The sequence below is a fragment of the Vicia villosa genome, linkage group LG3 (genome assembly GCF_029867415.1).
Source record: "Vicia villosa cultivar HV-30 ecotype Madison, WI linkage group LG3, Vvil1.0, whole genome shotgun sequence".
In the NCBI taxonomy this organism is placed as follows: Eukaryota; Viridiplantae; Streptophyta; class Magnoliopsida; order Fabales; family Fabaceae; genus Vicia; species Vicia villosa.
The window spans coordinates 204,662,559-204,734,647 of record NC_081182.1 but is presented as its reverse complement, the minus strand read 5'-3'; the positions used below and the strand labels follow the sequence as shown (position 1 = coordinate 204,734,647).

At 31.8% G+C, this 72,089-nt stretch overlaps 6 protein-coding genes across 6 annotated transcripts; 1 reads left to right on the top strand and 5 right to left on the bottom strand.

Annotated features, from left to right (window-relative positions):
• Window positions 1-9,775: 9,775 nt before the first annotated feature.
• LOC131659768 (uncharacterized) lies at window positions 9,776-10,378 on the bottom strand. Its single transcript, XM_058928913.1, has one exon. The coding sequence runs from the start codon at window positions 10,376-10,378 to the stop codon at window positions 9,776-9,778; it is 603 nt and encodes a 200-aa protein (XP_058784896.1).
• Window positions 10,379-15,244: 4,866 nt separating this feature from the next.
• LOC131659767 (uncharacterized) lies at window positions 15,245-15,976 on the bottom strand. The gene is made up of 2 exons (XM_058928912.1): window positions 15,708-15,976; window positions 15,245-15,542 (listed from the first exon to the last, which is right to left on the bottom strand). The coding sequence occupies exons 1-2, from the start codon at window positions 15,974-15,976 to the stop codon at window positions 15,245-15,247; spliced, it is 567 nt and encodes a 188-aa protein (XP_058784895.1).
• A 3,532-nt stretch (window positions 15,977-19,508) lies between these two features.
• LOC131657184 (dirigent protein 11-like) lies at window positions 19,509-20,346 on the bottom strand. The gene has a single exon (XM_058926660.1). The coding sequence runs from the start codon at window positions 20,312-20,314 to the stop codon at window positions 19,754-19,756; it is 561 nt and encodes a 186-aa protein (XP_058782643.1). The 5' UTR covers window positions 20,315-20,346; the 3' UTR covers window positions 19,509-19,753.
• Window positions 20,347-29,698: 9,352 nt separating this feature from the next.
• On the bottom strand, window positions 29,699-30,396 carry LOC131657183 (dirigent protein 21-like). Its single transcript, XM_058926659.1, has one exon. It carries the CDS (start codon window positions 30,394-30,396, stop codon window positions 29,827-29,829), a length of 570 nt encoding a protein of 189 aa, XP_058782642.1. The 3' UTR covers window positions 29,699-29,826.
• A 12,227-nt stretch (window positions 30,397-42,623) lies between these two features.
• On the bottom strand, window positions 42,624-47,384 carry LOC131593364 (uncharacterized). The gene is made up of 9 exons (XM_058865841.1): window positions 47,152-47,384; window positions 45,444-45,980; window positions 45,260-45,361; window positions 45,049-45,130; window positions 44,913-44,932; window positions 44,734-44,794; window positions 43,723-43,793; window positions 43,056-43,166; window positions 42,624-42,977 (listed from the first exon to the last, which is right to left on the bottom strand). The coding sequence occupies exons 2-9, from the start codon at window positions 45,957-45,959 to the stop codon at window positions 42,915-42,917; spliced, it is 1,026 nt and encodes a 341-aa protein (XP_058721824.1). The 5' UTR covers window positions 45,960-45,980; window positions 47,152-47,384; the 3' UTR covers window positions 42,624-42,914.
• A 21,254-nt stretch (window positions 47,385-68,638) lies between these two features.
• Window positions 68,639-69,295, top strand: LOC131659766 (agamous-like MADS-box protein AGL61). The gene has a single exon (XM_058928911.1). It carries the CDS (start codon window positions 68,639-68,641, stop codon window positions 69,293-69,295), a length of 657 nt encoding a protein of 218 aa, XP_058784894.1.
• The last annotated feature ends 2,794 nt before the right edge of the window (window positions 69,296-72,089 follow it).

The following is a 72,089-nucleotide window of genomic DNA, read 5'->3' as shown; positions in this document are numbered from 1 at the left end:
ATAAGCCGTTTCCCTGTTAGATATCTTCTCATACTCAGCATGAGAGATAGCATTCAGCAAAACAGTCCTACATTTATGATGATTCTTGAAAAGCTTCTTCTGATCATCATCCATTTCTTGCCTTGTAAGCTTTACGCCACTAGCTTTCACTGGATGTTTGTAACCATCCATCAGAAGATCCCATAGTTCACCATCTAGACCAAGAAAGTAACTTTACAGTTTATCTTTCCAGTATTCAAAGTTTTCACCATCAAATACTGGTGGTCTAGTATAACCATTGTTACCATTATATTGCTCAGCAGAGCCAGATGTAGATGCAGGTGGGTTTGTTGGAATTTCACCAGCCATCTTTTACTGAAGCGTTTTTCTCTTCCTGAATCTTTTCTAAACACGGTTAAGTGCTTGCACCTTAGAACCGGCGCTCTGATGCCAATTGAAGGATAGAAAAACACTTAGAAAGGGGGGGTTTGAATAAGTGTAGTCTAAAAACTTGAACGATAAAAACAAATTGCACAGTTATTTTTATCCTGGTTCGTTGTTAACTAAACTACTCCAGTCCACCCCCTTGGAGTGATTTACCTCACCTGAGGATTTAATCCACTAATCTCAACAGATTACAATGGTTTTCCACTTAGCCCGCGACTAAGTCTTCTAGAGTATCCTGATCACAACCTGATCACTCCAGGAACAATTGCTTAGACACAAGCTAAGACTTTCTAGAGTATCCTGACCACCACGTGATCACTCTAGTTACAACTGCTTAGACACAAGCTAAGACTTCCTAGAGTATCCTGATCACACTTGATCACTCTAGTTACTTACAAATTAATGTAATCAATTCTAAGAGTATTACAATGCTTCTGAAAAGCTATAATCACAACAGTGATATTTCTCTTAAAGTTTAAGCTTAATCTCACTAATATATTACAACAGCAATGTAGTGAGCTTTGATGAAGATGAAGTTTGTGAGCTTTGATTTGAACAGCATTTCAGCAAGTTTGTATTCACAGAATTCGTCAGAATCGGTAACCTTGCTTCTCATCAGAACTTCATATTTATAGGCACTTGAGAAGATGACCGTTGGGAGCATTTAATGCTTTGCGTATTCCGTACAGCATTGCATTTAATGTTTCACTCTTTTGTCAACTACCTCGAGCCTTGTTTACGCTGTGTCTACTGACGTTGCCTTTAATAGCTTCTAACGTTCCTTTTGTCAGTCAGCGTAGCCTGCCATCTTGTACTTGCTTCTGATCTGATGTTTGTGTATATAACGTTTGAATAACATCAGAGTCAAACAGCTTGGTGTAGAGCATCTTCTTGTCTTCTGACCTTGAAGTGCTTCTGAGCGTGATACCATGAGAACTTCAGTGCTTCTGCTTCTGATCTCAAGTTCTTCTGATGCTTCCATAGACCCATGTTCTGATTCTGCTTGACCATCTTCTGATGTCTTGCCAGACCATGTTCTGATGTTGCATGCTGAACCTTCTGAGTCAAAGCTTCTGAGCGCTGATTTGTGCATACTCTTTATATATTTCCTGAAAGGGAAATTGCAGTGTATTAGAGTACCACATTATCTCATCCAAAATTCATATCCTTGTTATCATCAAAACTAAGAATATTGATCAGAACAAATCTTGTTCTAACACTTACCACTATGGACGGCGAGGATTTCCCACACCCTGTAAATGCGGACATAGTCAAAAAGTATTTCGCTTAAAGAAAAGCTCGCTAAGTTGAAAACCTGAAAGGGCGACTTAGGCAAAAATGAGCGTCTCGGTGGATTGAAAACCTGAAAGGGCGATCCAGGCAAAAATTATAGACTAAATAAATAAATAATTATCCCGGTAGGCTGAAAACCTGAAAAGGCAGCCTAGACAAAAGTTAGGGAATAAAGCGTATGACTATGTCCCGTTTGGCTACCTACTCACCTTCAAGGTTCAAACACATCAAAGGCACCAATCAGTCCGATCACTTTCTTCCAACAAGTGAGGGATGAGATGCTCGAAGACAGATTGGCAATAGCAGAATTGAAACTTGACTGGATTATTTTCACATAGCTATTCCCCTTTATAAGTACTTTTCAAAGTTTTATGACAATTTCCTACTACTGGGATTTTTGTCTCCTTGTACTAATCCGCCTATTATGGCTCTCTTTCAAAATCAATACAGCTCATGCTCAAAATCAGTGTTTCCACTTTTTCTGTTTTGAATACATAAACGTCCCAATGATAATTTTGAATGAACATATGCATATGACTGATGTTTATAAGAAAAACAGGAATAGCATTCAGGTAATGTCCCAATCATCTGGACATCGTCCCGAAACCAGCTTCAGAAGAAAGTTCCCCAACAAAGATACGTTTCTCAAGCAGATTTTTTCTCTCCAACAAAGTGATTCAAGAAACCTTATTTCCCAGCAAGGCTGTTCAAGATCACTATCCCCAGAAAGTTTGATCCTTCACACCGAGGCTTGGTCAAATAATGCATTGGAGGATTACACACCTTTCTCATTCCCATTCAAAGGACATCAAAATCAGAACTTTCAAATTACCTTCATCCCCAAGCGGTAGTCAAATATCCCTCAACAGAACACCCTGGTCCACGAGGAATTTCCCCAGCTGAGTATACTCGAACAAGATAGCAAAAATCATCAACAATCATCAATGCCTTCGTTTCCTATATAGCAAGCAGGGATTTATTTTCCCAACCAGAAGTTTGATACGCTCTAAATTGCATAAGTCATACATCATACGCATATTCATACATGGCATATAATGTTTCATGACAAACACATACATAACATGCACGATTCTCATTTAGATTGAGAATCTTAACATATACATTACATGCATCATGACATTGCATGTCACTAACTTGATTTTTTTTCAGGTGGACGAATATCCTCAAAAAAGTTGTTCTCAGTCACATGCAGTGTTTCCCTGAATTCTATTCAGACGAACATTCCTCTCAGATATAATCAAGCCAAAGATTCATTCTGAAGAGATCTCTCTTTCCAAATCACCTATCAACTCAAAACAAGCAACACAGATCTAAGTCGATACCCCAGACAGTTCCTTAATGATCTACCTTCAGATCTAAGTCGATACCTTGGATGGTTCCTTCATGATCTACCTTCAAAGATCTAAAGCGGATACCTCAGACGGTTCCACAACGATCAATCTTCAAGATCCAAAGCGGATACCTCAGACGGTTCCACAACGATCAATCTTCAAGATCCAAAGCGGATACCTCAGACGGTTCCACAACGATCAACCTTCAAAGATCTAAAGCTGATACCTCAGACGGTTCCTCATAGATCAACTTTCAAAATCTAAAACGGAAAAACATTGGACAGTTCCGTAACGACCAGCCTCCAAGATTTAAAGCGGTAACCTCGGACGGTTCCGTAACGGTCAACGAAGAGGTTTTCAAATCCTTCATCAAGATATAATCAATGGATTCATTCTGATGAACGAACCATCAACATATTCGCTAGATGGCATCTGAAAGCCCATCTCAGGTAATGTTTTGATCTGCCAACGACATTTCTCAGACAACATTCAAATGCAATTTCCATCATCACTTCCGGTGGAGGTAAGTGCAAATTTTCAGGGCATCTAAATATTCAATCATCTTCTACCTTCAGATTCCAATCAGGTTTAAGAAGATTGAATAGGGGCAACTATTATACCCCAAAATTTGCCCGCATCTTTTTCAGAAAGAAGGCAACAGACTTCTGTCTAAAAATTGGGAGTTTCATATAATCTTGGATTTTATTTCACAAATATCCTGATTTTTATGAATACTCGGTTTTTAGAATTTTTCTTATACGGTATTTTGGTTCGTTGTTGAATTTATTCTTACACAAACGCCAAGTACTGTTTATTACTTCACACACGCTGTTTATTTGAGATTTATTTGCAGATAAATAGTACTGACGCAATTGGTACAGAATTAAATTTTGCAGGCACAGAGTCCGGGATTCAGACTGTACTGGTAACAAGTAAATTATTATTAGTTTTTTGATTCCCACTAATTTTTGTACTATATTCTATTATTTTCAAAATCTTTTCCTTTCTTTTCAAATCTCTTTCTTTCAAAATCAAACCCTAACATTATTCTATACATCTCTCTTTTCAAATCCTACTACCACTCAAATTTTCCTTTTTTGTATGGAATCACTTCATTCCCCAACGTCTCTATCCTTCTTTTCACTCTATAAATACCTCTCATTTTTTCCATAAATTCTCACATCAAATTTCAACTCATTCCTCAAATTTCTACCTCATATTTATTTTCTTTTCTTCCCCGGCAAAAATGGCAAAGTGGGTGGATACATGTTTTCTTATGGTCATCACCGTCTTGGTGGTGATCATGTCCTTTTTCTGTCTGCATAGCCCTGAAAAATGCGGACCGGGGTTGTTTACACTCCCAATCATCTATATGTTGTTATTTATAGCATGGGTTTTTAATCGTCATTTTTAAAGTTTGTCGTATCTTTCATTTTCAAATAATGTACCGTTTATTTGTCGTACTGTTCATTATATTATGTAATATTTGTACTGTCAGTATTAAATGTCGTACTATTTGTCGTACTGTAGTTTAATTACCCAGATAATATTATGTGTGTTTTCTTCCAGTTAAATATTTATTTTTCTGTGCATTAAATATTTTTCAAGGTTATTATCGGTAATTTCGTTCGCGTACGGTATATTTTATTTATTTATTATGTTTGTGTTTTCCTAACAACTCATGTAAATAAATTTTCACCAATAACACAACAAAAAAAACAAAAATAAAAATTAACTTTAACTGTTGAATTTTCACTTTAACTGTTACGTTAATGCCTGAACAGCCAGTTGACAGTCAAACCCGCTGACAGTGCAATTCTCCGTGTTTTGCACCATCAATCAAATCAATCTTTTGCATTTCAAAATTCCAAGATTTTTGTTCTAGAATTCTTCTGATAATCACATGATCAGCAGAGACTCAGCACTTCACAAAAATCAGGTACGTTTAACTGTCTCCTACACAAATAGTCCTTAACTAGGGTTTTTGTTTTTTTTCAGGAGAACAAGTTTTTTTGAGACCTCAAATGGATTTCATGGACCTCCATATATCTCAAAGTACCACCATACAAATTTTCAAACTTCAATTCGCTCAGACGCACAGTCAGCAGCTCAACAGACGACCAGTTTGACCGAAAAGTCAACAGACAGTCAAAAATGAAATTTTTTGTCAACATCCATATTTTGTCAAAAGATTCATCATTTGATCATTGGTTGATCATAATTCATCAAGAAAAGATCAAAAATCAACAAAACCCTAAGTTTCAAAATTAGGGTTTTCTCCTAAAAAGTCAACTGAACTTTGACCGGCTATAACTCTCTCCTCGTTCATTCAAAAAATTCCAACCAAAGCTTGTTTTGAAGGAAATTCAACTATCTTTCAAATGCAATTGATCCCATGGTCATTGGATTCACCATTTGAAAAATATGAGCTCATACATTACAGGTCATTTTCAAAGTCAACAAAAAGTGGTTTTTTGTCAAAGGCCTTAACATCAAGATAACTTCTCCAAATGAAAAAAAGTTTCCAAAGTGGCTTGTAGAGGACATCTTGAGGTTTCTAAAAAGTACAAGAACTCCTTCATAGGATCAAAATTGAGGGATTTATGCCTTGTTGAAGTTGGCTAATTTTTGGGAAAATGCATGAAACCAACATTGATCAAAAATGTTTTTTTTTCCAAAAGGGGCCAAGTTTCCATGATCCAAACATGATTCTAACAATGTTAAGGGCCTCCCACGACCAACCTAAGGCCCATAACATTTTTATTTATTTTTTGGTTTAATTTTATTACATTTAAAATTAAATTAAAAAGAAATGATGCAAGATCATTATCCAAAGCTTTGTCTCTTGTTTGAGTCATCAAGATAGCTTATTTTCTGCAACAAAGAGAAGTATATAGCAGGCCTAGAGCAAGAGGGTGAAGAAAATTCAAAGCCATGGCCAAAGAATTCAAACTTTTTAATATTAAAGAATTCAAAGATTCAAAGATCATCAATGCTTCTTAGCTTAAGTTTGAAGCTCATTCATTGCTTATAAATGAAGTAGCATGCTTCAGCAACAAAAGAGACATGAATTCAGAGCCAATCCTATGCTTATACTACTCTTGTAACAACTTGTAATTTTGAAGAAAATTTGAAATTCGAATTTTAAATTCAAGCTCATTTCAATACAAACTAAACACTCAAACACGTTCCCTAACCTCCACTGAATATATCCCAATCATTTTCAACAAGCAAAGCACTCAGAATCAAGCCCTATAGCTCACGGTTTGCTCAAACATAAATCTACCAAAATATAATCATACATGCATATTTAGCAAGATGTAATCGCATATTTATGTTTGGTTTGAAGCTCTGGTCGTTTCTGGAGCTTTAATTGAGTTTTAATGGACGTTTGAAGCGTATGCCATTTTAGGGTTTCATGAGCTTGAAATGGGATTTTTCGCTAGAGGCAAAATTAGACAAAACTAATGGCATATTTGAACTCAGTGGATCAAGGCTAGTTGATTTCACAGGTCGCAAATTTTTTTTGCATGAGTTTACCCCTATTCGCTATTTTGCAGGTTTGAGACTCACTTATTACAGCGTTGTTTTTACAAAAGCGCTGTTAAAAGTGGTGGCGAGAGGTTGAAGATGATGAGGTGTCCTCACCTAAGTGGCCAGGGCGCGCGCGCGTTTTAATTTAAATTTTTCTCTGATTCAGTGCTTTGCAGGTGATACACGTGCCATGCTCCTTCGCTTCAGTGGCCATCAGATCATGCCATTCCCTCCATCCAACGCATACGCTTCGCCTGTCCATACCATGGACTCTCTCATCCACCATTCATGATCACATTATTATTATTTTTTTATTTAGTTTTCTTTGCAAAATTAATTTAAAATAGTTTTAAAAACCAAAAAAAATATAATAAAAATATTTTTAGGTTTATAAAATAATCTATTAATTTTTGACACAAAAATATTTTATTTTTCTTAATAATTAAAATATTTTGTTTAATTAATTAGTATATATTTATATATTTGCTTTTTAATTATTTCAACCTATCAAAAAAATCAAAAAAAATTTGTTCTTTTTATTAAATTTAGTTTATATATTATAGACTAATTTTGTACATATTTAGAATATTTTTCTCTTTAAGTTTTAATTATTTGTATAATTGTTTATATAATTATATGCTAATTAGCTTAATAAATTTCCAAAATAACTTCAAAAAATCCAAAAAATTAGTTTTTATTTTAAAATTAATTAATAAGAAATATGAACATATTTTAGACTTAATTTTTAGGTTTAAATTTTATTTCTACCTTCTTTCTCATTTTAATTAAATTAATTATGCATTCATTCTAATTAAAATCAACCATCTAAAAAATCCAAAAATACTTCCTTTATCTTATTGCAATTTAAATTCCTAGATAAAGTGTATAGGTTGTCAAAATCATGTAAATAGCGTAGTTTATATTTCCCGCACAATCGATGTAATAGCCTAGATTTACTTTCCGCATTTTACATTCCCGCACTTTAAATTCTGTACATATAAAACTGCGTGTATGTCAAAGATAAAAATTGAAGCGTTAGATCACTAACTTCAAAGATAAAAATATCTGAATCAAAACACAATCACACTTGCACCTCTTGGGGTAATCCCTCTGTTACTCTTTTCAAAAATCAAATTCTACTGTTTCAAATGCAAATCCAAACTTTTGTTTACATCCGGTGAAAAGAGAATTTTCTAAAAGAAATGGGAAAGGACCTTATAAATCTAGGGTAGATCTCCTAATTGCTTGCTCAAATCAAAACAACAAATGTCTCACATATTCACCGTTTTTCAAAACAAAACTTTCAAAAAAAGACAACATTTTGTATATATCCAAACAAGGATCATTACGAAATTAAAGATCTTTTTTTCAAAACATCTTTTCAAAAGATAAAACACTTTGTATACATCCGCACAAGGATCATTACAAAGTTAATTTACAAAGGTATTTTAAAACCACATACAAGCATTTCAAGGAAAGACAAATGATTCAAACAAGTGAGCTAAGCAGTTAAGAGCCCATGGATAACCATGGATACAAAGGGGTGATAATACCTTCCCTTTGTATAACCTACCCCCGAACCCAAAATCTCTTAAAGGTCTTTTTCTGTTTCTTTTATAAACCTTTCCTTAATTGGATAAAATAAAAGTCGGCGGCGACTCTTTGATTTTCAAAACTAAAAAACAAAAGAAGAGTCAGTTCGTATCTCACGCGAGATATAAAGAACCGAGGGCGACAAGTAGCAACAGCTTCTGCCCAAAATTCCTTAGGCATATGTTTTGCCTTCAACATGCATCTCACCACATCCATGATCATTCTATTCTTTCTTTCAGCAACTCCATTCTGTTGAGGTGTGTACCTTGTTGTTAATTGATGCTCAATTCCATGTTGCTCAAAGAAACTTGTACCAGCGAGGTATTCTTGGCCCCTATCTGTTCTCAATGCTTTGATTCTACAACCACTTTGTTTTTCCACATATGCCTTGAATGTCTTAAAGGCATCACATGCTTCTGATTTTTGTTTTAAGAAATACACCCAAGTCTTTCTACTAAAATCATCAATAAAAGTAATAAAGTACTTACAGCCACCTGGTGTTGGTATTTCCACTGAACACAAATCTAAATGAATTATCTCTAGCAACTTCTTTGCTCGCCAAGACATTCCAGTTGGAAATGAATCTCTATGCTTCTTTCCAATTTGACAAGTCTCACATACTCCATTTGGAATATCACAATAGGAAATCCAGAAACATATTCTTTTCTCGACAGGTAATTCAAGCCAGAAAAATGAAAGTGGCCAAATCTCATGTGCCACAACCAATCATCATTTGGAACAATAGAACTCAAGCAAGGAAATTTTTCATGTTGAATTTTCAAAGGAAATAAGCGGCTTGGTGTCATTCTTACCTTTGTGATGAATCTTCCATTTTTATCGATCAACGTGCAAAAACCATTGTGAATCTGCATGTTGTAACCTTTCTCCGACAGTTGTCCCATACTCAGGAGATTGTGATGAAGACCAGGAGCATAGAAAACATCACCAATAAAGTTTTGAGTTCCATCTTTCAACCTGATAGCAATTAGGCCTTTTCCCAAAATTGGAATATTTGAATTGTTTCCAAACTTCACGGTAGATTTTACCGTTTCGTTTAGAGAAGAAAATAATTCCTTTTTCCCTCACATGTGATTACTACATCCAGTATCCAGATACCAAATATTCTCTTCCTTAGAAAATGTATTACTGGCCAAAAATAAATTTTGTGGATTTTCAAAATACTCACCTGTATTTTGATACGAACTTTCTGCCACATTTGCCTGATGTTTGTATCTGCAATCAGCTGCTTTGTGTCCAAACTTTCCACAATGATAACAACTATAATTCGTCTTTTCTTGGTTGTAGATACCTCTTCCTCGACCACGATTGTTGAATCCAAAATTGTTTCCTCGACCACGATTGTTGTATCCAAAATCATTTCCACCTCTTCCTTGATTGGATTGATTGAAATTATTGTCTCTCCATTGGTTAAAGTTGCCACGTCCTCTTCCTCCATAATTTCCTTGGCCTCTGCCTCTATAATTTCCTCTTCCTCTGTTGAAAGTATTTTGACCTCTTTCTTCTACAATATGACTTGACTCAGAAGTGTTGTTGAAATTCACCTGACTCTTTAGAGCTTATTCTTTTACCACTTTTTCGGTCTTTTCTAATATTCTGTTGACATGACTTTCAATGCTTCCCTGTAATTCTGCTACAGACAGAGTATCTGTATCGTGGGACTCAATTATTGTAGTCACCACATGGTCAAACTTCATCGGCATCGTACGTAGAATTTTTTCTACCACTTTGCTATTTGGAATATCTTCTCCATATACTCGCATCTTGTTGACGAGATTTATAACACGAGAAAAATATTGTTCTACTGTTTCTGAATTTGACATTTCGTACCTTTCATATTCTCTACGCAGCGATTGTAATTTGGACTTTTGAGCTTTCTCTACTCCTTTATGTGACAGCTTCAATATGTCCCACGCTTCTTTAGCAGTTTTGGCATTTGCTATTTTGCCAAATATTGAGTAATCAATACCTTGATGAATTTGTGAAAGTGCCAACTGGTCCCTTCTACGAGCAACTTCATCAGCTCCTTGTTGTAAATCGGGATCCACAAAGCTCCAAACATTGTGAGCTTTTAGATGTGTTATCATCAACAATTCCCAGTAACTAAAATCCAACTCTGCGGTTAATTTTGGACCGGACCAGACAAAATTATAATTTGCCATATCTCTAAAAAAATACTCACAATAATTTTTGACACAATGAAAACTCTTGTTCCTCACACACTCAAAATATTTTTGACACTCACACTAGCAGGACCTAACATGCTCTAATACCAATTTGATATTAAATGGGACAATAATTTAAAAAATTAAGTAAAGAGAGAAAGAGGAATTGAAGGTGTTACTCTATATTTTTTACAAAATGATGATTTTTCAAGGCTTAACACACATGCCTTTATATAGGCCTATGAAACCACTAAACTTACAGCCTAAGAAATTATTGGCGGTGGTACAAAAGGCTTTAGGCTAGCTGGACTATAATATAGTTCTTACAAGCTAAGAAACTTAATCATGAAGAAAAAATTCAGGCGGTGGTGTAATGATGTTTCTTAACATATCATGTATTTTCCAAAACATTCTAGTAACTTTATTTTTCTCAATAATTCTTTAGCCACTTGATTTAATTTCTAACAAATACTAAGAATTTTTTAGGATCAACAATTTCGAATTGTGAAAATTGGAAATATAAGATATCTTGATTAAAAAACTATAGAGAAGCATTGAAAGGTGGGATCTTGATGTTGGTTGCCCTGATACAAATAGAAGAGATTGAGACGGAGATTAAGGCTAGGAATTTCATTGTCTTGTGCTTCAGAGATAAAGTATGAGAGATGTCATTAGGGAGAAAATCACAGACGAAATGTGGATAAAGTTTGAATTATTGTATATGACCAAGTATTTGAATCATAGGTTATGTTTGAAACAACAACTCTAATCATTTCATATGGCGGAGAAAAAATTCATTGTGGAGCAATTAACGGTATTTCAAAAAAAAAATTGATGACTAACCAAATATTGAGGTGAAACTTGATGATGAAGAAAAGGACGTACTCTTGTTGAGATGGTTACCTAGATCTTTTAATAACTTAAAGGATGTAATTCTTTATGGTAAGAAAATCACTATCACCTTGGAGGATGTCCAATCGACTATTAGAACTAATTAGTTAATCACGAAAAAAAAGTTGAAGGTCGGTGATAATGGTGAAGACTTGAATATTTTAAGAGAATGGAAATGAGAGTATGATCTTTGCACACTAGGCAAACAACATGTAGTGAAGTTTGAAAATGGTATGCATAATTCTAGTGAATCATTTGAGTATGTTAACTCATATTTTTGGGTCTAACAAGGGTGAAAACTAACAAGGGGTTTCTATCTTCTTGCAGTGATTGATGATTTATTTAGAAGAGTGTGTGTTCATATTTTGCAGTGTACAAGTCACACTTTTAAAAGTTTTAAGAAAATATATACTCTTCTAAAAAATCAAATGGTAACTTAATTGAAATTTTAACTTAACGACGAACAATGGCATAGAGTTTTTTTTTTCCATAGTAGTTTATTGAGTTTTACAATAAACAATGTATAAAGAGGCATAATCCCATATCTACAACACATCAATAAAATGACCTAAGTGAACTCATGGATAAAATCATTCTATAGTTGTTAAGTTTCATTTTGTTGGGAGTTAAGTTAACCAAAAAACAATTGGAATGAAGTTGTTGCAACTGTAACATATTTGATCAACAGGTGTTTATTCACATGAATAAGCTTCAAGACACCTATGTGAGTTTGGACGGGAAAACTAATATATTAATCTAATTTAAAGGCTTTTGGAGCTTTAGCGTTTTTGCATATCAAGTAAGAGAGTCTTATGCTCAGGGTGTTAAATGTATCTTCATTACCTATCTTGAATGTGTGAAGGGATACAAGTTGGGGAATATGGACTTCGAGAATCAAAGTTTATTTTAAATAGTGATATTTCTTTTGATGAGACTCATATGGAGATGAAGTACAATGACCTAAAAAGTTGACGATAAAAAAATTTAGAGGGACTAAAATTGCAGGGTCGCATATTTATAGGGACTAAAAAACATATTTAACCCAAAAAAATATATTGCAGTAAATTGTAACAAAAAGAACATATAATAATTTGTTCACAACATCTTTTTATTCTTATGTTATAAATGTGATTATTTTATGTATTTGATATGTACATTCAATATATAACTTAACATCAATGATCTGATTAATCACTATTTCATCTATATCTTATTCAGGGTCGGCCCTAGACTCGGACAAGCAGGGCCACAGTCCAGGGCCTCAAAGAAATAGGGGCCTCAATTTTAGGAATTATTGTAGAGAAATTATAATACTAAAATATAATATATACTTGTTAGCGAAATTGTCAAACAATTTGTTTTGTAGTCTAGTGGCTTGGCCATTATACTTGGGAGTTTGATGTGCCTTTTTTTTAATAAGCAAGAGATATATTGAATTGAGAACTAAAAATTCTCGAAATGGTTACAAAAGAGCAAGATTACAAACCAATTGAACTACGACAGAAAGAAAAGAGAATCCTTACAAAAGCCGTAAAAATTGCAATTGGAACTACAAGAAATGTGGTCCCCAACGACGTAAAATAGCGACGTGGTAATCACGTGAGTAGTTGCGACGTGATTACCACCAAGATTACAAAAGAGCAAGATTACGTGGGTAATTCTCGAAATGGTTACAAAAGAGCAATATTACAAACCAATTGAACTACGACAGAAAGAAAAGCGAATCCTTACAAAAGCCGTAAAAATTGCAATTGGAACTACAAGTAATGTGGTCCCCAACGACGTAAAATAGCGACGTGGTAATCACGTGAGTAGTTGCGACGTGATTACCATGTCACAACCAATTTTTATATTAAAAATATCAAGCCAGCATTATAATCAGAGAAGTCAGGGTTTGTTTTTTTAAAAAACAGTTGCGACGTGGGTATCACGTCGCTACCTAAAAGCAAAAAATAAAAAAAATAAAAACTTTAACATTGTAGTTGGAGGGAGGTTTGAAATTTTTTGAATTTGAGTTTTGACGTTACTCCCACGTCACAACATTTTAGTGGGAAAATAACTCTGCACTGACTTGATTGTTTACAGATGTGGCAGAGTGTGTAATTATTATTATGACCGTTTGGTGGTAGCGACGTGCGTCTCACGTGGCAATGTTGCGACGTGATGACCACGTCGCTGATTTCTTTATATATCACTTCAAAAAACCAAAACATTTACGTTTCAGTTTAACAAGTTTTCATTTTCTTCTTGTTTCCTTCTCTTCTCCCTCGCCTCGCCCCTGGTTCTTCCCCACCACCATTACAGCTCTCTCAATTGCTCTCTCAAATACCAAATTAACTCAATCAATCTCTAATATTTTTCCTAATAGGTAACTAAATTTATATTTTATTTGTATAATTTTGTTTTTTAATAATTTTTAAATTTCTGAATTTAATTTAGGGTTTTTTTTGTTGAAGTTATATTTTCAAAGAAGATAGAAGAATTGTGAAGAAAAATATATTGGTACTAGAAGATTGAAGGAGATTTGAAGAAGAGGTATTTTAGTAACTTTTTTTAATTTTATTTTTATTGTGATTTATTTAGTTGTTAGTTAGGTTTTAATTGATTTATCTTTTTATTATTTATATAAGTTTAATTTATATTTAAAACAGAATATATATATACTTAAATAATTTTTTTTTTTTGAAAGCAAGAGATATATTGAAAGGAGAACAAAGGGTTCCCCAACCCATGTACAAAATACACGGCTCAAGGCCTACAAAAAAACAATATTACAACCAATTACAATTACGACATAAAATACAAAGGATCTTTGTAGAAATCGTAAAAACAACAATTGGAGTGTGTAATATTGCCATAAGAAGACCACCTCCAAACTAAAAACTTGATGCTCCAAACCATATTATTTATGTTCCACACTTCCTCCCTAAAACAAAAAGCATTCCTAGTTAACCAAATTATCCAAGATGTGGCTAACCAAAGCACCCCCAATTTGCCGCTTTTAAACTTTTTTCCACGGCTCAAAGAATGCCAATTCACAAAAAAAGATGCACATTCTTCCTCCATCCAACCCGAAAATCCCACCCACGAAGCAATTTCATTCCAAACCAATTAATCACAATGCATTTAGAAAACAAATGATCCACCTCTTCCACATGAGCTTCACAAAAAATGCAATTTAAATTAATATTTGAGATAGCTATACCTCTATACACCAATAAATTGTTGGTAGGTAACCTATTCAAAAAGAGCCTCCAACCAAACGCTTTTATCTTATACGGAACATCCGTTTTCCACAACAAAATAAAGGCCTCATCACCCTTGGTCGGAGGGCCATAAGGGATACGCCTAGAGGCATACAAACCATAACAAGAAGCAACCGAATAACCTTTTTCCAAATCCAACGACCAAACCGCACAATCCTTCAAAGTATTTAAACTACCAAAGGAGTCCAAAAGATTCTTCAACACCGAAAGAGAACTTAAAAAGACCGCATCCCTACCCACAACCGAAATACCAAGGTCCCCCCATTTCCAACAACCAATGTTCCACTCACCCATAATCGCTATCGAAACTTTTTTCAAAGAAGAAGCCAAAAAAAAGATCCGAAAAAGCCTCCTTTAAAAAACAATTATTCAACCAACAAGACTCCCAAAAAGGGGTATTAAACCCATTTCCAACAATGAAATTGCAAGTCGAAACAATGGGATCAATATCTAAAGAATTAGAAGAAACACAACTAACCTTTAAAATATCCCTCCACCAAAAAGAAGAGGAAGAAAGCTTGTAAGCATCTCCATCACAAATAATTTGCAAACACAAATCACCGTACCGGGCCTTTAACACATCTAACCATAATGACTTATGGCCTTGCACTATCCTCCACCTCCATTTGTTCAAAAGAGCCAAATTGAACTCGGCAATATTTTTAATCCCTAGCCCACCTTTCGCGAGAGGAAGAGTCACTCCTTTCTATCCAACCCAATGAATAATCCGTTTATCTCCCCCACCTCCCCATAGGAAATTACTTTGAATCACCGTTATCGCTTTTACCACCCTAGCCGGTATTTTGTAGAAAGACATAGTAAAGATAAATAACGGACTCAAAATAGACTTCAAAAGAGTTAACCTCCCTCCGAGGTTAAGAAATCTAGCCTTCCAACCGGATAACTTCTTTTTCATCTTCTCCACTAAAGGAGCCCAAGTCGCTTCCTTCCTAGGATTGCTACCAATAGGAATACCAAGAAACAAAAAATTGTTGTCTTCAACCCTACAAGAAAGATAATAAGCCGCGGCATCCAAAAAAAGAGGAGACACATTAATACCAATCAACTTGCTTTTGTGAAAGTTTATACCAAGACCCGACACAAGTTTGAAGGATCTCAACACAATCTTTATGGCCTTTACATGTTTCTAAGTCCCCGTTCCGACCAACAAAGTGTCATCCGCAAATTGAAGAATGTCCACCTCACATCTTCTTTTAATATCAAAAGACTCAAATTCACCAATCTCTATAGATTTTCTAACTAATCTCGCAAGAGCCTCCGTCACCAAAACAAAAAGAAAAGGAGATAACGGATCACCTTGTCTTAAGCCTCTATTAACAACAAATTCCTTTGTTGGACTACCGTTTACCATCACCGACATATTGCTCTTGAAAATCAATAATTCCATCCACTTCCTCCATTTAGCTCCAAACCCCATTTTGACCAAAAGCTATCGAAGAAAGTTCCACGATACTTTGTCATACGCCTTTTCGAAGTCTACTTTGAAAAGAAGACAAGAACCTCCCTCCTTTCTCGCAAAATCAACCGCCTCATTAGCCACAAGAACTCCATCAAGCAATTTCCTACCCGGAACAAAAGCACTTTGACAATGCGAAACAACCGAATTCAACACATGTTTCAATCTTCCCGCCAATAATTTGGCCACCACTTTGTACATACACCCCACCAAGCAAATCGGCCTATAATCATCCAAACATAGCGGACTTGAACCTTTCGGAATCAAAGCTAAAAAGGAAGAAGTGATTACCTTAGACAATTCGCCTCCATTAAAAACATATTCAAAATACCTCAAAAAGTCCCTTCTCAAGATAGGCCAACACTTTTTAATAAAAAGGAAAGAGTATCCATCCGGACCCGGACTCTTAGAACCACCACAACAACTAATAGCCTCCAAAATTTCCTCCTCTTGTGGTTTTTTTTATTTAATTTGATTTTTATTTTTATGAATTTTATTATTTTTTTAGTATAAAATATATTAAAACAGAATATAAAATATTTTTTTAGTATAAAATTTATTTAGTATAAAATATTATAAAATATTTTTTTTTAGTATAAAATACTTTTTTTAGTTTTATTTAATTGAATTTATTATATAAAATTTATTATATGAATTTATTTTATAAAATCTTATTATATAAATTTTATTATATAAATTTTATTATATATATTATATTTTATAAATTTTATTATATTAATTAATTTTTTATATATAAATACAATTATACCTGCGTCTGTATTTAATTTTTAAAAAAAAAAACATTAAAGATTGCGACGTGAAACCAACGTCGCTACATTCTGAAGTGGTTTCCACGTCGCTAATAAAGTCAATTTATCAGTCTGCCACACCTGAACTGCGTGCAGGGACATGTTCCCCATATAAATTAATTGCGACGTGGGAATCACGTCGCAACCTTCTGACGTAGTTTCCACGTCGCTATTGCTTTGCCACACGTGCTCCTGCGACATAGGAGCCCACGTCGCTGGAGAGCATATTTTTCCAATATAAGACCACCGTCAAACCAAAGCCTTAATCCTCCATAGCGTATCGTACACATTCCATTTGTCGCCCCTAAAAATAATATCGTTGCATAACAACCAAATGCTCCAACAAGTAGCAGCCCATATTACACCTTCCTTTCCTTTCCTCAAGTTATTGTCTTTGCACATAGTAAACTAGTCCATCTTCAATTTTTTTTCTTTCAATTCAGTAAATAAATTAGCATGACAATATATTAAATTGAAAGAAAATAACTCATTTCAGTAAATAAATTAGCATTTTTTAATGAATTCTTAACATAATTATTTTGACAATTAGTATTTCTCAAATTTTAATTATAAAATAGTTTATATATAATTAATTAAAATTTATAATGAGATTTTAAATTAAATATTATTTTCGATGGTTATTTATTCTAACCTTTGTAATTTTATTTTAATTTATTTTAGTTTAAATTTTAGAGACTATTTGTATGTCATAATTAAATAATTAAAAGTTTATCATATAATTAACTTATTTATTATCAAATTCTTATGATGAAATCAAACTCATTATCATTTGTTGCTTAGAAATTAGAGCAATTAAGGCCCTTAAAAGATTCTCATTTTTAATCATATTAATCATATTGTGCACTACAAGAAAACAGCACATTAGTGTCGGTCTAAAGCTGTCGCTAAACTAGGAAAAACCGACGCTAACCACGTTTAGCGTCGGCTTCGCGTCGGTGTCGGGGTTGTCATTTAAACCCTCAAAGAAAATAGTAGCGTAAGGCCGACGCTACGTTAGTGTCGGCTTAAAGCCACGCTAAGTGGGCCACTAATCATGATCCAAAGTTCTACGATTTACATCGTTAGCGTCGATTTGGTGTAACGCTACGGTGTGACACGTGGTCATTTATGATTGGTAATCCCTTTATGCTGATACCACATCTCATTATTAGCGTCGGCTACATACGTCGCTACCGCACGCCACGTATTCACTTGCAATAGGCTAACTCCCAGAAGAAGAAAATTTTGTTTTACTATTAGTGTCGGTTGCAGCCGACGTTGTTTTTTATTTGGATTACGCCATTTTTTTGGGTATGACCAGTTTATTGTTACACCTATATATTATAAATTTTGATTACACCTATAAATTATAAAATATGATACAATACTATTAATAAATATAATTTAACCATTTTGAAATAAAAACATTAAATTGAAACAGCACATTACAATACTGATAGAAACGGCACATTACAATACTGATAAATCTTCATAGTGATACATTACTTATAGCAAAATCCTATAATCAGACGAGTTTACTTAAACATGCCAAGGTGTACCAAAATAAGTCTAACTAAAACACCACATTAAAATACTGATAAATCTTCATAGTGATACATTACTTATAACACAATCCTATAATCAGACGAGTTTACTTAAACATACCAAGGTGTACCAAAATAAGTCTATTTATAAGTCAAACTAGACATAAGGTTAATCATAACACATCCTCCTGCAACATCTTCCTCATCCTACTGATCCTGATCATGATCATCAGTAGCAACATCTTCCTCATCCTCCTGCAACATTTAAAAAAACATTTAAATGTGAACAGGAATCCAGCAGCTATAATATAATATCAACAACTACCATAACAGAAGTTGCATTAATCCAGCAACTATAATAAAATATAATATATGTATGAAAGTATATTAATAATTAATTTAGTAATGGTTTTAGTCCTAGACCATATCTATAAAATAAATGGATTAAAAATTTAGTAATGGAGCATCGGTTACGATAGACGCTAAGCCAACACTAGTAGCGTCCGGGTCGGGGCCGACGCTAAAAAATTGCAGCTAAAACATGATTTTCTTGTAGTGGTGATTTTAAATTCTTTAATGATTTGCAGATGACTTTTAATCCGCATTGAAATTCCTGTTGTTGTTAGAAGCAACCAAGACTTTATATTTTTTATCTTGTCTCGGAGATACTTCTTCATTTTGTAGGCGAGTAAAAAGTCAAATTTTTATTAGGGGTTCCATTTTTTACTCTGAACCTCTTAAAAGTCGGGACCGACCTGGTCTTATTTATATGACTTGTAAGTGAATACATTGATTGAAGGAGGAAGTAAACACAATTATACTTGCTTAATATATATATTATTAAGCCCCAAAAAAAACAAAGCAAAAGAACAAGAAACAGCCACTTTAACCATTGATAAACTTTCACATAAATTTAAAATCTTTTATTACATTACTGATACACCCATCAAAATTAATGTTTTTCAATAAAAACACATAATAATTAATACATATGTCGATTATGAAGTGGATAACAATCCAATTATATATTGTTGTTGCTCTCATAGAGTTTAAATTGTTATCCAAATAAAAAGTTAATATAAATCTAAAATAAAACAAAAAGCAAAATATCTTAGAAAGAGACAACATGTAAGAGTTAACATGAAGACAAAATATATTTGTCAACTAGTACTTGTCATTCATAATAGATAAGAAAAGGACACATGCAGCAAACAAAACAAGAAAAACAAACATGCAAAGTTTCTAAACTACTATTAGTAGTAGACACATCCACTAGTAATATTCTAGTAGTAATAGACACGTGCAATAGTAACATTCTAGGAGACACATGCACTGCATGCACTAGTAATATTCTAGTACTAGTAGACACATGCAATAGTAACATTCTAGGGATGAGAAACAGTAATGTTATACTCAACAATATAATGTTGAGGTGTAGAAATGGAGTTCACACTATTTGCAATAGCAAAGCCTCTAGCAAACCTAAAAACACCAGTTCCACCAACAATACTTGTTTCTCTATTTTGCTTTGAAATAGGGTTCCTCCCCAACATGCTTAGAGTGCTTCCAGCATAACTCCCTTCATCAAAAACTAAATTTATCAACATACACTCAGCAATATCATGAAGTGATGAAAGACCTATTAGCCCTTGAGCTCTTCCAATCTGCTTTGAACTTAACTCTGGCCCTTCCGTCATTGCATCATCCATCATAAAAACTGAACCAAATCCATTAGCCACGTTTTTTGGCGTGTCGATGATTTGTATCATGGTAGGGTTTTTTTTGGTTCTGATGTCATGGTAGTAGAAGTGGATATGTGTTAGTTTTTCGGTGTTTCGTTGTTGTTCGGAGGGTAATATGATGTTGGATTGTTGTGAGAAAACTCCATTGGAAATTATGAGTGTGATAATGGAGAAGAGAAAGATGAAAGTATGTGAAAGAGACATTGTTATAAGATAAAGATACTTTGTTTTCTTACTCAAAGAAGTTTTGTTACTAATGCAAAGAAAACACAATGCTTTATTTATAAGGGTTTTTCTCAAGTTAAATATTTTTGTTGAATAGTTTATATTGGCCACGGATATGGCGAGGAACTTTCAAGTGGAAATTGTTTATTTGAATGCATTGCACAATGCACAACAATGCCAACTTACACACTTACACATAGAGAACAAGATTACTAAAATTACCACTTGCTTGTATTGGCATTAATTTGGGAATCACTTTTACACTAGTGTTATTATTATACATCATTCAGATTCTACTTTATCTATGAGGAATCCAGTAGGAACTGAGGGGGGTGACTATTGTTTTATATTAGAATATGTTATTGTACGTTTTCATTGTACGTTTGCAAGGATGTAGATTAACTTTTGGTCTATTGGTCTAGACTGTTTAGTTTGGTTTTTATTGAACTTACTTTGTTCTCTTGCATCAAATATTTTAGTGTATTGGAATCTTTGAGTTTTTTACAACAAGTAGCCTAAATTTATTGTACTCAAGTAGCCTAAATTGAGGTTTGGTCTCACCTATTAGTCTATTGGTTTAATGTGGTTTAGTTTGGTTTTTATTGTACTTTGTTCTCTCACATTACATTTTTTTGGTGTATTTGAATCTTTGAGTCTTTTATAACAACTATCGTCCTCCACCATTAGACAAAGGGTACTACCATTACTTCTAAATGAAATATTAAGAATTGTTTTAGAGCCAACAATTTTGAATTGGGGAAAGTGAAGACATAAAATATCTTGATTAAAAAACTATAGAGAAGCATTGAATGGTGAGATCTTAATGTCGGTTACCTTGACATAAATAGAGAAAAGGGTCGGCCCAATCAATTTGAAAGCCCTGTTCTAATTAAAAAAATAAAGTTAAAGAAAATATGAATTTATATCAATATTTTCAAAACACCGATAAGAAACATAGGTTTTAAAAACAAAATATAATTTTACACCTATTTTTAAAAAACGGGTGTAAAATAGTTTTTCAAAACACATTATGATTAGTACACGTTAAAAAAAAATTGTTAAGATATAATGAAGTATTAATATCATAAATAAAAATTATATAAAATAATATTTAATTTTTATATCAATTTAATGTTAAATAAATTATATTTTGTAATAATAATATAAAATAATATCGTTCTAAGAATAGAGATTTTGGAAGATAATGTGTTATTATTAGTAAGAAATAATGTGTGGGATTTGTCATTATAGAGTTCTAATTTTTAAAGTTAGAAGTGATTTTTAAAGAATTAGAAGTTATTGGAAGAAAATGAAATATAAAAAAAATTTATTCGTTATTTATACTTAATATGATAGTATGAGTTATTAGACTACAATTAAAAGTTTGCTCTAAATAGGAGTTTAAACTTCATGCATCGTTCGCCGATAGCAATTGTATTTGTGGGTTCAATAACACCTGCTTTATTTTCTTACAATTAATATTCTAGTTAAGAAATTATTTAATGATTTATTTGTTTTCTAAAATTTAATTATTATTTGGAGGCCCTTAAAAATGTGAGGCTCTATGAAGTGGCTCTGCTTGCATAGGCATAGGGGCAGACCTGACAAAGAAGATTGAGATGGAGGTTAAGATTATAAACTTCATTATCTTTTACTGCAGAGATAAAGTATGGGAGAACTCGCAAGGGAGAAGACCGCTGATGAAATGTGGTTAACGCTTGAATCATTGTATATGATCAAGTATTTGACTCATAGGTTATATTTGAAACAACAACTCTAATCATTTCATATTGTGGAGAACAAATTCATTGAGGAACAATTAATTAATGGTATTTCAAAAATTTATTGATGACTTACAAAATGTTGAAGAGAAACTTGATGAAGAAAATGACATACTCTTGTTGAGATTGTTACCTAGATCTTTTAATTACTTAAAGGATGTTATTCTTTATGTTAAAAAAATCACGATCACCTTGGAGGATGTCCGATCAACTATTAGAACTAAAAACTTACTAAAAAAACTATTAGAACTAATTAGTTAATCACAAAAAAAAAAGTTAAAGGTCGGTGATAATTGTTTTTGCAGGGTTTTTATTAGAATCATTTTTACACTAGTGTCATTTTTACACATCATTTAGATTCTACCATATCAATGAGGAATCCAGTAGGAAGGTGGGTGACAATTGTTTTTGCAGGGTTTTTATTTGAATACATTATTTTTATTTTAATAATAATAATATTCTAATAATAACAATAATATATTGTAATAGTTTTGGTTTGGTCTCACCTATGAGGGGGATGGATTTGTACGTTTGCTGTCGTTTGTTGTCGTGATGCGGATGGTACAAATGCAAGGATGTAGATTAACTATTAGTCTATTGGTCTAATGTGGTTTACTTAGGTTTTTATTGTACTTTGTTCTCTCACATTACTTTTTTTTTTTTGGTGTACTAGATTACCGACCCGTGCTTCGCGTTAGAAATAATTTTTTATAATAATTGATATTTATTTGTTATTTGCATATAAAATTATTGTGTAGGTCATATAGATTATATTTACAATTATACTTTCAATTATTTAATATAAAAGTTAATAAATTAAAAAATAAAATTTCATGATAATTTAAAATGTATAAATTTGAAGAAATAAAAAATTAAGTAACTAAAGAATATTATTAAATATTTCTCTGTAAACTACATTTGATGTTGTATATATATCTTCACATTCATCATTAGTCCCCAATATCTTCACTTTTTTTTGAAGTAACCCTTGATAAGATAATATATAGTTGTCCATAAGCGAATATTGGTTGTGGTAGATATACTCCAACATGTGTGAGTGACTGCCGTTAGAATTTGAAAGGGATTCTTAAGCATGGAAATTTTGGATCTTTAATTATTGATACATTGTCACCCTCAAGATTAATTGTTTAAATGTGAATTATATAAAAACCCGCGCGTTGCATGGGTTTGATTATAATCATTGCCTCAAATATTATTTTAAAAAATATATATTTTTGCAAATATAATTACGTATAATTTTATAATTGAATGTATTTTAAAATTATATTTAATATAAAAAATATTTTATAATATAAATATCTTTATTAATTTATATTATAATTTTATTTTATTATTTTAGTTATATTCTTTAAATTTGAAAGATATATCATATTTACGTGAATAATTTTATCATTTGTGTATATTATTTTTAATTAATCATGAAATTCATAATACATATAAATGTATATTAATGTATACTTGTATAATTTAAGGAACCTAACAAATACCTAAAATTATCAATGTCAAGTCCAAATAAATTCAAATAGAATAATTTTTAGATAGTTAAAAAAAATCATACTAGCGTTATCATATAAGATCAAACCTTCATATAATAATAAAATAATAATTAGAATTGACCTTAAATTTTCAGTAATTCGGCTAATAGTGGCCAACCTTCGATTTATTAATGGTCAAAAATTACCATACCCAAAAAAGAAAATAATGATAAAAGAAAAGAAAAGAAACTATCATAAACATATTTTAAACCATTTATTTGTAAGTCCCTTTATTTTTTTCATACGGCATAAAAAATGACATACGTATATTTAATTTCCTTGCAAATAAAATTTATTTTTATGGTAATGTTTAATTTTTGTACTATTCAGTTTGTTTCTAAACATTGTTCCAATAATTTAATCCAAAATAAAATAAACAAAAAAAATTGACTTATTTTTTAATCTTAATTTTGTAAAATACATATTAAGATATGTATTTTTTAATTATCTTTATATTTGTTGCAAAATCAACAACTAATGTATAGCTATGTGTTCAAAAGGTGTTATAATAATAAAAATATATGATCATTAATTTTATTGAAATAGAAAGGTTAAAAGGAATTTTAAAAATAGTTTTATGTCATTGTGGAAACCAAAACAATAAAAATAATTATTAAACAAATCAATAATATAAAATAAAAAGAATGTGACCTTTAATTCAGATGTGTGATATTTAATTATTATAAATAAATTGATTGATATTTTCTTTTAAAACAATAATAATAATAATAATAATAATAATAATAATAATAATAATAATAATGTTGTTAATAAGAAAAATTAATATAATTCATCATCTCATTTTATATGGATGTGTGAAGGGAGATAAACTCAACTAAAAATAAAATGATATATTGAGAGAAAAAAACTATGAGAGAGAAACATATAGAGGTGTGGCGTGAGAGAGGGCTCCAAATGACACGTCAACCAATAATATAATAATAATAATAATAATAATAATAATAATAATAATAATTTTTTGTAAAATTTTACAAATTATAAGTTACAATGAAAATCAATATAATTAACATTCATAGATAACTGCTTAAAGATAAAATTAAACACAAATAACTTTAGAGGTGTTAACCCCTAATACTTTAGAGAGCCAAAGTAAAAGATTAGCTGGACACTTCTTGATACAAATTAGTAATTTAGACTTTGTGATATTTATTAATCAAATATTTGACTATTGAAGAAGACCCCAACCAACACCTAATCTTGGACTGCTGAATTTAATCATCGTCGTAATGAACAAAAATAAGTTAAGTATTATTTTAAACATACGTTGTAAAATAAAAAAGTGAAATAAAAATTACAATACAAAATCAAAAAATATGTAACATATAAGAAGAGTAATATAAAATTAAAAAGTATATACGTATCATATATGAGGATGACAGGAGGCAAGTCAAATATGAAGATCTACAATCAAATCAAATTGTGTACAATAACTCTACAAAATCCATACAACAAATTATGTATTTATATATGTGATTTTACCTATTAATAGAATAATAAATCTGATTAGAAAGTGTAACCATAATTTTAGTAATTAAAAACAGTTATTAAAAACTATAACATTTTGTAACTACAATAAGAGTAATTATTATTATAATAGTAACCGAAATATTCTAATAATTATTTTTGGTATAATATAATATAACCATTATAAAATATAATAATAATTGTTAATTATTTAATGTTTAGTAACTGCAATAAGAATAATAATTATTATGAATTATAATTTTCTATAAAGTGTAATTATTATTTATGATTTTTTTAAATTTGAAGTAAATAATTATGTATAGAGAAATAGTTATTAATAAAATATAATCATTGAATCTATTTTGAATTTTAAAAATAAAAAAATTTAACCATAAAATATATAACATTGTAAAATTCAATTTAAAAACGTAACAAAAAAAAATCATAAATCTAAACATAAAATATTTAGGAAACAAATAATATTAGTTATAGTATATATTTTTTAATAGTTATAATTAATATCCTTTACTTTGAAGAAATAATTATCTTTATATTTTTGAATAGTTATAATTTTTAACTACTTCATTATAATAATTTTATATATTGATATTTTATAATTAAATTAAAATGTGGAAATTAATATCCTTTATTTTAAAAAATTAATTATTATTATTATTGAATAAATATTTTATATAAAATAAAAACTTATTAAAGTGTAATTATTTCTTTAAAAATGTAACAAAAAAATCATAAATCTAAACATAAAATATTTAGGAAACAAATAATACTAATTATAATATTTTTTTTGAATACTTGTAATAATATCCTTTACTTTGAAGAAATAATTATAATAAAATAATTTAATATATTTATATTTTATAATTAAATTAAAACAATATGTGGAAACTAATATGATTTATTTTGAAGAAAAATATAATCTTAATATTAAACAAAATAATTAAAAGAGGATAATTAAAAAAAATTAGAAGAGAATTAGGATTATAAGATATAATAATCTTATTTGAATATAATAGTTTTAATTAAAACAATTTGTATTATTATTATTATTATTATTATTATTATTATTATTATTATTATTATCATTATTTGATAATTAAAATTTGTTTTTGTATAAAAAAAATGAGAATTAGATATAATAGTGTTAGTTGAATATATTATTTTATTATTATTATTATTATTATTATTATTATTATTATTATTATTATTATCATTATTATTATTAATCGTGGTAGTTAGTTATTATATTATATTATTGTTATTATTATTATTATTATTATTATTTTAGTATTTTTATTAGTTAGATATTAATTATTATTATTACTATTATTATTATTATTATTATTAGTGATGATTTAGTTTACTATTATATTGTTATTTATTATTATAGAGTTTGTATAATTAGGATTCGTATTTAAAATTAATATCAAATGATAATTATCTACTTATTATTATTTTAATACTTTTATTAGTTAGATATTATATTATTTTTATTATTATTATTATTATTATTAATAATGATGGTTTAGTTTAGTATTATATTATTATTATTTATTTTAATATATAGAGTTTGTATAATTAGGGTTTTATTTAGAATTATTATTAATTGACATGTGGCGAGAATTATTACCAAGAAGATATGTGGCTAGGGTTGCCATCATGACTTCTTTACATTTATATTAAGTAGATTTGAATCTTTTGAGTCTTTTATAACAACTAGCGTCCTCCACCATTAAATAAAAATGAAATATTAAGTGTTGTTTTAGAGCCAACAATTTTGAACCAGGGAAAGTGAAGATATAAAATATCTTGATTAAAAAACTATAGAGAAGCATTGAACGGTGAGATATTAATATCGGTTACTTTGACATAAATAGAGAATAAGGCCGCCCCAATCAATTTAAAGACTCTGTTCTAATTTAAAAAATAAAGTTAAAAAAAATATAAATTTATACCAATATTTTCAAAACACCGATATAAATCATAGGTTTTAAAAACAAAATATAATTTTACACCTATTTTTAGAAAACGGGTGTAAAATAGTTTTTCAAAACACATTATAATTATAATTAGTACATATTAATAAAGAAATATTTTGTTAAGATATAATGAAGTATTAATATCATAAATAATATATATATATATATATATATATATATATATATATATATATATATATATATATATATATCTTTTTGCAAATATAATCGGTTAAAAAATAATAAATATTTAATTTTTATGTCAATTTAATGTTAAATAAATTAGATTTTGTAATAATAATATAAATAATATCGTCCTAAGAATAGAAATTTTGAAAGATAATATGTTATTATTAGTAAGAAATAATAAGTGTGTGTGAGATTTGTTATTATAGAGATCTAGTTTTAAAAGTTAGAAGTAATTTTAAAAAAAAATAGAAGTTATTTGAAGAAAATGAAATATAAAAAAAAATATTGGATATTTACACATTCATATGATAGTATGAGTTATTAGACTACAATTAAAAGTTTGTTCTAAATAAGAGTTTAAACTTCATGCGTCGTTCGCTGATAGCAATTGCATTTGTGGGGTCAATAACACATGATTTACTTTCTTACAATTAATATTCCAATTAAGATATTATTTAATGATTTATCTGTTATCTATAATTTAATTATTATTTGGAGACCCTTAAAAATGTGGGGCCCTGTGATGTGACTCTGCTTGCACAGACACAAGGTCAGGTCTGACAGAGAAGATTGAGATGGAGGTTAAGATTAGAAATTTCATTATCTTTTACTGCAGAGATAAAGTATGGGAGAACTCGCAAGGGAGAAGACCGCAGATGAAATGTGGTTAACGCTTGAATTATTGTATATGACCAAGTATTTGACTCATAGGTTATATTTGAAATAACAACTCTAATCATTTCATATGGTGGAGAACAAATTCATTGAGGAGCAATTAATGGTATTTCAAAAATTTATTGATGACTTACAAAATATTGAGGTGAAACTTGATGAAGAAAAGGACGTACTCTTGTTGAGATTGTTACCTAGATCTTTTAATAACTTAAAGGATGTCATTTTTTATGGTAAGAAAATTAAAATCACCTTGGAGGATGTTCAATCAGGTATTAGAACTAATTAGTTAATCACGAAAAAAAAGTTAAAGGTTTGTGATAATGAAGACATGAATATTTTAAGAGAATGGATGTGAGAGTGTGAGAAACCAAGTGAGAGTATGATCTTTGCATACTAGGCAAACAACATAGAGTGGAGTTTGGGAATGATATGCATAATTCTAGTGAATCATTTCAATATGTTCACTCATATTTTTGGGGTCTAACAAGGGTGAAAACTAACAAGGTGGTTTCTATCTTAGTGATTGATGATTTATCTAGAAGAGTGTGTTCATATTTTGAAGTGTACAAGTCACACTTTTAAAAAATTATGATCATCTTGTGTGTTCATATTTCAAATAGCTTTACGTAAAAATCATTTTTAAAATACATCATTTTGAAAAAAATTGTGATTTTACTATGTTTTAATCTTTAATAATGGATATTTATATTAGAGGAAATCAAAGTTACTTTTTCAAACTTTTCAATTTATAAAGAACGAATTTACAAACTATAGTAATTAAAAAAATGTCTTTATAAAAAAAAATCACCTTTTAAAAATATAAAGATAAATTTTATTTTTTAAAGGTAAAACAAACATATCTCTATTATCTATTTTATTTTATTATTTGATTTATATTGATGGTGAATCTGGTGGTTTGAAATCTAATATGCTACAAGCGAGATGGGTTTTAGTAGTTAGGGTCTTTATCTTGGGGGAATCCTTTCTTTTTTTTAAAAAGGCATATAATGGTCAAAGTACAAGTGCACTCGAAACTGGCACAAGAAGTATCCATCCCGAGAAAAGCATACAACAAAGCTCAAATTAAAACAACAAAAAACAATCCCAACTGCAAAACAGGTGGATTAGAGCCCACAGAAAACATAATCCAAATAAGGCTAGATCTCCCTCAAAACAAGGAGACCTAAACAAGCAATGATCCCAAGAGACCAACAAGAACACTTCCAAGAGGAGGCCGCAGACACTCACCTTACTATAAGGTCAGAAACATGAAAGGATTCTCAAGTCAAGTTGAGAAGGAACAAGAATATCCCACATACTTACCAATATATCAATTCCAAGCGAAAATCATATGCTCTTGTCTTCCACGTCTTTTGATGTCACGAAAGAATTGGTTGTGATTATGTTCTTTTTCTTGTGTTTCTTTTTTATGTTTAGTTGTATCTTGGCCTATGTTCTATCTCTGTCTTACTTTGGTGTTTTTGCACCCATTCTATATATAATATTACTTACATTAGAAAAAAACTTTATTATATTGAGTTTTGTATAGTGTATAATTTAATATTTGTTAGTCCTTAGGGCATCGGAAAAGAATTTTATAAATACAAGTTGTCACTTATATGTCAATTTAATATTTACACAACTTTTTTAATATAAAGTTATCTCTTTTTGTTTCTTAACCAATATTCATAGATTACTCATTAACATTCTTAATAATAAAACATCAAGAGTACAATTTTGATTTGTGATAATCCAAAACAACTACTTCATTGCCATAATAACCCTAAAAACAAGACCTTACAAGAGTTCTAAGGATGAGAAACAGTGACATTATACTCAACAACAAAATTTTCAGAAGTAGAAATCTCATAAAGACTCTTCACAACAGCAAAACCTCTAGCAAACCTAAACACACCAGTACCACCAACAATAGGCATTTCTCTAACAGTATCTTGAACTGGATTCCTTCCAAGCAAACTAAGAGTACTACCAGCAAACTCACCTTCAATAAAAACAAGATTGATCAACATTACCAACCCGCGGTCATTCAAAGACGCCGAACCGAATATTCCTTGAGCTCTACCAATAGGTTTTGAGGTTAACTCTTGTTGTAATGTTAAGAGGTTGTCCATCATGAAAGTTGCTCCAAATCCAGTTGGTGAGTTAGTTGATGGATCTATGATTTTTATAACTGTTGGATTTTTTCCTTCTAGGTTTTCATGGTAAAAGAAGTGCAAATGGGTTGTTTTTTCTGTGTTTTGTTGATTTGTATGTAACATGATGTTGGATTTTTCAGAGAATGTTCCATTGGTAATGGAAAAATGAGCAAGTATGAGAGTGAGAGTGAAGAGAGAGAAGAAGCTAAGAGTGGTAGCCATTGGAGGGTGTAATTTTATGATGAAGTGTTTGAGACTTATATAGAGGATTTTTAATTAGGTTTTTAGATGTTTGAATATTTTATTTATACCCGATCTTAGCGAGGGATTATAAAAAATTAAGCAAGGTTAGTATAAATTAGTTTTAAATTTATGACCAATTAGTATGTAGTATGTGATAGTAATAATGTTTAATAGACAATTACAAAATAGTAATAATGAATTTCTATGTGATGATTATGTAATTTACATTACACTCAACATACATTTGTTTGATACAAATATTCTATTTAAAATAAAAATTAAAGACTTATCTATTTTTCTATCTACTCGTTAAAAGTTCTCTCTTCTCTTCCCTTTAAAGCCCAGAACAAAATTTTAAATTGTGTTTTAGAGTTTACACACACACATATATATATATATATATATATATATATATATATATATATATATATATATATATATATATATATATATATATATATATATATATCATGCATGCATGTATGTATCATACATGTATGTATTCATGTATGCATACATGTATGTATGTGTGTGTGAGTGTGCGTAAGTATGTATGTATGTATGTATATATGTATGTGTGTATGTGTGTGTGTGTGGTCTTTTTTCTTGGCCGTTTGCAAGGTGTAGAAGACGAAGGTCCAATTACGAAGCAGCAAGATACTAAATGCGAAATAGGTAGACCTCTTTCTCTGCGTCGCTAATAATTTATCATAAGAATACCACGCTAATCGTCCAGATCAATCCAACGACTAACTGCACTCCACGATGTTTCATATGCGTGCAGTTATCAACCATCTTCCCTATTTAAAGAGGAAAATGTGTCACTTCATATGTATTCAAATCTTTTTTCATTGAAACTTCACTTTTCACTCTCTTACATACCTAAGCGTTTGAGTACTAACCTTGCATGTCAGCCTCATCTTCTCCGCATCGGAAATTTTGAACTACCACATCAGATTGCGAATCCACTCTTTCTGGTCAACTATACGGATCATTGACTCCGTCTATGAGAATCGGCTTCTGATTGCAACGACCCTCTATGATCTAATTTCTCTTGATTCAACCGAATCTCTTCCGATAGAAATCCAGATCTTCGCCGATCGAAGCACATATCTCCATTTCCTAATCACTTCTTCCATATTCATATTTAAACTTTCCTCCTTTAAGTCATCCATCAGATTCGTCGTCAACGATAGAAGTATCCAAAGCTACTCGCTCTATCGTCCAACAATAAGCCATCGTTGCTACTAAGGTTGCCATGAGTCTTACATTTCCTCCTCATGGGATGAACAATCAAGTCCTAATGACCGCTCCATTTTGTTCCTCCGCCATAAATTCTTGTCCAACCATAGACATACTAGGTAGCGTTTAAACCTCCTCCATTCTTCGGATCTACACCGCAGTTTCTACTATGTGAACCTTCATTTAGACCTATACCACTACTTGCAATGTTTGAGCAATAAATTGTTCCTGATTTTCATCTCTTGAAGGCTAATCTTGGTTTGCAAGGACCCAATGAACCTCTAAACAGAGTCTACAAAATGGTGTAGCAGCAGAACTCCCAAGCCTTGGAAGAAAGAGTAAGTTAGATTGAAGAAATTTTACACAACATCAATCCAAGGAAAAACTCTTTGAAGGAGGTGGCTTCATATAAAATCCTCATTCCTGAACCAAGAAGGGGTCTAGAAGAGGTCCAAAATTCACCAAGCTACCGACGGTATAAACACCACACTACCCCCTCTAGTCTCGAAGAAGGAAGGGGTAGCCATACTCTTCCTGAGGTTTGCCTCCCTAGGAGAAAGGAATAGTATGAGGAAGATTATCTCATCATGACAAAGAAGAACAGCCCCATGTCTGCTCGCATTCTAGATAGAAAAATCCCAAAGTCACTAGAGAAGCTTATGAAGCTCCAAAGCTGCAATGGGACTAGAGATCCGTATGAAAACTCGAGCATGTAGACGGCCGATTGGATTATTATCATGTCGACGGAGATGTGATGAGAAAACTCTTTGCACTAACTCTGGCTGAATTAGTTATGGTCTAGTACAAATCCCATATGGATGGAAGCATGGACTCTTGGTCAGACTTGTGTGAAGTTTTCACCTCCTACTTTAATTCCTGGAAGAGGCAACCAACCACCATGTCGTGCTTGGAGGAATCATACACAGAAAGATATAAACCCTACACGGATACATTTAGTGCTTCGCCAAGGTGGTCGTAGTTGTTGGAGGCTCGGATCAAAGCCTTAAGTGTTAAATCTTTGAGAACGGCCTCATACCAAACTATGCATTCCGAGAAAAGTTAGGTCAAATTATTAAAATCAACTTGGCATCCTTGATCGGGGAGATGAAAAACATGGTTGTCCAACCTTTGTGAAGAAAGCATGTCGTCTCGGCCAAGTAAGCAGAAGTAGCTGATCTAGAAAAATTTAAGAATATTTGTGGCCAACAAGCAGTGGAATAGCCATTTGGTTATTCTAAATTCATGTCGCTTTTGTAAAAACCAAAAGATCATAATGTATTATAATTATTTTATTAAAGAAAGGAGAAATTTTTGCTAGACTATCTCATTTCGTTGTGATTATGATAAGTAACGATGAGTTCGGGGTACAACTAGAGAGATCTAAGTCTCATCACAAAGACTCGGGGGTGTTGTCATAAACACTGCAGCTGTAAGACTAAAGAAAAAAAAAGAAAGCCTAAAAAATATAAAATGAACTGCTCACCCCCCCCCCCCCCCCGCCCCCCTCTTGGTAGCTAGCCACTTCATATGTCGTGGTGGGTTCGCCAAAGCATTGACCTCTAACAATATTTTCACTTGGACGCATGGGAAAGGGTACTAACCATTGACTGGATATGGTCCCTAGAGACGTCCAATAAACTTTGATCACAAACTCGGAGAAAAAGTTGATGGCTACTTATAATAGGGGACACATGTCAATTATCTGTCGCTCCTTAAAACGACATGTAAGAATATCTTCCTAGATTCGCTATTTCCAAAAATAAAAACGAACGTTCCATCAGGCATCTCTTCGTGATGACTGCATAAGCGGGTAGTTTCGTTTACTACAAAACTCTTACCCTTCATAACAAAAGACAAGAGCTTAGGGACAACTGTTCTTGGCCGACAAAGGGGCCCAACAAAGCACAAAAGCACAACATATGTAGAAATTGAAGTAAGATAAAAATAGACAGATATAATTCCACACATCCTTGGGCTACCTCATAAAAATGCATTTCCCACCATCAAATTCATCTAGTGGTCATCTGCATTTCACGTCCATTTTCATATTTTAGTTTCCTACACACTCTCTTATTTAAAAGGGATCAGCACGTCACTCTCAGGTATAAGTTTCACCCCACATTCGATATCAAACTTTTAATTTTTCTCACTAACTCGAATGTTTGACTGGTAACCTAGCAAGTTAACTTCATTCCACCGCATCGAAACTTAGTTCCATCGTGACGCAACGATCAACTCAACTTCTCTAATCATTATTTTGTTCTTGAACATAACACTATTTAAACTATTTAAACAAATACGTAAGCTTATAAAAAAAATAAGTTGTCTTGAATAATATATATATATATATATATATATATATATATATATATATATATTATTGTTATGAATATTTATGTTAGTGGATGTCCATCCTTTTCCTAGTTCTTCATCTTCCTATTCCATACTTAATATGTGTTTAATATGTATGATTTTCTATCTCCCTTGAGTCCTATAAATAGAGACTCATATTACAATGTAAAGCACACTTGAAATAAGATAAGATAATATTGCTCTCTTTCTTCTCTATCTCTCTTTGATCTCTCTATTGTTTTAGTTAGTTTTATAACACGTTATCAGCACGATACTCTACAACGCGAGTCATGATATAGCCAGGTTCTACGTTATTTTCTAATCTTAATATATTTGAACCAATATAATATAATTCATGATTTTGTTACTATTTTTTTTTCTTCATATAAATATGTTTATTTTTTATATATTTTATAGAGAAATTTATTTACCTTGTACAATAATATTAGATTTCTTTGATAATTCTTGTTAAATTCCAGAAGAATTTAACATTAAAGCATTTCTATATGTTTGTCTGAAATTGAATTTTAACATATAAAAGTGTTAATTTAATATTCAAGCATCCCTGAAGGATTGCACAAAGAATAATTTTTCTTGACTGTTGTTTATGGAAATAATTTGTGATGTGATATTTGTAGAACTAAAGATTATTATTATTAAACTATCTCCAAATTATTATTCAAAGATTGAGTTTAATCGAGTATTGTGTTTATCAATAATTGATGAATTCCAGAAGAATTCAAAGTTCGATAATCTTTAAAAGGTCGCATCTATAATATTATTGAATCCCAGAAGGATTTCATAATTTTTTTTTGTATGGATCTAAAAATTCATAACTTGTAATATGCTCATTAAAATATTGTCATTCTAGAAAAATGACACAAATAATTTTAACGCATCCCAGAAGGATGGTTATATATATTTTTTAGATTATTGTATATAACAAATTATTTTTATAGTTCCTGAAAAACTTATCAAGCATCCCTGAAGGATAGAAAAATAAATTATTTTTATAGTTTTTGAAGAACTTATCCATCCCTGAAGGATAGTAAATCAAATTAATTATATGACGATATAATTTTAGTGATATAATATTGTTTGATTAAATATGTTTAATTTTATAAGGGGTAATTGTTTGATAATTATATGATAATATGTTCATATGAATGTGTTTGATTAAAGTGTTTAATAATGAGATACTATTATTATATTGGTTTTGAATTATACTGGAGGTATTGAATATCTTTGTATTACACAAATGAATTTGGACATAAAATGTATAATAGAAAAGCTACCGTTTTTTTTTTTCCTTGGGCTTGTACTACACTTATATTAGTACAATTTAAGCACATGTCATTGTAAACCAGTAGTTTACAAATTACACTTAAATGTGTCGTTGGTAAAACCGGTTGGGTCATCTCGGATATAATATGATGCGAATAATTTGTATTGAAGAACCAGAAGTTTCTTCAATCCATTAAATTTTTGTGTGTTTCTAAAAGAAAATAAAAATTTGAGAAATTGCATTTTTATGACATTAACTGTTGCATCGACTAAAATATCATGCATATGTCTCTATTCACAACCAGAAGTTTGTGAAATTATTTTCTCACATAATTAGACTAAGATCTTGTTTTCTGAATTTTTTTTATAGAAATTCCTATATAAGTATCACATATATATTATTAAAATTGATATTGAATATCATGTAATATATGTTCATAAAAAGAAAATGGACCCAAAGATCCATTCTTTAGACGTCTAAAGTTTAACTATATGGTTGATACTTATGAGATCATCAATTCTAAATTATATATTTGAAACACCCAAAGTATGATATTAAGATATTTATTCGCATTAAGCCAACAATATACTATATCTTAGTCCTCCCTAATGTATTCTAATATTTCTCATCTTAGTGAATATTTGGATGTGTTGTGTATATTCCAATTGCTCCAATATAATACATTAAGATGAGTCATGAAAGAATATTGGAAAAATATAATTAATATGAATCTCAATTTTGAGGATATAATTTGAGCAAATAATCAAATACTTGGTTGCAGCCCAGTAGGCTGATTATCACTTGATAAATTAATTTTCTCAATATTAGGGGGAGGGAAATGAACAGCTGAAATCATGAACAAGAAGTTCAAATGAACAAGTTAAAATAAATTGTTGTATTGATCCTCGTACAAATCAATATGAACCAAAAGTTCAAAATATTATTCATTTGCAAAGTTTATGAAATAAATTATCAGCTGGTAATACTCCACTCAAAGTGGATTCTCCTATTGGATAATATAATATTGCAAATGAGTTGTAGCTGCGCCTGAAGCGTGGTATGAAAGTCGGTTCCAATGTTAAAAGTCCTCTACTAAGAAAAGAAACTAAAGATGACCCAAGTGAGGATATGAAAATGCTAAGAGCACTTTGATCTAATTTAATTTTCAGTTCCAGAAGAACAAATCAAGTACTTGAAATATGAAATAAAGAGATCTCGATAAATTATGTCATGGATGAAATGCAATGGAACCGAAATTGAGATAACTAAATAAAGTCAATATTGACAATGTCTTTGTATACAATATAGCGCTAAAAGTGATCAATGATAATGAGGATCATGAGTCAAAGTCTATTAAAGATTGTAGACTAAGTGAGAATTGGCCAAATGAATATATTCAATTACAGAAGAATTAAACTCACTTTACAAGTGACTCACTTTTGGACCTGTAGTCCGAACACCTCAAGGTGTGAAACCAATTAGATATAAATGATTTTTATAAAAAAGAAACATAAGAATGATATAAAGTTTGATTTACTGCTCAATGATTTTCACAAATACCTAAGATTGATTTTGATAAAACATATCCACCTGTAGTGGATTCAATTGATTTTTTTATATTTAATTAGCCTTGTAGCACATGAAGGGCTTAATTTGAACATGGTGAATGTTATGACATCTTATTTATATGGTTCACTTAATAGTGACATTTACGTGAAACTCCTTGAAGGGTTCAATATACCAAAGGCACGTAATTTTGGATCTCGAGAAAACCACTCCATCAAATTGAACAAGTTTTTCTATGGATTGAAACAATCTAGACGCATGTGGTATGATCAATTTGTCCTTTTATTTTCATAAAATGATGTGGAAAAATATTTGCAATAATAGTTGTCTATGTGGATGACATAAGTATTATTGGAACTCCTGAAGAGCTTCCAAAAGCTATAAATTGCTTAAATAAAGAGTTTGAGATGAAGGACCTAGAAAAGACAAAATATGTCTAGGTTTGCAAATTGAGCATGTGGACAAAAGAATATTTGTACATCAAGAAGGCTATATAGAAAAGTGTTGAAATGATTTTATATGAACAAATGTCACATGTTGCCTACTCCAATATGGTTGTTAGATCATTAGATATGGAGAAAGATCTTTTTAGGCCTCGAGAAAAGGATAAAAATTGCTTGATCCTGAAGTACCATATCTTAGTGAAATTGGAGTACTAATGCACCTTGCTAAATACACACATCATGATATATCATTTGCGGTCAATCTATAAGTAAGATAGAATTATTCATCTACACGAAGAAATTGGAAAGCGGTCAACCATATACTTCATTATCTTAGAGATGTAGGTTACTTGTCAGATTCTCACAATGGTAGATCAGAAAGAGGTTATTTATTTACATGTGATGGTACAACCATTTCATGGAGATCTACGAAACAAATCATGGCAACAACTTCATAAAATCCTGCATAACTATTACCACTACATGAAGTCACTTCGAAGAAGACATTTTAAGCAACAACTACAAAGAATATCGTCTCACATGTAAATGTCTGCATGAGGGGGAGAAATACATGTATTTTGCACTCTTTTTTCCTTCACCATGGTTTTGTCCCATTGGGTTTTCCTGGTATGGTTTTTAACGAGGCAATTCACATTCAAAGGATATTGTACTCTTTTTCCTTCACTAGAATTTTTCCCACTGGGTTTTTTCTAGTAAGGTTTTAACGAGGCATATCCTCAATGGACATCCAAGGGGGAGTGTTATGAATATTTATGTTAGTGGATGTCCATCCTTTTCCTAGTTCTTCATCTTCCTATTCCATACTTAATATGTGTTTAATATGTATGATTTTCTATCTCCCTTGAGTCCTATAAATAGAGACTCATATTACAATGTAAAGCACACTTGAAATAAGATAAGATAATATTGCTCTCTTTCTTCTCTATCTCTCTTTGATCTCTCTATTGTTTTAGTTAGTTTTATAACAATTATAGGGATTTTAAGATCAAAATAGTAGTTTGTCTTATTTTAATTTATTTTTAATTTTTCTATAAAATAAAAAAAAATTGTTTTGTTTTTTTGAACTATTCAATATTTTTTTACGATTGAAATCTTTGAAACCTCTATTTACATTTTCACGGATGTTTAATACATTGAAAATAATAATGCTTTTAAAAACTCAATTGTTGCTTAAATGATTTTGTCATTACACTATGTGATCATTCAAATTAATGACTAAATTAAACCAAAATTCAAAGTCAAGTAGTAGGAAAAAATGTAACCATACAGTATAAAAAAAATAAACAGCATATATAGTCAAATAATATCAGAAATTGGTAAATAAAATTAAGAGATAATTATAATGGTTCAATAAGATTATAAATTAAAAATAAAAATAAAAAACCAGCAACGGTAAAGATTGGGGTCTGAAACTTTTCAAATTCAATAATGAATGGTTTTCGGATAAGAATTTTATGTCTTTTGTTGAAAGAGAGTGGAGGGGTATGGAAGTGTTTGGAAGAGGAGACTTTGTTCTTAAAGAGAAGCTTAGAATTATCAAAGATAAGTTACGGTGGTGGAATTTAAATGTTTTCGGCAAATATGATTTGGAGGTGGAGGAAGGGGTGAAAATATTGAACACGGCGGATGATAGCGAGTGTTAGGATGAGGAGAATTTTGAGTTAAAAAAGAAGGCGTCTAAGAAAATTTGGTTGAGTTTAAAAATAAAAGAGAACATGTTAATTTAAAAGGCTAGAATGAGGTGGGTTAATGATGGAGATAATAATAGCAAATTCTTTCATCGCACCATGAAGGAAAGGAGGAATTGGAATCATATTGGTTCCATTAATTCCATCGGTGGGTTATTAACGTCGGTGAGGGAGGTAAAAGAGGCGGTTAAAGTGCACTTTGAGAACAAATTTAAGGAAGATTGTGTGAATAGACCTTCTTTAGATGGTGTTCTTATAAAATCGTTGAGTGGGGTGGATCGTCTTGGTCTTGAAGTTCCTTTTTCGGAATCGGAAGTTAAGGAAGCGGTGTGGAGTTGTGATGGAGCGAAGAGTCCGGGTCCGGATGGTTTCACTTTTCTTTTCTTTAGGCGATGTTGGTCCTTCTTGAAAAGTGATGTTATGGTGTGCTTGAATGATTTCTTTGATGGTGCTTACTTATCAAAATCTACTACTTCATCTTTTCTTTCGCTTATTCCGAAATCTTCCAATCCTTTGTGTCTTGAGGATTATCGGCCTATTTGTTTGGTCGATTGTATTCATAAAATTATTTCTAAGGTTTTGGCCGGTAGAATTAAGAAGATTCTTTCGTCTATTATATTCGATTGTCAAAGTGCCTTTATTCCGGGTAGACATATGATTGATGGGGTTCTTGTGGCAAATGAATTAGTGGATTATTCTTTGAAGGAAAAAAAGGATTGTCTTCTTTCTAAAGTGGATTTCGAAAAAGCATACGATAAGGTTAATTGGGACTTTTTGAGATATATGATGAGGAGGATGGGGTTTGGGGATAGATGGATGAAGTGGATGGAGGCTTTGGTTTTTACTAGTAAGATGTCGATTCTTGTTAATGGGAGCCCTACTAGGGAGTTCGGTGTCGAAAGGGGCTTACGTCAAGGAGATCCTATTTCTCCCTTTCTTTTTGTTATTATGGCGGAGGGCTTGAAATGTCTTATTAATAAGGCGGTGGAAAATGGTGATTATGAAGGATGTAACTTGAACGGTAGATGTTTTGTTGACGTCCTCCAATTTGCGGATGATACCTTATTGGTAGGAGATGGGAGTTGGAAACATCTTTGGGCCATAAAATCAGTTTTAAAAGGGTTTGAAATGATTTCGGGTCTCGGTATTAATTATCATAAAAGTAAGATTATTGGTATTAACATTAATGCGCATTTTTTGGAGGTGGCAACTTCTTTTCTAGCTTGTAGGACGGAGGCAAAAGAATTTAAATTCCTTGGAATTATGATTGGCTCTAATCCTAGAAGGATTTCTTCTTGGAAACCGCTTGTGAATAATTTTAGGAGGAAGTTGAGTTCTTGGAAAGGAAGGTTTCTTAGCTTAGGAGGGAGAATCACGCTTTTAAAGTCGGTTTTGAGTAGTTTAGCTATCTTCACTTTGTCTTTTTATAAAGCTCCCAAGAAGATAATTGGTGAAATTAATAAATTACAAAGTAATTTCTTATGGGGGGGAGCGGAGGAGAAGAGGAAAATTCATTGGATTAGTTGGAAAGAGGTTTGTTTGCCTTTAGAGAAAGGGGGCCTTGGATTGAGAAGTCTTGAGGAATTCAATATCGCGCTTCTTTTGAAATGGAATTGGAGGATCTTGAAAGATTCTAATTCTTTGTGGTATCGGGTCTTAAAGGCTAGATATGTGGATATTAATTTGAAAGCTTTGGTTGGAGAACCGAATTCTAGTCCTCGGGCTATTAGATCGGTGTGGTGGTCGGATATCTTGTCTTTGAGAAAGTATTTACCGGAAGGTTTTTTTGCTAATAACATTAAATTTGAAGTGGGGCGTGGGCATACGATTCCTTTTTGGCATGCCGCTTGGTTAGATGTGGGGATTCTTAAACATGTATTTCCGGCTTTGTTTTACTCTTCTCTTTTACAGGATGTTGCTATTTCCGGCATGGGTGGTTGGGTTCTAGGCGAATGGAGGTGGGGTGATCTTGGAGTGCTTACCGGGGCTGATTCGGAAGCGACAGAGTTGCTGCCAGCTCTCCACCAGCTGCTGCCAACGGCTGTCCCGTGTGAAGATGGGCCGGATCCGGTTTTTTGGGTGCCGGAGAAGGATGGCTCCTTTTCTTTCGCTTCTTGCTTCAATGAGATGTCTAAGTTAGTTCAACCGTTTGGTCCGGTAAACCGCTATGACTTTATTTATTCTAAAGTGTGGAAGGTGGAGGTTCCCCTTAAAGTTAAAGCTTTTGGATGGAGATGTTTCAAGAATAAGATCCCGACAAAAAACTTGCTTTTGAATCGAGGTATTTCTATATCTTCTTCAAATCTTGTTTGCGTTTTTTGCGAAGAGAATACCGAAAGTTCTTACCATTTGTTGTTGGATTGTCGGAAGTCCGAAGCGATGTGGAATTGTATGGCTAGTTGGATAGGTATGAATTATGAAAAACCTTACGATATAATGAAGAGTTTTTGGAATTGGAGTAATTTTTGCCACAAAAAGAAAGTTAGGAGAGGCAAAAGAGGGAAGCATTTGGTTGGCTATTGTGTGGAGTATTTGGATTAGTAGGAATGATTTTTTTTTTCAAAAATTCCTCTTGTGATGTTAATGATTTAGTTTGGTCTTGTAAAATGCTTGTTTGGAGATGGTCTTTTGTAGGGAAAATTAATCATCCCAATTGCAACTTCTATGAGTTTTGCAAATCCCCTTTGTATTACTTAAGTTAGGTTCAATTTGGTGGTTAATTTTCTGTTTCGGCGTTCTCCGCCTTTTGTAACCGAGTTTGTAGAACTTTCGTTCTCTGTTGAATATAACTTGCTTACAAAAAAAAAAAAAAACAGCCTTTCACACGGGCCTAACTTTGCTTATTTTCCCCAACCATCAATATATTTAGAGAATTTTCCTTGCAATCCGAAATTATATCATTTTTCATTATTCCAAAAATATCTTCGGTTAAATGAGAATTTTTGGTCTAATATTAAAATTTCTGGTATATTTAAAATTATCGGTATATATAAAATTTCTGATAAGTTACAATTAGTTTCTGAAATTTCAAAGTTTGTGATAAATTTTGAAATTTTCCATAAAATTTTGAATATTATGAAATTGCTGGTAAAATTTCCCCAAATTTTTTTTTTAAATTTTCAGTAAAATCTATTGAAATTTTCAAACTTTCCAATAAAATCTACTAGAAATTTCACAAATTTCTAATAAAATATCTCAGTAATTTCAAAATTTCAAATAAAAATCTCTCTTTTTTTTTATAAATTTTGGTATGTGCTTGAAATTTTTGGTATCAACCGGGAGATTTCAAATTTTTTAGTGTAAATTTTGAACAAGGATATTTTGATCTTTTGATACACTTCAGGGTGTCAGAAGTGTGGGAATCACAAGTTAATGTCTCATATTTTTAATGAGATTCAAAATATATATTTTTTAAATTTTAGTTTAAAGTGAGGCTCTTAGAATGGTGATGACAAAAGACTGATTTCAATAACCATCTTACATGACACTCATATATAGGAGACATCATAAGACTGCATATTTATGTTATCTGCTTCTCAAACTCAAACATTGATATAAACAAACCCCTTTTACTCAGATTTGCCTTTCTGCATTGTTTTGTTTCTCTAATTATCAAAAACATAGTAACATTCTTGCATTAAAAATAATAATATATTACTACAGAGAATCATATTCCTAATACAGTTGGATAATAAAGATAAAGAAACTCTATTAATCATGTTCAGTAAGTTTGGTTCAGTGAACACATTCAAAATTGGTGAATCAACCAATCAGCCAGCAAGTTTACCTTAATCCATTTGTTGCTTACTAACCAAATGAACAGAAATCAAACACTAATCAAAATCTGACTGATTGTCCCACTAGAAACACACTAATGCTGCTGTCTCAAGTATCAAAACCTTAATCTTCATCGGAACTGCTATCTTCGGAAACCTTTTCATTGTCATCTGATTCATTTTTACCCTGGGGTTGAGCAACAAGATGAGTGCAAGGTAGCTCGATCATAACATAATAGTATTAGTAACTTCAAAAGATACTTACTGGCATGTTTTTGTCCCAATCCTTTATCCTTGAACTTGTCAGCATGTAATTATCTCGTAATGGAGCCCAAGAAGGTTGTTCATCTTCTCCATTGCTTGTGCTTGCGTTGGCCTGTAAATCCAAAATCCAAGAGATTTGATAATTAAGCAACAAATGGAAGCTTTCTCATTTAAGAAACACTTGCAGTAGTTTATACAAAGAAAATTAGTATTGTATTAAACATAGTAGTGCAGATCTATAACATCTTTCTTATTATTTTACTCCTTTGATGATAGCAGTATGTACTAAAAAACATCAAACCACTGAAGCTCCGGTTCAAAGTTTAACCGGTTTGACAATTGTCTGATAAGATAAAATGGAATAATTTTGAAGTACAAGACCTGATAAAAATAAGGGTTAAATAAGTTTTTGGTCCCTATAAATATTACAGTTTTCGTTTTTAGTCCCTCCTTGTCTTTAGGCAACGGTTTTTACAAAAAAACCGTTGTTAAAACTAGCTAAAACCGTTGCCAAAACCCAGGAGGGACTAAAAATGAAACTGCAATGTTTATAGGGACCAAAAACTTATTTAACCCTAAAAATAATAATATATCAAATTAAACATGCACCAATGAAAAAGGACTACCAAATAAAAACTAACGGTAAGAGAACTAGTTGTAACAATCACCTTTACAGAAGTACCAGTTGCTGGCTTCCCTAACTCCGAAAAGAAGGCTTCTTTGGTGCGTTTCCTTAACTCTGCCACAGGTTGAATATATTAGGAACCACATTAATAAAACAGATAGGTATGAACTAGATCATAAAGGTAAACACAGAACTCTGACAGGGATGGATCCATTTGGGGTAGTATGGTTCCAAGTTACAACTGCTCCTATTTTTCAACAGTTGTATACGAATTAGATTAATGGTTAACTCTTTCCTCTAATACTTAGAGCATGATATCATGAACAAGTTGTTGGCATGGTCGTCATAAACAAAAATCAGTGTTACTGATAGCGGATTGTGGAAATTAGTGGACCACCAAAAATCTACTGTGTGGAATACTGGATATCATTGCAGGAGAATATCCAAACTCGCATAGCAGTTGAAATAAATCAATAATATATAAACAATTGTATGCTGCATAAAAAAAGTGCATTGGGAAGTTTAAAAAAGGTCATGTGAGGCAGACATGCTGCCTCTTTAAAAAAAAGTTAATTGACAGGTTTATCCTCCTCAATGAAGATGGAGGAGGAGCACAATGCGTTGAAAGAAAATGAGGCAGAGCATGGCTTGAAAGGTTTATGTATTAGGGTGATCATAGGAGTAATAACATTCTGAAACTTCATATCTATTTTAAAACATAAAATTCTTCTTTTTGGCATTGAAGTGACAACTGCTATTGCCTAAGGCCCTAATAGAGAAACAGGGCTTTTCATTTATGGATTCTTCAAAATCCACTAGGCTATAATGCTATAGCAGCATCACAATTGGATAACACTGACAAAATCAATAAAAATGAGTTTGTTTGGCCAAAGAGATTGTGTTAAATTTCCTCGTATATAATATAAACCGAAACAAATAATCCCCCAAATGAGGTTTCTTTTCCTTTAGTCGATTGAGTTATTCTGCAATTAGACAACTAACTTGAATCTACCTAATATCCAACATTTTGTTGTTGCAGCATAAAACAACTTACCTTTGGCATCCCTATTCTTTGAGGGATCCAGTCCTTTCTGAGCAACTTGTGCCTTGTTGACCTGAAACAGGTGTAACAAACTCCTTGATTTAATAATGCTAAAGGTACAACGCAACAAATAGACAGAAGTCGAAAATTAGGAGGAAACAAAATTTGGTTGTATGCTAAGACAGACTTACAGCGTTGAACAACTTGACCACTGAAAGAAATCAGAAGTAGTCCATGTTCACAACAACAACAACAGTCAAATTAGTAAGAGGAAATGGAAGCCATTAATAAAGAATAAAAGAAACCTCTATTTAGAAGTTCATTTACCTCCTTTGGTCGCTACACTTATAAGAAACTTTTCGTGCGCGTCCAAATATGAAGCAGGCTTGACATGTCCCTTTTCTGCTAGCTGAAACAAGTAATAAGATAGAAATTGTCAGATGGATAATATTTTGGGCTGTGAAAATTGGCTATACACATAAATTTTAGTACTAATTAAGATATCACTAAAATCAGTCAACTTGAAATTTAAAATTACCATCAGTTTTTCCTTTTTTGCCTCTCCCTTGACCTTGCGCTCTGCATCCTCTTCCGCAAGCTTTTCTATAACAAGATTCTTTTGTGCTGACAATACTGGACCCTGTAGAGATGTCCAAGTTTAAGAATGTCAAGTTTATAATTCTCTAATAAACATTAGCATGTTGTATGATCACCTAGCTTACCAACAAGTCATCAGAAACACTTTTCTTTATAATACTCTTGAAGGCCATCTTGAATGCTTTACAACCTTCGGTAAATTTAGTAATTCCAGGCTGAATTTCATCACCATCTTCTCCTTCATCCTCGGAGAAACTAACTTTTTTATCAGTAACATTCTTCTTCTGCGTTCTTTGACCTCCTGCTGCTCCTTCATCTTCAGACAGCTCTTCCCCTTCTATGTCTTCCTCCTCATGCTTTTTTTTAGTGAAAGATGCTACACCTCTAGTCTTCATAGATGCCACCCCTTTAGTTCTCACAGAAGCAGGGGCAGCTGTCTCATCTTCATCATCAGAATTATACTCTCGTGCTCGCTTGTGGTAAAGTTTCTTCATTTTTTGATCGATTTTAACTTTCTTCTGTCCCCGTTGTTGCTGCATCACTTTTGGTTTCTTATTTGACTTTTTGCGCCCTTGGTTCCTACCAAACTTCCTCTTTCCCAAGCCTCTTCCAGATTCAACCACTTGTGTTTCTTCAGCCATTGAATTGCTTTATAGTTCAACCTATATGTCACACAAATTAAGATATCTCATGAGCTGAGCTATTAAATATAAACAAAATGATGATTTCCAAAGTATTAAGAGAAAATAAACAACTATTTCCAGATGTCCCAGATCAATGCAGAATTGTAGGAAACAATCTAACCTATGAAAATAGAAACAGGATTTAACGGAGATATAGATCCAGGGAAAAGAGACAAATTTTTAACTGATATCTATATTCATATTTTGAAACAAATACATCAATTTTTGCTGACCCAACTTTCTCTTATATTTAGGACCAGACGGAGTAATCGGAATTAGAGATTATCCTTGCCTTTCTCTAAATCTTACTTACAAAATTTACCAATCATGCTAATTTAACTGATTTACTAATTTATAGGATATAAGATCAATTCTTATCTCTCTATGATTTTTGACAAGTTTATGTTAATAGAGAAATTTCAAGCTGATAAAATCCCACTCATCTTTCTCTACAGAATTTCAAAATTCAACTCGATACATATTGCAGCTTAACATTATCACAGCGAATTCGTTGAACAAAAACACTGATTCAATTTTATACATGAGAATCAAATTAAACAGGCTGTGATCAAAGAAGTCGCATGATTGCATCAACTGTGTTGACGAGATACTAGCTTATGAAACTGTTTAGTAATGTTTTAAAGCAACCTTTTAAACTTATAGATACTTAAATAAACATCAAATTATTAAAAATCACAGCTTTGATAACTTTAATTGTAACTTAGAAGAATGCCTTTGTTTAGAGTAATAACTAGCAGGATGGCATTCAAGCTTTGCCCGCGACACGAGGTTTCTAATGTTTGGCAGCTGCGGTTAAGGCTAAGTCAGCTGCAATTCTAAACCATATCGAGGATCGTGACTTGACCATCATTTGGACAGTGATTAAAAACCTCAATGGTGATAAAAACACTGATATGACACAAAGCAAAAACAGAAACGAATAATCGAGATTGTAATCATTTAGGCATTTCAACAAACAGGTGGCATGCCCATGCTAAAACTCCACATTCCAGACAAATCAAAATAAATATAAACAACGCTATCACTTAAACAAGTAAAAGAAAAACTTCAGCATAACAGTAACGAAAATTTTGAAGAAGTAAAGTAATAAACTATCATATATGAAATTAAGAAAGGGGAGAAAAGTTACGAGACGCTGAAAATTTCGGAGATGAAACCGTTGAGAGTATCCGATAACTGCTAAGATGGAGAAAGGAGGTGAAGCGGTGAATGTGTATAGGGAAGGGTGAGTCTGGTGGTGCGGTTAGGGTTTGGTTGGGTGCGTCCGAGCAGCGACGGCGGCCGGGGTTATATTATATGGAGAGGGAAAATCTGTGGTACATGTATGCAGTAGGGCTTTGTTTCGATATCTATGTTAGTTGTTTTATTTTTTTAGTTGTGTGGGTAAAATAAATTACACCTTTTTGCTTGTAGAAAAAAATACAATAATAAATCAACAAGTAAAATTGCTTCGTAGATTTTTTTTTTCTAAAGGTGTAAAATTGTCTTTAAGTATTTTAAAAAGTACTTGTTTTTCAAAAATTTTGATTTTTTCGTAATTACATCTTCGTTAAAACATAATTAAACTTAGGATTTTCTCAATTAATTAAAAAAACTACAAATTAATTTCTCAATTAATTGAGAAAATCTCAAGTTAATTAAATTTATGAAATCTTCCTAACTACATCTACGTAGAGCTGTTAAAATGGGCTACCCGACCCTAAACGGGCCGGCCCATACGGGCCTCGGGCTTTTCAGAACCGGGCCGAAAAAACTCATTTCTAAATGAGCTCCATTTTCACTACCTAGACCCAACTTTGTCTGGGTTGTGGGCTACCCGACCCTAAATGGGCCTCGATCCTAAACTGCCCTATTTCTAAAAAATAAATAAATTTTCCCTTTATTTTTTTAATAACCATGCAATTGCATGTAATAATATATATATATATATATATATATATATATATATATATATTAATTTTCATATCTAAAATTACGATTTCTAAATAACCTATATAAATTACAATTAAAATGTAAAACAACATATTAACTTAATTTTAACTATTCAAAATACATTATCCAATGTGACACACACAATTAAATAACTTGTTCCAACAAATTTTAAGATATAAATATTAATGACAATTATAATTTTACAACAATCATAACAACAAATTGTTATAAAATTTTATAACACTTATAATTAGATTGATGGGATATTATTTTATAGCAAATTGTTATATAACTATGATTTGTACTAACTCTATCCTACCATAAAAAATTACATCATAACTTTTTAAATCTCATTTAAACCTTATTTTTAATTAGAATACATCATGGTGTCTTTTTTATACTATCTACATAATTATATTAGGATGAAACCTTTTAGTTTGAAATTAAGTCAAACCATCAACTTTTGTTTGATATTTATACCTTTATAATACTAAAAAAAATTAAAATACATAATACGCAAATTGTTTATAGCATACTTTTATGAATTATGAAAGGATAATTTCTAGTTATATTTAAAAATTTAATTTTGCGGGCTGGTGGGCTACCCATGGCCCATACGGGGCCGGCCCATATTTTTAGGGTTTTTTAGGGCCGGGCTTAAAAAGGCTCGGATGTATATGGGCTTGAAAAATAAGGCCCAAGCCCTAACTATTTTCGGGCCTGATGGGACGGCCCATGGGCTTGGGCCCATTTTGACAGCTCTGCATCTACGTAAGAGTTTGAAAATAGACTATTCCGTAGATGTACCTACGGAACATTCTGTTATATTTTCAAATCAACTACATTTCACATCTAAACTTCAATTTTTTTAACAAAATTGAAACATCAAATTATAGTAAATCAAAGTAATTGGAAAACCTCAACTGCACTACTTTTATTTACTATAATTTGATGTTCCATTTTTATTTTAAAAATTGAGTTTTTTAGTGAAATGTAATTGATTTAAAATATAACAGAATATTTCGTAGGTACATATACGAAACACTTTTTTAAACTCTTCCCTAGATGTAGCTACAAAAGATTTAATGAACTTGAGATTTTTCTAATTAATTGTGAAAATCCCAAGTTTTACTATGTTTTAACGCTTTTCATAAATGCATTTATGCCAAAAATCAATTTTTTTTTAAAAAAATACTTCCGGATGTGCATCTACGGAAGCAACAGACATAATTGAAATTACATCAGGTGGCTAAGAGATTCAATGGATGCATTGAGAAATTATCTTAACTTTTAGATTGTACAATAAATGATTATTTATGTATAAATTATTTTTAAAATTATAAATAAAATTTAAATTATTTTAATATAAATTATAAATTCTCTTCTTAAACAATTTTTTTATTGAAAGAAAGTGAGGCGTTGAGGCATTACAGTTATAAACCCTCTATTATTTTCACTCAATCATTATCCTTTTTTTCAAAATCTTCCATTATCTTCTTCTCCAAACTCTCAAATTAAGCCTAAAAAATGACATAATCTTGAGGGCATTAAGCTTTATTGCAAGTTTTGAGAATATGAGTAATTGAGAGTCTGCTGAGTTGCATGTTAATCGAAGCGCTTAGCCAATTTCATAGGTGTTGGGCAAAGGTGTAGGAGAAGAAAATATGCTTATAAGTTTCCCTAATTTTAAGACACAAAATGCATATAAAAGTTATTGAACAAACTCTATCCATGAGATTCTCATATTTTGAGTGGAAAATGCAAGTGTTCTAAATTAGCTTAGACTAGAGAGCCTTCTAACTCAAATTAGTAAGAGGAAATGGAAGTCATTAATAAAGAATAAAAGAAACCTCTATTTAGAAGGAAAAAGAAGCTCATTTACCTCCTTTGGTCGCTACACTTATAAGAAACTTTGCGTGCGCGTCCAAATAAGAAGCAGGCTTGACATGTCCCTTTTTTGCTAGCTGAAACAAGTAGTAAGATAGAAATTATCAGATCGATTACCAGATGGATAATTTGAGGAAACTTTTGAATAATGTTACAAAGAATTCTCCATTAAGAATTACGAATGAAGTTTATAACTTTGGCTTGCGAGGATTTTTTTTTGAGGTGTTCATGAAACAAAATTAAATCAGATAAGGGGAAGCCACGCCATGAATCATTCCAAAAATTGCTGGAGTGGACATTGTCAATGAGAAAATAGTAGTTGTTTAAAACCTCATAAAAACTTACGATTCAAACCACTTCGACTGATGGGAAATGTGGTATATCTAATGACAGATTGATGCCTTAAAACTCTAATCATGAGAAAAATGGCCCATTGAAGGTTTGAGTTCAATAGGTCCCAATATAGTTAAAGGGAGATAACCTCATTTATTTTTCTAAAAGATTTTTTATTAAGCCCTCGTCAACGAGGGTGCAAACCTTGTGCCGACCATTGTGACAATCTTTCTAGCGTTGACATCACCACTCTAGATGAATTTTCGAGTTCGTTTGTCAATATCTTTAAGAGAGCACCTGACCAATTATAAATAAGGAAGCTATAAAACGGTATTACTTGGATCACCATTTTAACTAGATAGACTCTGTGAATTATTATTAACATTGAACCTTTTCAAGAAGATGCACCGCTTTAGGTTTATCCTTGAAAAATATGACTCCTAAATAAATAAAAAGACTATGAACCAAGCTCAAAGCCTAAAAAATGATAAATAAAAACAAGACTCATATGGGAAGCTAAATAAGCAAAGATTGTTGATTTATTGGGATGTATAACATGGACAAAGTCTGTCACATATCTATTGAATAAAACATACAAAGCCTGTAAGTTTGACTGCTTTTATTTGCAAAATTTCATAACAACACCCGTATAAAGAAATGTAAGTCTAATTATGGAGACTTGCCATTATTACTATGTATATGTATAATCAGGGCTCTCAAAATGGGCCCGGCCCGTTGGACATGCCCGTTTTGCCCGCACTTTAGTGCGGGGCGGGTCAAGGTTTTAGGCCCTCACCTTTAATGTGACCGCCTTGTCCGGTTTTTCATGCGGCTTTGGCGGGTATGGAAATTAACATAAAATTTTACATTTTTATGTTTAAAAGGTGTAGTGCATGCGGGCTTAGTCCGCCCTGCCTCACGTTTTGCAGGACGGACCAAGGTTTTGAGTCCGCATCCTTAACTATGCTCGTCCCGCCCCGTTTTTTTTGCGGGCTTTTACGGGACGGGCCTAAACGGGGTGGGCATGCCCGTTTGCCACCCCTATGTATATTCAATGAATGATCGAAGATCTACTTCTAGCTATTATACTAAATCGTGGGAAAACCTTGTTGTTTGGAGGAGTAAGAAATAAAGTGCAGATGCTCTATCAAGCCCTAAAACATAATTCATGGATATAGTACTACGAATTTATAAACAATTATGGATTAAACAAGTGCCAAAAGATTTAGTGTTGCCATGCAAAAACCATGTAAAGTTGTTTTGTGACAATAAATCATCCACCAATATTGCACATAATCCTTCTCACTATTACATGGCAAAACACATTAACATTAGTCAATATTTCATCAAAGAAAAGTTGGATGATGATTTGATAACTACAACTTACATAATGAAAATTTGTTATAATTAAAAAGACTCAACAATAAAATTAAAACAAATATAAATAAAATAAGTCAACTAGGACATTGTGAATAATGAAACATTGGAATCACAAGGTAAAGCAATACTTATCCTATAGATTGGAAAATTTCTCAACTATATGTGCACTTGAAGCTTGTTGAGAAATAATGAAATAATCAAGTAAATTTCTACCTTGGTTACCCTTAAAGATCTTATTGGTCTCTTTCTTGATGGTCTAGAAAGACCATTCGCTTTCTTAGTCTTTATGAGAAAGCTTACTTGAATCTAGGTTTCTTGAGTTTAAGGAGAATGATCCATGGATTCTTCTTTCGTTTCTTCATCAACACATATTAGCCCTTGAATTAGAACTAATTTCCTTAGAAGTTTAGCATTAAAAGGTTCTCCATAACAAACTCTTAGGAGTTCTTCATGATTTTCAGCTTGTAGAGTGTCGATGAAACCACTCTTTTTAGTAATGTTTAAGATTAATCTTTCTTACGGTATTTCTCCATCAAAATAATGTCTAGTTCTTAGCATGCACAAACCCATGACCCTAAGGACGACTTCATTAATATTAACCATAAATTTCTTATGCGCGCATGAGAGAATATAACTTTCCGTCACAATTTTTCTACATGATACTTTTGAAAATTATTTGAAATATCATATTGAAGTGGTCCTTCTGATTATCCACGTGGTGAGCCTTTTTCTTTATTGCAAACAATGCAAAATCTATTGAAGAATGTAAATATTTTATGTGAAACCTTTAGCAATAACTCTTCCATGGAATTCAGTGTTTGTAACCTCAGCAAGGTCTCTTACACTTACTTTATTTTCCTCTCCTTAAACAATTGGAGTGATATAGTTTCTGCCTATAAAGGCATGTATCAAGAATTCTTTGATGAGGTTGGTGTAGACATGTTTCTAATTAAGATTCAAGTAGCTAAAACATTTAACTTCTTTAAACCATTGAATGTCGAAGTCATTAAGATTTAGGCTTTCAACACCAACTATTGGTTCCACAAAAAATGGTGAAGTCTTCATCTTTGCAAATAAAGGTGGGCTTTTCCAATAAATTCAAATGCGCCTTCAAGAATTATGAGCAAACATGACTATGGTGAAAGGTAAGTAAGATGATAATAGAGAAGATGAAATATTTCTAAGTAAAAGAAAGGAAAGTGAGGTAGCGTGTGCTAGTGAGTGAGTGATTTTGAAAATCATTTTAAAAGCGAAACATAATACATGTAATAACTCCACAAAATCATGACCTAGAAATAGGATGAGTAAATGTTACTTACAATACTCCATGTGTTGTCTACATAAATGAACAACCAGCTATTTTCTTATAGCGTGTGTAGATAGCGAGAGCTATGGGAGGAAGTTGAATACATTTGTTTATCCATAAATTTGTTTCAACGACAAATATAATATGTCATATAAAACAAAGGGCGGTTAAAAGATCATAAGAATACAAATAGTGATACAATCAAGAGGCACAAGATGTAGCAAGCTGATACTGCTAAAAACAACAACAAATAATAATAAAACCAATCACAAAACAAAAAGAAAACCTCCAAACATAAACAAATAAAAAACAACCAAAAAACTTGGCAGCAAACAAAAAAACCACAATAATAAACGCCACCAATGAGTAAGAGAACGCGTGTTAAAGCTCAACCCTAAATAAACCACCATTAATAGAAACAGAGAGCTCTAAGGGAAAACACCAAGAGTACTCTACCATAAGAGCAAAGTTAAAGACTCTCAAACCTCTATTGATTCAGATAGAGGACATGGTTTTTAATCCAAGTAGGGAAATCATAGAAGATGGTTACAGACCTGCTAAGATACAATTTATAAGTTAGGAAAATGCTATTTTCCTCCACATCCTTTATATTAGTTGACGATTTAGAAAAAATAATATCATTTCAGGATTTCTAAATCGAGCAAAAAACTGAGTGCCAGACCATGGTGAGCCCATCCAATATCCTAGGCCCTCCTCTCAACGAGAAAAATAACTCAAAAAGCAACCTAAGATTCTTAGGAAGAATGTTAGGAGTAAATTAATGGTAAATTCATGTGTTAATAGAAGTGATTTAGTTTCCAAACCAATGCAAAATGTGATAAATCCATAGGTTTTTATTAAGAATTGAACTGCACAAGTTTAGTTCGTGCGTAAAGCAAATCGAATCACTTGTGGGTGTTATTGTTGCAGGTTTAGAGCTGAATTGAAGCTTGAGAAGAACATGAGGAGGAAAGAGAGCTGGAAGTCTCAAAGGCAGAAGAAAAAGATGGAAATTGCAAAGGGCGCGCCGCGAGAGTTTCTAGAGCGCGCCGCGAAAATACCTCTGTTTGAGGGGCGCGCCGCGCCAGCCCGTTGCCGCGCCGCGGCCTCGGCGTTAAAAGCCCAAAAATTCTGTTTAAAAGCCCTAGCTTCTAAGAGAAAAAGGGTGGTTAGAGAACTTTGTGAAGAGCGAAATTAGGAGAGCAATCTGAAGGTGCAGCCACAATCATCAATTGAAGACCAATTCTCTATCAAGCGAAGACATTCCTTTGATGAAGATAAATTCTTCCATTAATCTTTGTGTGTTCTTCATGTCTATGGAGAGCTAAATCCCTCTTGTTGAATCTAAGGTAGTAGTTAACCTATGAATATACAATACCATTGATTAATTCCTGTGAACAATTGTTTGAATTTATTATCAATAAGAAACCTTGTTTTAATTTACATCATTGTTGAATCTTCGATCGAAAGAGAGGATTTTTACTTTTGCCCTAGGTTACTATATTGGTTCAATTATAATTTGCAGAGATGGAATTGTGATTGGGTTTTCATAATTATCGTTCTTAATTACTATTATCGATATTGATATTTGGAGAGATCGAATCTCATACCGGTAAAAGTTTATCTAATTTGATTTGCAGACATGGAATCTTATTTGAGGATAAGTGAAGATAATGATTCAAAGGATTGTTCTATTGTGAATTAATTGATAATTGTATAGGATTAGGTTGATGAACCCTAAAGGCTCAACATCTCTCTTTACTTGTTAACACAAAGTCCTTTACTTGCTTTTATTTTATTATTTGCTGTTGATATTATTAGAAGTATAAAACAAACCAAACTCAATTTTCCTAACTCAAAATAAATAACTATAGAACGGCAGTGATATTAACCAATCCCTGTGGATACGATATATTACCGAAAATATTTACCCACAAATACTTTCAACAAATTGGCGCCGTTGCCGGGGATTGGTGTCAATATTGCACGCATTGCAATAGTTTTATATTTTGAGTTATTTCCTTATTTTTAGTTATATTAATTTTAGTTATTTACTTATTTTTAGATTTTTTGTTTAGTTACTTATTTTTAGATTTTTTTTTTTTGTTTAGTTACTTAATTTTAGATTTTTAGTTTAGTTCCTTTATTTTAGATTTTTAGTTAGTTACTTTATTTTAGATTTTGTTATGGCAATAGTCTTTTAATTGTTATTTTATTATTATTATTATTTTTTTTATCCTGTTATTTCACTTGTTTGCTAGTTTTGTAGAATTTTGTTTGTCGGCATGTTCGACCCAAATATAAATGTCGCGATTCATGCTCAAAACGAGATCCTAATTCAACAAATGGAGTATCTCCTTCAAAGTGTGTCACAGTTCACACCTCAAGTTAATGAGTTTCATGATATCGGATGGTGCACACCGGAAGATGCGATGGAGTATCATATGGCTAACCATGAATACCAACAACAAGGGTTTTCACACTATAATCAAGGTTATCAAAGAGGACCCACTGAGTTAGAGGAAACCATGAATCAATTCATGCAATTCTCTTTAGCCATTCAACAAAACCGGGAAACGAAAGATGTTCAATTTACCAAATTCTTCACCGAGCAAAACGTAAGTCAGGCCTCAACTTTTCAAAATCCTATGACTTGTGTAGAAACCTGCAATGCTACTTCTATAAGGAGTGTAAAAGTGGTTGATGAGGAAGTTGAAAACAAGGATGTTGGAAATAAGAGAGTGGAGGAGGAAATTGATAACAAGGAAGATGTTGTTGAAAAGGATAATATAGAGTATGTAAACATCAAGAAAAATATAGAAGTTAAGTATGAGCCCTCAATGAAGCTACCTTATCCAAGACCTCCTAAAAAGGTAGATGACGTTTTAGTCGAAGGAACAAAAAAGGAGGATATAATCAAAGAAGTCGTGAATGAGTTAGAAACTTCAAAAGTTGAAACTTTTTCAAAAGAGAATATGGTGGACTTAGAATTGAATAAGAGTAGTAATGCAAAGGAGCATAAACTCTCATTGGAATTACTTCCTATACAAGTTCCTAATAAAGAAGGGAATGAGAGTCATTACTTTCGGCCAATGAAAATGTTTAGCCGTTTGCAAATCACCATCCCATCTTTAGAAGGTTTAAAGTTAAAGCCAAAATTTGTCAAATTCATCAAGGATAGGTTCTCACCGACGATGAAATTAACGGATAAGGAGGTTATCTCTCTTGAGGAGAGGAAAAAACAAATGAAGGAAGAGAGATTGCGAGTTGAAGTGATAAGAATTAAGGATGAAGAAATCAAACAAGCAAACTTTAAATACTTTTGGGGTTTCACATTGGTAAGAAAAGTACCAAGGAAAAGAGACAATGGTTGATGATTCAACCATGAACCGTCAAGCCATGTGACGTTAAATGAGGCACTTCGTGGGAGGTAACCCACACTTCTAATGTTTTGTTTTGTTTAGCTTTTATTTCAGGAAATAATCAGGGAACCCGTCTGGTGAAAGCTAGGAGGCAGCAATTGATATTGCGTTACTCTCTGTAAGTCACCCTCTCGGACTTGTTACGAAACATTGAGGTCAATGTTTAGTTCAAGTTTGGGGGGTGGATTTATTTATTTTTGAATTGTTCAAATTTTCTGTTTTTATTTAATTATGTACTCCCAGTTAGAGTAAGTAGTCCCATAACAAAACGAGAATCTCAAGCGAAGTATCAACAATGAAGCAACATGTATGAAAGTGGTAGGAAGTGAATGTTCAAAATTTTTCAGTTTCACTCTCTTTTTCAATAAGTAACAAAGCAGGTATGAATTTTCAAACTCAAACTCTTAATGTGTGCAATGAAACTTAAGGTGTTAGTAAATACTATCAGAAGTTCTTTATGGTACATTGTTTATTGGATCAGCTTAGCCTTAACCATTGTGAGGAAAGCTTTCCATTGTTTACTATATGCAGGAGACCATCAATTATTTTGACTTGTTCGTATCATGCTAAATCGGTTGTTGCATCGTCTGTGGAAATCTGTGGAAGTGATTTAGGCAATTGTTTGAATTTGAGAGTTCTTTGAGCCGACTCCACCGTAAAAATTATTTTCTTCTGTGAGAGTGTGATCCTTTGCTAACCATTCTTTGAGCCTGAGGTCAAGGTAAGTATCATAATACGCACCAAGGAAATAGCTGGTGAGTTTTGATCTCAATAAAAAGTTTTGTTCTGGACCATCAACCATAAAATTTGGTGATGTGTTTTCTCTTTGACCTTTTTAGAAAGTAGGGGAGCATTCATATAATCTGAATACAGGTTGATCTCCAAGTTGGGGAGAGTCACATTCAAAAGAAGAGTAAGTACTTATGGTAATCGGTGAAAGATAAAAGAAGTCGTAGCTTGAAAAAAAAAAAAGAGAAGTAACAACGTTTGAATATAAAGATTGTTGAAAAAAAAAGTGAAAAAGAAGAATCAAGCTACGAATGAATGAAAAAAGATGGACAAGTAAAGGAATTAGAGTTTTAGAGAAAAAGAAATAAGTTATGAATTGGATGCTTCCCTATATTAGGAACAACCCTTGATTATCTTCTTTTCTTTGAATCTAAACCACATTACAACCATAGAAAGACCTTCTGATTCTCAGATTCCACAAGACTTGATGCGAGCAATTTGGTGAACGTATGATATGGATCTTTGTTGATTTAATTGTTTGGATGAGTGTTTAACCCCTCTTTTATTCATCATACTTGTTGATGAGAGTGATTAGTGCTGATTCAATTACAATTGTGTAGTGTTTTGAACTTCTGGAGGTAATTTGCTTTCAACGTTTGTTTCATGTGGATGTTCTGAGTTTGCAGGTAGAAGAGGAGTATTTGACTTAGTTACTGGATTGAACCACTTGAGAAAATTTTTTTGAAAAACTTGTTGCTTGATTGTCGGTAAACTTTGCCGGAGGTAAGTAATTTTGTTTAGGGACAAACAAAACTCTAAGTTGGGGAGAGTTTGTTAGGAGTAAATTAATGGTAAATTCATGTGTTAATAGAAGTGATTTAGTTTCCAAACCAATGCAAAATGTGATAAATCCATAGGTTTTTATTAAGAATTGAACTGCACAAGTTTAGTTCGTGCGTAAAGCAAATCGAATCACTTGTGGGTGTTATTGTTGCAGGTTTAGAGCTGAATTGAAGCTTGAGAAGAACATGAGGAGGAAAGAGAGCTGGAAGTCTCAAAGGCAGAAGAAAAAGATGGAAATTGCAAAGGGCGCGCCGCGAGAGTTTCTAGAGCGCGCCGCGAAAATACCTCTGTTTGAGGGGCGCGCCGCGCCAGCCCGTTTCCGCGCCGCGGCCTCGGCGTTAAAAGCCCAAAAATTCTGTTTAAAAGCCCTAGCTTCTAAGAGAAAAAGGGTGGTTAGAGAACTTTGTGAAGAGCGAAATTAGGAGAGCAATCTGAAGGTGCAGCCACAATCATCAATTGAAGACCAATTCTCTATCAAGCGAAGACATTCCTTTGATGAAGATAAATTCTTCCATTAATCTTTGTGTGTTCTTCATGTCTATGGAGAGCTAAATCCCTCTTGTTGAATCTAAGGTAGTAGTTAACCTATGAATATACAATACCATTGATTAATTCCTGTGAACAATTGTTTGAATTTATTATCAATAAGAAACCTTGTTTTAATTTACATCATTGTTGAATCTTCGATCGAAAGAGAGGATTTTTACTTTTGCCCTAGGTTACTATATTGGTTCAATTATAATTTGCAGAGATGGAATTGTGATTGGGTTTTCATAATTATCGTTCTTAATTACTATTATCGATATTGATATTTGGAGAGATCGAATCTCATACCGATAAAAGTTTATCTAATTTGATTTGCAGACATGGAATCTTATTTGAGGATAAGTGAAGATAATGATTCAAAGGATTGTTCTATTGTGAATTAATTGATAATTGTATAGGATTAGGTTGATGAACCCTAAAGGCTCAACATCTCTCTTTACTTGTTAACACAAAGTCCTTTACTTGCTTTTATTTTATTATTTGCTGTTGATATTATTAGAAGTATAAAACAAACCAAACTCAATTTTCCTAACTCAAAATAAATAACTATAGAACGGCAGTGATATTAACCAATCCTTGTGGATACGATATATTACCGAAAATATTTACCCACAAATACTTTCAACAAATTGGCGCCGTTGCCGGGGATTGGTGTCAATATTGCACGCATTGCAATAGTTTTCTATTTTGAGTTATTTCCTTATTTTTAGTTATATTAATTTTAGTTATTTACTTATTTTTAGATTTTTTGTTTAGTTACTTATTTTTAGATTTTTTTTTTGTTTAGTTACTTAATTTTAGATTTTTAGTTTAGTTCCTTTATTTTAGATTTTTAGTTAGTTACTTTATTTTAGATTTTGTTATGGCAATAGTCTTTTAATTGTTATTTTTTTATTATTATTATTTTTTTTATCCTGTTATTTCACTTGTTTGCTAGTTTTGTAGAATTTTGTTTGTCGGCATGTTCGACCCAAATATAAATGTCGCGATTCATGCTCAAAACGAGATCCTAATTCAACAAATGGAGTATCTCCTTCAAAGTGTGTCACAGTTCACACCTCAAGTTAATGAGTTTCATGATATCGGATGGTGCACACCGGAAGATGCGATGGAGTATCATATGGCTAACCATGAATACCAACAACAAGGGTTTTCACACTATAATCAAGGTTATCAAAGAGGACCCACTGAGTTAGAGGAAACCATGAATCAATTCATGCAATTCTCTTTAGCCATTCAACAAAACCGGGAAACGGAAGATGTTCAATTTACCAAATTCTTCACCGAGCAAAACGTAAGTCAGGCCTCAACTTTTCAAAATCCTATGACTTGTGTAGAAACCTGCAATGCTACTTCTATAAGGAGTGTAAAAGTGGTTGATGAGGAAGTTGAAAACAAGGATGTTGGAAATAAGAGAGTGGAGGAGGAAATTGATAACAAGGAAGATGTTGTTGAAAAGGATAATATAGAGTATGTAAACATCAAGAAAAATATAGAAGTTAAGTATGAGCCCTCAATGAAGCTACCTTATCCAAGACCTCCTAAAAAGGTAGATGACGTGTTAGTCGAAGGAACAAAAAAGGAGGATATAATCAAAGAAGTCGTGAATGAGTTAGAAACTTCAAAAGTTGAAACTTTTTCAAAAGAGAATATGGTGGACTTAGAATTGAATAAGAGTAGTAATGCAAAGGAGCATAAACTCTCATTGGAATTACTTCCTATACAAGTTCCTAATAAAGAAGGGAATGAGAGTCATTACTTTCGGCCAATGAAAATGTTTAGCCGTTTGCAAATCACCATCCCATCTTTAGAAGGTTTAAAGTTAAAGCCAAAATTTGTCAAATTCATCAAGGATAGGTTCTCACCGACGATGAAATTAACGGATAAGGAGGTTATCTCTCTTGAGGAGAGGAAAAAACAAATGAAGGAAGAGAGATTGCGAGTTGAAGTGATAAGAATTAAGGATGAAGAAATCAAACAAGCAAACTTTAAATACTTTTGGGGTTTCACATTGGTAAGAAAAGTACCAAGGAAAAGAGACAATGGTTGATGATTCAACCATGAACCGTCAAGCCATGTGACGTTAAATGAGGCACTTCGTGGGAGGTAACCCACACTTCTAATGTTTTGTTTTGTTTAGCTTTTATTTCAGGAAATAATCAGGGAACCCGTCTGGTGAAAGCTAGGAGGCAGCAATTGATATTGCGTTACTCTCTGTAAGTCACCCTCTCGGACTTGTTACGAAACATTGAGGTCAATGTTTAGTTCAAGTTTGGGGGGTGGATTTATTTATTTTTGAATTGTTCAAATTTTCTGTTTTTATTTAATTATGTACTCCCAGTTAGAGTAAGTAGTCCCATAACAAAACGAGAATCTCAAGCGAAGTATCAACAATGAAGCAACATGTATGAAAGTGGTAGGAAGTGAATGTTCAAAATTTTTCAGTTTCACTCTCTTTTTCAATAAGTAACAAAGCAGGTATGAATTTTCAAACTCAAACTCTTAATGTGTGCAATGAAACTTAAGGTGTTAGTAAATACTGTCAGAAGTTCTTTATGGTACATTGTTTATTGGATCAGCTTAGCCTTAACCATTGTGAGGAAAGCTTTCCATTGTTTACTATATGCAGGAGACCATCAATTATTTTGACTTGTTCGTATCATGCTAAACCGGTTGTTGCATCGTCTGTGGAAATCTGTGGAAGTGATTTAGGCAATTGTTTGAATTTGAGAGTTCTTTGAGCCGACTCCACCGTAAAAATTATTTTCTTCTGTGAGAGTGTGATCCTTTGCTAACCATTCTTTGAGCCTGAGGTCAAGGTAAGTATCATAATACGCACCAAGGAAATAGCTGGTGAGTTTTGATCTCAATAAAAAGTTTTGTTCTGGACCATCAACCATAAAATTTGGTGATGTGTTTTCTCTTTGACCTTTTTAGAAAGTAGGGGAGCATTCATATAATCTGAATACAGGTTGATCTCCAAGTTGGGGAGAGTCACATTCAAAAGAAGAGTAAGTACTTATGGTAATCGGTGAAAGATAAAAGAAGTCGTAGCTTGAAAAAAAAAAAAGAGAAGTAACAACGTTTGAATATAAAGATTGTTGAAAAAAAAAAGTGAAAAAGAAGAATCAAGCTACGAATGAATGAAAAAAGATGGACAAGTAAAGGAATTAGAGTTTTAGAGAAAAAGAAATAAGTTATGAATTGGATGCTTCCCTATATTAGGAACAACCCTTGATTATCTTCTTTTCTTTGAATCTAAACCACATTACAACCATAGAAAGACCTTCTGATTCTCAGATTCCACAAGACTTGATGCGAGCAATTTGGTGAACGTATGATATGGATCTTTGTTGATTTAATTGTTTGGATGAGTGTTTAACCCCTCTTTTATTCATCATACTTGTTGATGAGAGTGATTAGTGCTGATTCAATTACAATTGTGTAGTGTTTTGAACTTCTGGAGGTAATTTGCTTTCAACGTTTGTTTCATGTGGATGTTCTGAGTTTGCAGGTAGAAGAGGAGTATTTGACTTAGTTACTGGATTGAACCACTTGAGAAAATTTTTTTGAAAAACTTGTTGCTTGATTGTCGGTAAACTTTGTCGGAGGTAAGTAATTTTGTTTAGGGACAAACAAAACTCTAAGTTGGGGAGAGTTTGTTAGGAGTAAATTAATGGTAAATTCATGTGTTAATAGAAGTGATTTAGTTTCCAAACCAATGCAAAATGTGATAAATCCATAGGTTTTTATTAAGAATTGAACTGCACAAGTTTAGTTCGTGCGTAAAGCAAATCGAATCACTTGTGGGTGTTATTGTTGCAGGTTTAGAGCTGAATTGAAGCTTGAGAAGAACATGAGGAGGAAAGAGAGCTGGAAGTCTCAAAGGCAGAAGAAAAAGATGGAAATTGCAAAGGGCGCGCCGCGAGAGTTTCTAGAGCGCGCCGCGAAAATACCTCTGTTTGAGGGGCGCGCCGCGGCCTCGGCGTTAAAAGCCCAAAAATTCTGTTTAAAAGCCCTAGCTTCTAAGAGAAAAAAGGTGGTTAGAGAACTTTGTGAAGAGCGAAATTAGGAGAGCAATCTGAAGGTGCAGCCACATTCATCAATTGAAGACCAATTCTCTATCAAGCGAAGACATTCCTTTGATGAAGATAAATTCTTCCATTAATCTTTGTGTGTTCTTCATGTCTATGGAGAGCTAAATCCCTCTTGTTGAATCTAAGGTAGTAGTTAACCTATGAATATACAATACCATTGATTAATTCCTGTGAACAATTGTTTGAATTTATTATCAATAAGAAACCTTGTTTTAATTTACATCATTGTTGAATCTTCGATCGAAAGAGAGGATTTTTACTTTTGCCCTAGGTTACTATATTGGTTCAATTATAATTTGCAGAGATGGAATTGTGATTGGGTTTTCATAATTATCGTTCTTAATTACTATTATCGATATTGATATTTGGAGAGATCGAATCTCATATCGGTAAAAGTTTATCTAATTTGATTTGCAGACATGGAATCTTATTTGAGGATAAGTGAAGATAATGATTCAAAGGATTGTTCTATTGTGAATTAATTGATAATTGTATAGGATTAGGTTGATGAACCCTAAAGGCTCAACATCTCTCTTTACTTGTTAACACAAAGTCCTTTACTTGCTTTTATTTTATTATTTGCTGTTGATATTATTAGAAGTATAAAACAAACCAAACTCAATTTTCCTAACTCAAAATAAATAACTATAGAACGGCAGTGATATTAACCAATCCCTGTGGATACGATATATTACCGAAAATATTTACCCACAAATACTTTCAACAAAGAACTAAAAACAACCTAACCACCTAAATATCCTATACCATTCAAACTTCACCATCTCATAGGTTACAAATAAATGATAAACTAAATATACAGACCCCTACACATAATACAAAAGATAATGTTCAAATAAACCAAAATCACACACTTAAAGAAATTCTATATAATATGGATTTTATTGTGCAATAATTGCAAAAAAAAACACTTAATAGGTAGTCCAAAAAAATTAAATTAAAGGAAGAATAAAGTCCACACTAAGAGAAAAGAGACTAGAGGAGAGATTTTTCTTTAGAAGGGTAGAATAAGCCGAGACTATAAAAAACACATCATCCTTAACATTCTTCCACCACCACCGATCATTATATATATATATATACATATATATATATATATATATATATATATATATATATATATATATATATATATATATATATATATATATATCTGTGTGTGTGTGTGTGTGTGGGGGGGGGGGGGGGGGGGGGAGGGGATAGGATCAAATGACACCAAGGTGTCAAAGTTTAATTTGACACCAAATCTCAACCGTTAAAAGAATTGATCTAACGGTGATACTAAATATCCTATTTTTTAGGAGAAAAATATGCTAGGTATTTTATTATTATTATTTTATTTCATTTAGTATCACCGTTTGATCAATTCTTTTAACGGTTGAGATTTTGGTGTCAAATTAAACTTTAACACGTTGGTGTCATTTGATCCTATATATATATATATATATATATATATATATATATATATATATATATAACTCGATCACACTCACAAGCCAATCCTGTTTGTCAAAGATGCTAAAGTTTTTGAGGAACCTAAATTTGAGGAAGGTGATTTGAACCCAAGGACTGACATAGAAAGACATGTGAATACTAATATTCATTCTCTTACTTATACTTCCCGTAAACCAATTATAGGAATCGTTTACTTTGGATCCAAGAAGTGGTGCACCTTTCCACTATATATATATATATATATATATATATATATATATATATATATATATATATATATATATATATATATATATATATATATATATATAACTCGATCACACTCACAAGCCAATCCTGTTTGTCAAAGATGCTAAAGTTTTTGAGGAACCTAAATTTGAGGAAGGTGATTTGAACCCAAGGACTGACATAGAAAGACATGTGAATACTAATATTCATTCTCTTACTTATACTTCCCGTAAACCAATTATAGGAATCGTTTATTTTGGATCCAAGAAGTGGTGCACCTTTCCACTAGGTGCGCCTCTTATTGGATATAAGCCAAACAATTCCTTTTATTGGTTTTGAATGTAATTCTTATTTTTTTCTTGTCTTTCTTAAAAATATATTTTAAGGTTTTAGAAGAAGATTGTTAGAATCCAAAGAAGGTTTCTCTAAAGTGGAGTAAAAGGTGATTCTAAAATTTCTTGGGTTAAGTGGCTTGATATTTTCAAACATAAGCAGATAGAAGATCTGGGTGTCTAGGATCTCCACTTGGTAAATTTGGCCCTTTTATAAAAATTGTAGTGGAAACTATTCTCAGGTGCATCTGGTCTCTAGTGTAATGTCATATATGCTATATATGGAGTTCATGATGTTTTCTCATTGATGTTAAGGGGTAGGCGCTCTGGTCTTTATATTGCGTTTTATTCTTTTGAATCAAACTTGTTGAGGTTTTTCTTGGTGTTTATCTCATAATAAGTACAACCAAATTGACAGGGTCTTAATAAATGTTGAGATTTCTACCTTTCTACAACTCATAAGGAGTATTATTAAATATATGTCTAATAAAAACCCTATTTTGAATATAACATGTTGTATTTACATCTTTTTTCTAGAATTGCTTAACAATATTTTTCTTGTTTATCAAGTTTTAATCATTTCTTGAAAGATCTATTTTTCCTTTCTACAACTCCATGTTGTTATGGAGTTCTATGATTGAAGAAATAATGGAAAATACCATTTTCTTCAGAAATTTTTTCAAAACGTTTATATTTTCAATTTCTCCACCATGACCACCTCTAATAGTTGCAACATTCAAGTCTTTTTAAACTTACATTTGATTGCATAATAGTGAAAACACATAATTAAACTCATCCTCGTGTCTTAATAATTTGATCCATGTCCATCTGTTGTAGTCATCAACAATGATAATTCCATACTTCTTACCATTGGATGATGTCACTTTTCACTAACCTAAACAAGTAAATGTCTAAGAACTCTAGTGGTATAGATGAAGAAATAATGATTTTAGAATAAAATAAGTTTTAACAAGTTTTCCTTATTGACATGCCTAAACAATAGAATTTGATTGATACTTTAAATTAGGCAAGCCTCTCCTAATATCAACCTTGTTTAGCTTTGAGATTAATCTAGATGTTCTTTACTTAAAACTTTTTTCTTTTTTCAAGTTGATTCTCAAATGTTTATTCAAATACTCAAAATATTACTTAGTTCTTTGAATAAAATTGTGAGAAGTTGAATCTTTGTATTGCTTCCTTTTTGTCGATTGTTTTCTTTATCTTTGATAAAGGAGCTGTTGTAATATTTGTACAATTGCAACAAACTATTTTTCATCCTTGTACTCATGACATGTATTGTAGTGCATTACATTGTACTTTTTTTGATGCAAAACTTGTGACTTTGTATCTTGTGTACTATCACTTAACTATCTTTCAAATTTGAAATATTAATGTTGACAGGAAAATTATCAAAGTTATTCTCTAGAGAATAAACTTCATTGATGATCACTAGAGGAATTATCTCAACAAATAATGACAACTTAATCTCATAACACAAGATAAAATAATTGACTTAATGATTTGAGTTGAGTAGAGGAAACTAATGATTTACTTGTGCAATGATGACCAAATGATAATGTCGATAACATGAACTAGTAGATATCAGAGGGAAGTCTTCATGACACACGCTCATAGGATGCTACAACAAATGGAGTACTAAGATGCCTAATAATCATTGTGTCAAATGATAATTTTCAAATTCATCTTAAGATCATATGATCATTTAGCAGCAAAATTACATTATACTAAAAGCTCTAAACTAATTAATATTATTAATTAAATTGAAAATATAAATTTGAAGCCTAAAAATATTTGAGGCCTAAGACAATTGTCTCACTTGCAGCCTGTTGGACTGACCTTAGTTATGAGTTTGAGAATTTATCCTGCCACCCCATAATTTCACTTGACACCTCCATAAAAGTAGTGTTTTTATCTTAATACCCTTCGTGAATTTTACAGTTTTTAGAAAAATTCTGTGTTTACCAGATATTTGGATTTTTTTTGAGATTTTATCGGATTTTTAAGGGAGTATATGAATTTTTATCGGATATTTTAAGGGATCTATGAGTTTTTACCCGTTTTTTAAAAAACAGATGCAAAACACATACTTTTTACACCTGTTTTTAAAGACCATGTGTGAAATCATACTTTTTACACATGATTTTTCAAATATGCGATATAAAATCCTATTTTTCTTGAAAAAAATATGATTTTTATCGAGTTTTTTAAATATGTCTGAAAATTACAAAACATATCGAATTTTTCAAAAAAATTGATAGTGTTAATTTTTTTTTGCCTATCATAAATGAACTATCAAATTTTTCAAAAAAAATACGAGATTTATCAAAAGATAAGTTATGTTAAATTCATTTTTTTAAAATCGATAAAAATGCATTTCAAATTTTTTAATTTTTACCAAAAAAATTTGTTTGTTATACCCAATTTTTTATGTGCACTTTTAACTAAACTTTTTTCAAAAATAATATGAATATTAATAAAAATTATAAGGGCGTCAGAACAATTTGTGGGGGTGACATGATAAGTCCTTCCCGAGTTTGCAGCGAGTTCAAACCGCAAAATTAATTTGTTCCAAGATCAAATACCTATTTTTAAAAAAATAAATAAAACCACTAAATACTATATTCAAAATGATTACCTAAAGCTTCCCAAAATGTTAATAAAACACATTTTAAAAAACACTTTCAAATAGCTTATTATAGCAACAAGGTGTAACTGGAAATTTCAAGAAGTCTATCAATTGATGAATCTTTATTAGATGCTGCCTAAATTTATATGAAGCCCAATTAGAAACATAAATTTAAGCCTTGCAAATATTTGAAAATTTATTCAAAAGAAGTAATTAAATAAAATATAGTTTAATTATTTTGATAAAAAAATTGTAGTTCCACTGATAATGTTATGTGTTAGTTTTGGAAATGCAAAAAAATTATAATATTTTTTTTTTAAATTTACTATAAAAGATTTAGAAATATTGTTCACTATCCTTTAACGCGCTTGGGTTATTACCAAATCTTTGTAATAATGTGTATAACAAAATTGGATTGAAGTGTTCAAAACATATATAAATTTTATCTTTTGTTAAATGCGAAAATATTTTAATGAATTAATGGAAAATATTTTTCTAGTCCATTATTACAAATATTAAAGAAAAAAGAAGTCATTTTTGTTAAGAAATCAGACATTAAAAAAATATTTAATAAAAAAAGATATTAGAAAAATAAGAGGTCCAAGTACACCACCTTTGAAATTTTTTTTATTGAGAATAATATTAATGAAATTTTTTTATTTATTAGAAAATGATTTTAGAAAATAATTTTATATTGAAAGTAGTTTTTGTAAAGCTTTATAATAAAAACGTTACGAATAAGGCTGCAAATTTACTTGAATTTTATTGTCCATTTATGTGTGGTTATAATAACTTTAAGTTAACTTATGAGAGACCTACTAATTATGATGTGTTAAATGGTGGTAAAGAAAACAATTATGTTGCTTAGATTTTTAATATTAAATTTTATTGGATCCAATTTTAGAGTGGTCTGGGTAATCTTCTCCAAAATAATATTTGTATAATAAATTAATAGTCTTCAAAATTTTAATATTTCCGTGTAAAAAATGTTTAAAATTTGAATTTAAAAAAGGGAAAATAATTATTTTAAATTAAATATTAAATATAAATATACTATGATTTTTAAAATATGCTTGTCAATTAAAAAAATTCTATATAAAAATTATAAACATAATGTTTTTAATATCAAGAATTTAATATTCTGTTGTAATTTTTGCAATCATGTTTTTTATTGCATATATAAGTAGTATTGCAATGATAAAAATCCTTCTAAGATGCCAACCAATTCAATCTCATACATCAATTGAGTATTAAGATCAAAGATTATATAACTTCCTAGTTTTAGACAAATAATAAAAAGAAATAAAATACATCAAAGGAAAATTAATTGAGTTATGCCTAAATAAAAAAAAATTATGTATATATACCCATGTTAGTTTCCCATCTTGAAACCCAACAAAAAAGGGTTTTAATTTTCTTATTGTTGTTTCTTTTCAACTTCTTAACTCATTTCTTTTCATCATGTTAAAGAAGAAGTCTAGCTTAGGGAGACAAAAAATTCCTATTGAAAAAATACCAAAAAAAAGTCATTTACAAGTTACTTTCTCTAAACGCCGTTCTGGGCTATTCAAAAAAGCTAGTGAACTTTGCACTCTCTGTGGCGTTGAAATTGCAATGGTAGTTTTCTCTCCAGCTGACAAGGCATTTTCATTTGGTCATCCAGAAGTCGAGTCTATCGTTGATCGTTATGTGACTCGCAATCCTCCACCAGAATCCAGTGCTCTCCAACTTGTTGAGGCTCATAGAAATGCTAATGTTCGCGATCTCAACATTCAATTGACTCAACTTCTTAACCATTTGGAGATTGAAAAGAAACAAGGGGAAGAGATAGAGCAAGCAAGGAAAGTTAGGCAAAGCCAATTTTGGTGGGAGAGTCCAATTGATGAGCTTGCCTTGAATGAATTGGTTCAATTAAAGGGATCTATTGAGGAGTTGAAGAAGAACATGGGGAAATTTGCTAACAAATGCATCATAGAACAATCTAACGCATCTTCATCAAACATGGGAGTTAATGGATTTGGACGTTATGATTCATTTGACAACAAATTTGGGCTTGGAATCAATCTTGTTCCCACATATCCTAATGTCTATCTTGGTTTTCGAAATGGGTATCTTTGAGCTTTTTTTTTTGTGGTTTGGTTATTGATTATGAGGAGTTAATTGCATTATGGTACTTCACTGGTTATTTATTTTCTATTGTTTCTTTTTTCTAATAAAAATTGCAATGTGACAAGTATGGTTGAAAATAATTCTTCCTTTTTTCAAGGATTTTTGGCAATAAAATTTCACATTCTCGTCTATTGTATTTTTTTTTTTTAAATGTTAGTATATGATTTTTTATATTCATAGAAGTGATTTCCACTAGCACACATATAAAAGTAGTAGTATTAAAATTTATGTGATCCCTTTTCTAAGATAAAAAATGAAAGTGACACAATCAACTATTAAAATGTACAACAATATCAATGTTGTAATATAAATAATGTTTCATTTTCTTCCACCTAATCTGAATTCAAAAAAACTATACATGTAAAGTGTTATGAACCTATGGTGATGAAGCATTCAAAAACACTTTGAGTCTTGTTACATTTTTTTTTTTTTGAAAAGGCAAAATTTTTATCATTAAACAAGCTAGCACAAGACATGCTAGAAATCAAAGAGTGGTAGTACAGATTGATAAATTAACTGCACCAATTCTAACACAACAACTCTAACAAGAATACTCTAACAGGAATACTCTAACAGGAAAACATGAGGATACTTTGTACTCACTAGCCAACAATGCTTTCCAAAGACAGCAATCCAAAACTAGGAATCCCCCTAAACACACCATTGTTGTATCATGAGTTATAACAGTAGCATCAGTATTCACATATGTATAATTCATAAATTATAAACAACCTCTAATGTAGGAGAAAGAAAACGATATTTGTAATCAGAAATTCAAGAATTTGGAAATCCTTTCTTATCACGATCATGAACTCTATGGAGAAGAAACCTACATTCTGCACCATGAAAGATATTCAAGTGCCAGACCAATAAGGGATAGACCGAAGCTAATTCTACTGTCATTTCAATGCTTCGAGACATACAATCGGAGAGGATAGCCACTGATAAATGGAGTAAGTGAATCCTCTTGAATTAACTCTCAACCAGTTCCATGAGAGGAGCTTAGTTTCTTCGACAATCGCTGAGAAAGAGATATCTTTGTTTTGAAAGATCTTCGCGTTTCTAACTTTCCAAATGCTCCATATGCATGCGAACCAAATTATGGAGATTCCGCGAGCCTGTCCTTTATTTCCCTACAACACTCCTGGAAAGGCGTTAAAATTGACAACAGTAGAGTTATGAAATATAGCAATCACCCCTAACCATCTCGCGATATCGGCCCAGACTTTGGTTACGGGATGGCATTCGAAGAAAATGTGGTTTGTGGATTCTACCGATCCACATCCTCCTTCACAAAATGAATTGTCCGAAGTTAATATCCCTCTCTTACATAGGTTTTATTTTGACGGGATTCGATTCTGGATGATTTTCCAAACAAACACCGCCACTTTAAGGGGAACGAACTTGTTACTAGCATCTGATAGGGCGGAGTAGGCTGATTTAACAGATAGCTCTCGGAAGGATCGGTGATCCAAACAACGTTGTCCCTTCGCCCAGTTCTAAAAGAGGCTGAACTAATTTCTTCAATTAACTGCTACAATAATTTCGACTCCCATTCAAAGAGATCTCTCCTCCAGCTAAATTGTCATTCTCTAGTATTTCCCTCTCCCCTTCTCATATCTGCCATTGTAGCTTCTTTATTCAAAGATATTGAGAATAGTCGTTCGAACCTCATTTTTAAGGGACCTTCTAACCAACAATCACTCCAGAAAGATGTATTCTCCCCCTCCCCCAATATTCAACTTTCCAGCCCCTCAAACCAATTGAGATGGTTCCCTCCTCCTACTAGTTCTATCTTCTTAATGTCTTTAAGCCAAGAGGAAATACAACTACCCCTTATCCTTATTTTTCCCTCCTCCTCGCCGTATTTAAGCTTGATATTTACATGTAATGTTGGGCCAAAGTTTATTAGAGCCATGACAATGAATTGCTGAAAATAATTGTTGGTATGCCAATATAGTTAGGAGGTAAAATCAACCCATAATTTTGCAACACAATTTGTTTTAGAAACACAATGAAAAATAATTATAAAAAATAGAAAAAAAATCATTTTATTCAGTAAATTATTGAGTAAAAATCACTCATTAATTAATTATGATTAAAAAACAATTAAACCATTTTAACTTGCATATAATGTACTAGATGATACTCATAATAATGCACCAAACTGTTAAATATTTGTGTAAATATGTGGATAGCTAGCTATTATTAGTACTAATCTTATTTATTTTAAAGTTTATAGTTTCATGTATATATTTATGAAGAGAATCCTATGAATCCAATTATTTTTGTCGAGTCTAATTTTTTTTGGTATTATGAGTCTAATTAACATATGGATTTTAATGCTAAAAACTCATATAGTCCTAATGTATATTTAACATCTTACATGTTATTGTTTTTGCAAAAGTCAAAATCTTTTAATAATGTTTAACAAGGTAAATAAGAGGACATCAACATTAAGATTTAATATTTCATTACTTTTGTCATTTTGAACTTAATTTAATAAGATGACTACATTAAGATAAGATTGCATTTTTTACAATATGAGATTATTAGTCTAGTTTTTTATTTATTTTAATAAGGCTCATATATATTGATAAAGAAGAAAGAGATACAATCAAAACCCAAAAAAAGAGCTAGGTTAACCCCATAAAAAACTATCAAATTAAAAAAAAGTATTCTTAATCTATTCTTTACAAAATCACCCCTAATCTCAATTGGGATGAAGTCAAAAATAACAGTG

Excerpts from the sequence above, each read along its gene's own strand:
- LOC131659768 (XM_058928913.1), bottom strand. The coding sequence starts at position 10,378 with ATGGCAAATTATAATTTTGTCTGGTCCGGTCCAAAATTAACCGCAGAG.
- LOC131593364 (XM_058865841.1), bottom strand. The coding sequence starts at position 45,959 with ATGGCTGAAGAAACACAAGTGGTTGAATCTGGAAGAGGCTTGGGAAAG. Across the intron at positions 45,362-45,443 it reads GTGTTTCTGATGACTTGTTG|GGTCCAGTATTGTCAGCACA; the intron begins GTAAGCTAGGTG and ends ACATCTCTACAG. Across the intron at positions 43,794-44,733 it reads AAAGAATAGGGATGCCAAAG|AGTTAAGGAAACGCACCAAA; the intron begins GTAAGTTGTTTT and ends AACCTGTGGCAG.
- LOC131657184 (XM_058926660.1), bottom strand. The coding sequence starts at position 20,314 with ATGTCTCTTTCACATACTTTCATCTTTCTCTTCTCCATTATCACACTC.
- LOC131657183 (XM_058926659.1), bottom strand. The coding sequence starts at position 30,396 with ATGGCTACCACTCTTAGCTTCTTCTCTCTCTTCACTCTCACTCTCATA.
- LOC131659766 (XM_058928911.1), top strand. The coding sequence starts at position 68,639 with ATGTTAAAGAAGAAGTCTAGCTTAGGGAGACAAAAAATTCCTATTGAA.
- LOC131659767 (XM_058928912.1), bottom strand. The coding sequence starts at position 15,976 with ATGGGGTTTGGAGCTAAATGGAGGAAGTGGATGGAATTATTGATTTTC. Across the intron at positions 15,543-15,707 it reads CAATTTGCGGATGACACTTT|GGTTGAAGACAACAATTTTT; the intron begins GTTGGTCGGAAC and ends TCTTTCTTGTAG.